The sequence below is a fragment of the Lampetra planeri genome, chromosome 17 (genome assembly GCF_965212315.1).
Source record: "Lampetra planeri chromosome 17, kcLamPlan1.2.h2, whole genome shotgun sequence".
NCBI classification, from domain to species: Eukaryota; Metazoa; Chordata; class Hyperoartia; order Petromyzontiformes; family Petromyzontidae; genus Lampetra; species Lampetra planeri.
The window spans coordinates 3,249,210-3,310,839 of record NC_136123.1 but is presented as its reverse complement, the minus strand read 5'-3'; the positions used below and the strand labels follow the sequence as shown (position 1 = coordinate 3,310,839).

Below are 61,630 nucleotides of genomic sequence, written 5' to 3'. Positions count from 1 at the left end.
CTGGATTCACCGTTGAGCAGCGGCGACATCGGTGAGTGGTGTTTTTCTCTTGGCAAGACAGACCCCCCCTGCCCCCCCCCACCCCGTGAGAAATAGTGCAAGTCCATTCCTTTGTGTACAAGATCCACAGGTGCAGCTGCGTTGTGGAGTCTTGCCAATGCTTACGGGGGAGGGGGAGGGGGTGACGATGGATGTTTCCCACTTTCCGTAGGAGGTGGGGAATTTCACTCTCTTGCAGATCGCTGACCTCATGGCCTGTACGAATCCTGGGGTGAGGTCAGGTTGACATTTGACCATATTTCTTAATGCTAACAATGTCTGCAATTTGTTTTCTTTGAACTACATTTACCCCTAATATCCTTTACAAAACAAACCATTTACTTCCAAGTCCTTTGGCTAAATAAAAGGACGTCTTATGTATGCTGTGAGCTGGATCTCATTTAACAAGCACTGATTTTCAACAGGGCCCCAAAGAAAACAAAAGTAAAAACTGGGTCCTCTCATGCACAGCTTTTTAAATTCCTTTGAAATCCTGCCAGGGATCTTTATGATAATCCCGAATGACTTTTTACAGCGCAACTTGCTTCCGGGAACACGCATTTTTTAAATCCAACCGTCGCTATATCACGGCGATGGACACTTAACGCGAAACTGGAGCCGCAAACCCCCTACCTTACGTTGCGTCCTCACCCTCCCCGCCCTCCAACCTCCTGCCCACGACAGCAGTCCTCTTCCTCGCCCGTAAACGACTCCCCCTATCCCCCCTCCAACCCGCTCTCTCCCTCCGCTTCCCACTCTCGCTGCTCACCCCGCCGTTGAAAGGGCAACCCCACATCATTCGCGCACCCAGGGCGTACCCGCCACCTGGGACACTACTGACAGGGTCTGAACACACAGGGACATCACTCACCAGCGCACTGACACGGGCCGGTAAAACGTTTCAACGCTTCGCGGTGCACTTTCGCACGCGTTTATCCAGGGGTGGCCAAACCGCGTGGATCTCATGAAGTTCCGAGTGCAGGTCGGCCAAGTAATTGTCAACTCTTCCGACGTGGCTTAATTTGAAAACGGGAAGAAATCTGCGAAAACGAGGGCGGCGGGGGGGGGGTGTTGAACGACCGCTGAGAAACTCGCTCCTGGCACTGGGGCCAGACATGAATATTCACTGGGGGTGGGGGGGCGCTTCCGCAGATTTCTAAACTCAAATGTCGACAGCGTCCGTCCGACCACCGCGGCCCCCGAATGAGGATTTTTGCCGTGGCGGCTCACAGGGTCATGAATCTGGATTGAAAACTCACTTCTTTTTTTTTGAACTGCTTCTTTGCGTTTAGTTTGTTGTCTTTCTCCCGTACCTCCGATGAGCCACGGTTGGCTACGTGCAAACATACATGCATGCATGTAGTTTGGCCATCCCTGTTATGGTGTTTTTTTGAGCAATATTCACTCGTTTGAAAACTATCCTGCATACTTGCCCTACGTTATCATTTTCATTATTGTTTTAATGATTGCAGGGAAAGTGAAGGGAACGATCATTAAGATAATAATGATAATGAACACATTCACATACAGTGTATGTTCCCCGTCCTCGACACTTTTACCTAAGTCTATCGACGGCTTTGTCATACAGAGGAATCCCTACCCCAGCACAATTATATTATAGGAATGCATATATATTATAAATGGAAACTCAATGGGTGCTTATTAACATAAAGGAGAGCTAGAATATGATTATTATTCTTAATCACTGGAGGGGGGCTACTAACGATGCTCACGAAATGTTACACTGGAGTGTGCAGCATTGAACTGCAGGCTCTGAAAACGTTGGCACATTGGCAAGGAAGACACGCGAGCTGTAGAGGCAACGTGAATACACCGTTCACTCCGGATTATAAGACGCACTTTTCCCCTGTGTTTGAAAGAAAAAAGCTGGCGAGTGCATCTTATAAACCGGAAGTTGCGTGCGTGTGACGAGGTTCGTGTAACCTTGTTGACACCGGGCACAGTTTTGGGATGCGACGTGCTTTCCCGGAGCGTCTTACGATCCGCAGAATACGGGAAGGATGATCATTGTGAAGACGATCACGGCGGGTCAAGGCGTTTAAGAGACTGAATTGGTGGTGGATCACAAGCACAAATACAAAAAGTGTCACCATGTTCAACGACATTACCCGATAACATTAAATAAACATAGCGGGAACACGTCTGACTGGATGGTCACCGCAGAGGTGGAGTGATAAAATCTGCCCATGCACAGATGCTCTCTCGATGGCTGGCTGCATCGCAGGACCGCGAGAGATGGCGATAGCTTTGGCACGCATCCATCGAGACGTAGATTTATCGTGGCTTATGGTGACGATAGCAAACCATTGTTTGAAGCAATGGCCCCTTCCTTCGGAACAGAGAGAGCAGAAATATGAACCGAGCTATATTTTAAAATTACTTTACACTGCGGTTCCCCGAAGTTGGCTATCACAGTGTGGAATTGACACGTACGAATGTGGTGACTTTTTGTTGTTGTTGTTGTTGTACCTTATCTGGCCACGACAACCTAGTTGTGTGAAAGCACAACGCAGCGTTGTTTGATCCTCACCAAATAACGATCTCCGACCGACGCCGTAAAACTTGTCTTTCGGGGGTCAGCGCGAGCGTTCACCGACAATGTCGCAAGCTCAACAACGCCATGTTTTATTTCTCAAGAACGATCCTGATTGTTTTCGCTCGCTAAAATGTGCTTTTGTATTTTCAGAATTGTGGTGGGTGTTTTTTTGAATGCTCCGTGGGCTTAACCAACAACGCCCGATAGGATGATGTAAAAAGTATATAAGTATCTAATTATGCTCTCCGGCAAGTGCGCAACCGATTAGGTTACACGTTACCTCTCGGCCCCGCGCTTTGCCTGTGCCCGCTGGCCACGCGTCGAACCTGCAGAAGCTCGCACCGAGGTCGGCGGCGTTGGTGCCCCCCCCCCAAAAAAACAACGCCGTCTGCTACCGCGCCCTAAAATCCGGCTCCCCACTTGAAACTTCGATTCATCGTAGAAACCTTCACAGTGCCTCAAAGAACCTCCTCAACTCCCAGGACAAGGACCGTCACGGCTTCTCGTCGTTTCTCAGTCCCCGTCCCTCCCGTCATCTGGAATGCCACCCCCCCCCCCCCCCCGATTTACATCCCGTAACGATCAATCGTTTTCTTCGTTCAAAAACCATCTAAAGGCGCGTGTCTTTGGCTCGACAATTAACCACCGAGTCTCCCCGGAACCGCTCCTCAGAATAGCATTTTCGGGTCCGCAACATTGCACGCGTTATAAATTGATTCATTATTATTAAAGGACAAAAAAAAAACCGAGGCGTTACGAATCAGACAAGTGATGCACAAACCACGAGGGAGAGAGAGAGAGAGAGAAAACAAATCGTACGTGAATTCGTGAGCACTTGAGAGCATAATTAAATATCCTGTTGGTCACAGTATGTGGGAGACGTGCGTCTCCCAAGTCAAACCGCAAGGTGTTGTCGTGAACTACTGATCCGCACGCTCTGCACAGGGCAGGGTGTACAGTGGCGTAGCTATCGAGTGTGCAGGCGCTGCAACTGCACCAGGGCCTAACGGCCAAGGAGGCCCAAGTGCAGGGTTTTGCGAAGACGTGAGCTCATTGGACACGAGGATGCCCCCATGCATGTTTATTCCTTGCTCCAGTGCCCATGCCAACACGCTACGCCACTGGCAGCACGTGATTAATGATGGTGGTCGAGCGAGGTGAAATGTATTCGGAGAGCTTTCGTTCGGACGTGGCTTTGAACCTCCAGTCCCTTGGGACCACCGCAAGTACATTTATCCGGCCGTCGTACCAGTCGATGTCGCCCGTGGTTAAGTAGCGCCTGCCCGGCTTCTTGTTGAAAGCAAGAAGATTCGAAAGCACGATTCGGCTGCTCGGAGGCGCTGGCTCGGTCACGTCGGGTCCCATGGTACTGGAGACCGGGGAGGAGGGGAGGAGGGGGGGACCTTTTTCAGAGTCTCGGTGAGATGCGTCGTCGTTTAGAACCTCCGCATGCGGGAACGTACCGAGAGCACATTCCTTCATGCCACACACACACACACCCACCCTTTGTGTTTCTCGTGAAAGTTATATTTAGAGCTATTCCTTAAAATTACGTGCCATTTTAAACAAAATTATACTTCACAAAGTAGAAAAAAAATATATATATAGACAAATTATATGTTTGTGTAGCATTAGTCGCAAACTAAATGCCTCTGATAATTAAGCCATAGAGTTTTTTTGGTGCTTGGTAGAATTCCTTGCGTTCGTCATTTATGGCCAAAATGAGGCCTCAGCGGCAGCTCTCTGGCCGGGTTTACAGTGTCAGCGCAGGGTGGCTCACGGCTTTGCGTTCGCGACGCGAGGACGGAGCGTGGCCCTACCTCTGATCCCCACGCACGTGTCCAACTCATCCCCGGAGTGGTGATGGAGGAATTAAGACTTTTAAAGTGGGGGGAGGGGGTGGGGGGGTACAGGTGGGGATAGGGATGGGGGAGGGATGGGGGCATGGCACAAGACATGGTGCCTGGGCCGGTGACTCCCGAGAAGATAATTTTGAGTTTCACGTGGGCACGTCGGTGTGTGGCGGAGAGAGGGGGGGGGGGATCTCATAATTAAGGCTACGATTTTGGCACGGAGGTCACGGGTGGTCACAGACGTTGTGACTACGAACAAAGTCGGAAAAGCGGTGGAAATGGGCTGCAGGAACATTGGATTAGGCGCTTCCTAAATTTCCTTTCAACAATGCCGTACGACGACGAGGGTGCTGCAGCAGCTGCAGTAGCTGGGGGGCAAAGCCTCGACCTTTACTCCCGTCACATTTACACGAATCGTTGTTTTTCCTGCACCACCGCCGTGAATTCCACTAAATATTACGGTGCCAAAATTGTAGCCTTACTCATAATTGAGCAGCTACAGCCCCTGTGAACACAGTCCCATCACCAGCATTCATCTTGGGTGCATGCGTTCGTGCGTGCATGCGTGAGTTTTGATTTAAGTGGATAATTAAATATGGGGGGGGGGGGGGGGGGAGTCGGGCAATTTGAGATAACATCTGGATGGCTTTGGCATTTTGAACCAACCATCAAGTTATTTGTGTCTGGGTCCTTTAAAGACCACTGCGACAGAAGGCGTGGCGCAGGAGATTTCAATTAAAACATATCCACGTTTCAGGAACTGTTACGCTTATCTGGTTTATAGTTCATGCTGTAATGCGCATACCACAGCTCGGCTGGATTGACAAAAATTGTCACCAACAGCAACAGCAGAATCAACTCTGCCTGCAAAGCGGCTGCGTGAGAGCCGATGATTGTTCCGACCGAAATCCAAAAATGCTCTGAACAATGAGCGGAGGCCCCAGGGTCACGATACGCCCTTACCAGGCCCCCTAATTCCTCACCGAATATTTTCCAAACTCCTTGGTAGACCTGGAGTCGGTGGCACGTGACGAGAAGAAGCCACAGCCATCGTGAGAGACGCACTCGTTGTTGTGTGCCCGGTTTGGAAATTTTATCCGGGTCACCAACCCAGAAAGACGTAGCAGGAATTCAGCTTTGGCCATTGAATTGCCATTCCTCGTTACCCTCTCCATGGTATTGTATTTCCACGTTTTCCCAATTTCATCCGATCAAAACAAAATGAAGTGCTTGCACACTGCACGCACCTGATGATTGTTAAAATACATCGCACGTTGTGGAGAGAGCGCCAATTCAAATTCGGGAAGGTCTCTGCGCAACGCGGGACGTGCTTTTAAAAGATCGGGCGCATTCAGCGCATTGGCGACTTATTTTGTGGGTGCACTGAGAAGCTTGGTAAACATGGGAAGGAGGAAAGTGCCGGGTTGCAAGGGTTTGCCGGTTTGGGAGAACCTGCGACAGCGTTGCAAATATCGCGTTGACAAATGTGATGGATGACCCATGCGTAAAAAAAAAACCCAGTGGGTCGTGAGTGTGCATGATAAAAAAAACAGCTCAAATAAAGCACAAGCAAAAACCAAAGCCAATTGAGAACTGGGTTCAACCCAGGGGCTTGGCCAGGTGTGTGCGGGGGACTGCCAGGTGAAGAGCACCTGGGCATGTGAGGGGAGGCGGAGGGCGTTTCACCACCCACGCTCCAGAGTGCATTTCCACCCGAGTGGAAATTGCAGTACGACTGAGAGATACGCAGATGTCCACCATTGCGAATTAATTCACGTTCAGCCCTTGTATTTGGTGTATTTGTGGTAGGAGAATGTCATCTTGGGTTTAGGCTTCAAGCTGTGCTTGCTCGCTTGATGCATGATTTCATTCAGAATATGAACAGTACAAGAGAGCACATACATAACAGTATATAGGAAATATATATGAAGAGTGGGTAAGAATTTAGCAGGTTGATTAAATGTGATTGGGTGTGTTTTGTTTTTTTTCCCACAGTGATTGGTAGGAAACAAGATCGCAAGGTTTTGGCTGACTGGCCTTTTTAAGCAAAGCTATCCTAACGCAACACAAAAAATCCTGTTATTGCCGTCATCCATTGCGTACATTCACTAAAGTGGCAACTCTAGACGTAACAAGTATATGCACTCACCAACTAATATTCACCATCCCTCGTGCAGCATTGTAGCTATAACCTGGTCTCGCTTGCAAACTAAGATTGTGTCTGTGACGGTCTCAGCATTTGGCTTTAGAGGAGTCAATGGACTGGCATTCCGAAGTCTAAACCACACATAAAACTCACTGCGTGGATATTATATATATCAGCATACTGTTACTATATACTGGCATATGTCTCCTATAGTCCACATCATGAGATTCACTCTGCCTGCTTATATCTAGTCAAATGTCAACATTGCACAAAAACCTCCAAAAAAATCTGTGGTGTTCTCACCTAACTCATATGAGCGTCTTTGGTAGGTCCAAGGGTTAAGAAGGAAGATGTGGTGGTGATAGCAGTGTCGGTGGTGGTGATGATGACGGTGTAGTTGGTAGTGGTGGTGGTGGTTGTGTTTGAGGTTTCCCGTCACATTGTGCGACGTCTCCCCGTCACGTTTTTTTTTTTGCGTTCCTCCTACGCAGTCTTGTTATGAAATGTAGGCACGAGCGTTTGTTAAATCGACATCCCATAATAACCTCTTAGAGTGCGGTAAATCGTGTGCCGTTCAGTTTGCTCATGATGCTTGTATGCTAGTGAATGTGTAGCCTAACTGTGGATGAATTATTACAGGAATATTAATGTGTCAATTGAGCTCCTGGTTTTTAGACCCTAAACCTATCCCCTGTATGAACACCCTGCAGTGTCTTTCCGTGTGGCTGATTAAAGGGACAGTTCATGAATTAAAGAGGCATGTTTGAATAACAGAAATAAGGAGTTGCTATGTGTATCACAGATCTGTACACTTGTCACATTTCCAAACAAAACCAGGCAATGAGGGTTTAGTCCAGAGGTGTGGACTCGAGTCATGTGACTTGGACTCGAGTCAGACTCGAGTCATGAATTTGATGACTTGCGACTCGACTTGGACTTGCATAACAATGACTTTGTCCCACCTCTGAGATGTGGACTCGAGTCATGTGACTTGGACTCGAGTCAGACTCGAGTCATGAATTTGATGACTTGCGACTCGACTTGGACTTGCATAACAATGACTTTGTCCCACCTCTGGGGTTTACACACGAACAATCTAAGAACCATGGAGAGTTCTAGATTTGAAGCTTTCGTGACTGCAAGGATTCTTACTCTTAGGTTTTTTTTCGGTAAAGTCACGTAGGTAAAAAATAAAATTTAAAGTTAATAAAAGCTGTGACGGTCCCACCTGATGATGGGGACTTGTGTTGCCTCCGAAACGTCGTGATTTATTATTTAATTTTATTTCCATTATTACTTTTATTAACTTTTAAATTTATTTTTTACCTACGTGACTTTACCGGAAAAAAAAACAACCTAAGAGTATGAAACCATGGAGAGCCCATCTGCCAATCCACTGCTAGGTAAAGGCATCCCCACTTCGTGAGGTTGTTTGACCAAACTACGTCATATTTGTCAGTGTGAGTTGACGAAGTGGAGAGAGGGGGGGGTGCAGGATCGCTTCAGATGTAACTCGCCACTGACGTTTGCCGTGGCTGGTATCCCAACTCCTGTCGAGTTCATAGCGCGGTGCGCGAACCCACTACACCACCGCTCCCCCACCCCCATATGGAATTAAATATATTCAGCTCGAAACCAATGTAACCTCTGCACAGTTGATGCGTTTACCAGTTGCTAACTACTAGGATGCACGCCATCTGGATAGTCCCCAACAACATCTGACTTCTGTCTGCTATCGAAGACCACAGAAGTAACAATCAGGAAAATGTTAATAATTACAACACTGGACGATTTAACAACACAACACCCCCTCGATGCACAGCATGCACGGCGCTTTTGCCGATACACACTGGTGAATAAGGACCTCCCCCCCCCCCCACACAGTACACCGTGTGGATCGTGGGGATTATTTTGACTCGACTTCGCCGCGTTTCTTGGCCAGTGTTGGTTGAAAATGGGAAGCGTAGAAGTTACATTACAACAGCCGATATCGCTCCACTGATCTCTGCCGACAACATGGCTCCACGGTAGCCTACGACAACCTGTCGTACCTACGGTGGTTGCCCATCCGAGCAATTTCCAGGCCCTAGCCGTGCTTGGCCTTTCGAGATCCGACGAGATTGGGTTGTTATTCAGCGTGATTTGGTCACAGGCGTCATGTGACAACACAATTTTAAAAGATCATCCCGCGTATGTCATTTCCTTGCTCATGGCCATCCAGTTGAATGGCTGAGCCAACCATTGCATCCACACTTCATGCAAACACAAAAAGCTTAAATTATACTCACAATTGCGGCGAGGGTGTTAATTAGCACATTTAAAATTTGAATTTTTAAGGACGTGTGCTTTGATCAAGTCGTAGCTTGATTTGAATTTTGTGAGTATGCATTTGTTATGAGTAGAGTTAATGGAATATAAACGTGCACTGTTTTTTGAACGTTCACTATTAAACCAATTAATTTTAAAATCTGTATGGGTTTATTTGAATTGCTTTTAAGGCGTGTATGCTTTTGTAATTTGCTTCATGTGAGAGATGCATGCTTGGAACTACATTTAGTGGCACTGAAACACGGACAGTAAAAATACCAAAGCTCCCCCGTATGGATTTAACACTGTTAGGGCAAGTGCTGAGCACAGTTGAATGCCAAGCCCAGCACACGAGGAAGTGTGACCAACACCATACCCGGCCACCTTTATCTCCCTAGTGGCGATGTTATACATCGCACAAGGTACTCATTTGAAACGGAGTCGACCTAGGGGAGGCCCAGAACCGGTTCAGATGTCACCGATTGTTTAGCTGTTAGCGGGGATCGAACTCGGATTACCAGGTTCGAAGCACAGCACGCTAACCACTGCACCCTCGTTTTCAACAGGGATTAGAGGACACCCACACACGCAGGCTAAATAAAGAAGTGGCTCTGAGCGGGACACAGCACACCCACCTATCACGCGGGGGCACGTTTCACAATCTAGTGACAGGGCATGACGTCACAGCAGATAATACAGATTAAAAACGTGTTTTCAGTCAGGCATACTGCATTTCATTTTTCAGCTGTTTTCCAAAAGCTTTCCACTGCTGCTGTAGTCCACCTCTTCATTTCATATTTATCTGGAGCCTGCTTCGATAAGGGCCCCATGTATACATACTTTCATGTGTTTTCCAGTTCGATCACTTGCTGTAGTACGATTCCGTTGCCGTCATAAATGTCGCCTGCATATTTCAGATGGTTAATATATTCTCCGCGCCTTTATTTCTATGACATTTTGGAAGAAGAAAAACGAAGGTGATAATAAACCGACTTAAATAATTGCAAACGGACGAGACTCTCGTGGCACGAATTCAAAATTGTTTATAAAGATTCGCGAGAACATAAAAATATAAACTTCGTGGTCAACGAACCCCAAACTGAGCACACATCAATCCTTGGGGAACGTCTCTCCACCATCGACCACATTGGTACTTTAATAAATCACATTCTGGTAGAGCCTCATCGATATCAAAAACTGTTATAGTTACAACGTTGATTGGCATAACATCTCCAGAAAGTGTGCAGAATAAGTGGAAGGAAAATATTCTCAAGTAAATGCACGCTACGCCAAAACTTCCGTTGTGCTGCCCGACTTCGAAAAGGCAATTGGCCGAGCGAAAACCGATTCAGTCATCCGAGCTCCCACAAACCAAGGCCTAAATGAAACGATGACAAATAAGAAACAAGCTACGACGCTGCTGTAGGGCGCACGGAGAGAGCAACATTGTACATTCGAAACGGGAGGCAGATCAATATTATCTATAGACGAATGAAAATGTAATGTATTATAGAGTAAACTGCAGAGTTAAAAATCACCGCTGCCCGGTAGAGAGTAGAGACTGGAGTGGAGTGGGACGCTGTTCGGGGGACGAGACGATTGGCACGGAGATTGGACAAAGGCTCAGAAAACTGTTGAGGTCTATTTCATGATAAATATAACCATTACTACCTCCATTCTCATCACACGATAATTAGCATGACAGATTAAAAGCTTTTAACCTTTAAAAAAAAAACATCTGAGCCGAGTAAGCCTGGTTGTTTCAACTCGTGTTCTTGACATGTTCAACAAAGCTGTCGCAGAGTCCGACCCATCAGCTACATTGCTCCGATGAAGATAGAAAAACACTTTACCTAATTAACAACACTCACAAAAGTGTGACGTTGCATAACCCTGCCTCCCAGACCCTGCCACACGACTCAAAGCTCCTACCCCGACAGAACCGGTTTAGCCTTCCACTTGGAAAACGGTGGCAACCGCTCAGTTTTAGCCCCGGATAATGAATTAAGTCCCCTTCATCATCCTTGACTTTTATTTCATTATCATCACCAAGCATGATATGTACACTGCTGGATGAAGACCGCCTCAATGCCTTCACCATCTCGGATCTCCAGATACGATATCCATGTGGCTCCTGCACGCGCGCTAAATTCTCCACGCGATCTCCACGGTGGATGTCAGCTCGGACGTGTTTCCCCTCCTTCGGCTGCCACTTGTTAAGTCTCGACAATTGCCTCCTTGTTACCCGCCTTAGAAAGTATACGAGATGCCAGTAGGCAGTCTCAAACAACAGCGACGATGCTCACTCCAATGAAGCTTCTTCCGTTTACCCATTGATGGTTGCGTGCAGTGCAGATTATAGTGCAAATGAGGATTTGTAGACATGACAAGCGGAGCCTGTGGCAGTGAAGACGGCTCATATTCTTAGGTTTTTTCGGTAAAGTCACGTAGGTAAAAAATTAAAATTAATAAAAGTAAAATAAAAATCACGACGTTTCGGAGGCAACACAAGCTTCCGTCTTCAGGTGGAACAGTCACAGCACGATAGCTGTGTTGCCTCCGAATCGGCGTTATTTTATATATTTATTTAACTTTTATTAATTTTAATTTTTTTTTACCTACGTGACTTTACTGAAAAAACCTAAGAATATGAATCCTTGCAGTCACGAAAGCTTCAAATCTAGAAAGACGGCTGATGTTTGTGAGACACCAAGCTGTTAGATTGCGCATTCTGAGGCCAATCAATGTGGACTCCATTAATTGAAACGCAAATGTTCGAGTATAAGTAGCAACTGCATATGGGGGGGGGGGGGTAGGGAAACGAGATCAGATTAAACGTACTGAAACAGTCAAATTGTCTAGAGCCGTTTAGTCGTCTCAGAGTCAGCACAGTTCAGCTCGACAAGGCCTCTGGGGGAGACCAGCGCAGAATTCGCAGCCACACAGCACGTGCACAGCATCCTCCTGCACATCGCGAGATCCACAGACTCGCACAGAGATCCACAGCCACATATCCTTGCAGGGGAAATATCAGCCATCACCGGCATGTTCCACATCAACGCAGCTGCACCGTGAGTGGACTATTAAAGTCATCCCTCGTTATACGGCAACTCAATATACCACAATTTTACCACAACGTAACTTACCGATTAGGGAACGAATTCGCTATACGTTACATTAAATTCGCACTTATGAAACTTTGAATCTCTACATTATACATCGTTTTGGGGCGTAAAATCAAACAATACACGCATTGTAATTTGTCCGAGCGCGGATTTCACGCTGGTACACGTGTTTTGCACGGTACGATTGTCACACTGTCCTGGTTTTCCCCGCTATCTCCATGCCGGCCAAGCAAAGCTTGGCCATTTGTGTTGATCACGCCTGGTCCTGTGTACTGTGCAGTGCAGAACCACGCGTGCAAGACAAAGATCCCACAGTATAGCCTCAACAGACTGTTGGGGCAAGTGCTGTTTAGCGAACACCTATGAAGGTCGGCACGGCACACGAGGGGATGGGTGGTCAACACCACGCTCGGCCGCCTTTGTCTCCCCAGTGGCGATGTTTGGAAGCCGAGTCGGCCTCGGGGAGGCCCCATGATCGGTTCAGATAATTGTCACTGGTGTTGTTGGCCGTGAGCGGGAATCAAACTCGGGTGGCCAGGTTCGTAGCGCTATGCGCTAACCGCTGCACCACCGCTCCCCACGTGTACCACTCACCTCATGCGGCGATACGCGGAATTTTGCTTTGCGGGCAGTTTTTAAGGAACATAACTGGTCCGTATACCGAGGGATGCCCGTGATGATTAAAAGTGGTCAAATAACCACCGCATATTTCTAGCTGGACAACATACACAAGTAAACCAAAACACTTTCTGTAAATTATAAGGGGCCGTCCATAATTGACGTCACGTGGTTTCGGACGATTTTTGACCCCCCCCCCCCCTTCGTCACAAAGTCAGACCCCCCCCCCCTCAAATATGACGTCACAAAGCTCTGCCCCCCCCCCCCCCAAAAACATGCTTCAAATCGCTTTAAACTATTGTCATTGTAGTGCGTATTTAATGTGGCGCTGCACTCTGATGTTGTAGGAGAAAACATTTTTAAAAAAGTCTATTTAATTCAGTGGAACGTGTTGTCTATTTATTTAAAGTTGCGCATTTTGATGTGACGTCACATTTCTCAACCCCCTCGTCACACATCGTCACAAATGTCTGACTACCCCCCCCCCCTAGGTGCGTGACGTCATTTATGGACGGCCCGAACACCCCCCCCCCCCATACCGGATTAAGCTAGTGCGGGGCAAGAACAGCGTGCGTGTTGGCTGGTAACGAGTAGTAATACACCAGCAGTGGTTGTTTAGACCACCTTCAATCACTCTCCCCACAGCGATGAGGTAAGACTCGTATACATCACGCCAATCAGTTACAAGGCAATAATAAGGCGTAAGCTCCAGTGTGGCGATGATTACTCACACGAATTAAACGAGTATCGAGTTGTCCGATTGTCTCGCTGTTTGGGTGCCTAAAATGGCATGGCCAGTGTTGATTCCTTTGAGTAGGTAGGTGGTCTCAACCACAAATGTGTGTATTATATTCACAGTGCTGTATTGTATGTAATTATAGATGCTCGATAACAGGCGAGGCATGATGAGAGGACCCCTCCCAAGTCAGAATCATTCATTTTTGTCAACCAGAAATCACCTTTTGCGTGCATTATTATAATTCAAGCATACAAGTGTTTTAACACCATTAGCTCATATTACATGACCCAGTATTAAAGAATACAAATCCAGAGTAAAAATGTAAAGGGGCATAAATGTTTAAGTTCATTCAATACATTGTTGTTTGGGCAGTATAAAAATATGTAAAAGCAGATCGAAATTTTGTTTTAAAAAAATGACACGAAGCAAGTCTTTTGCGGCTTCTACAAGTGCATACTTTCACGAGTAAGATAAAAGCCACACACAGCGAACCACCGCTGTAGGCGCATGACCCACCACGCCTCCACTGACATTCAGCAGTTTTTGCTGCGAGAAATCTACATTTGATCAATACACAGGGACACGTCGACCTTGACACATACCAATAAGAGGGTTTTTTTTTGTTAGATCTTGTAAATTTGTCGTTAAACCCGTCACCACAACCCGACACAGCTAATTAGTAAGTTTTGTCACGTAAATAAAACGTGTAAATTCGGTACAAATACAGCACACCGGTGTTTGAGAGTAAACCCCACATTTACAATTCGAGTACGACGTTTGGACATATTTAACGACACATTTATATTCACCGACATTTATATTCACGCGATCTGACCCTAAACAAACTCTTATGGATATTGGTCGCGAAAGCCGACGTCTTAACTGGCCACATATCGCCTGTGGTGGGATGCTGACCGCCCTCTGTACATTATAATTTAATTTCCAGTGACCTGAAGACATGACCACAATCTGCACATTCAAATGAGTCCAAATTGACTCTGTGGTGAGTGCAACGTTTGACCAACACAGCCTATTACCAGCCAGGCGGCTCAAGCGCAGGGCAAGTGACTGGGTATGGGAAGGGCTTTGGGTTAAAAACCTGGTTGGGCATTGACTCAGCACATCATTCTTTCAGGGTTGATCAAAAGTAGCACCGCTTTTGTGTCGGGGAAAGTGAACAATGGTTGTCCTATTGATATACTCGCCACTGTCATAGAAATGTGGAATTTGCACCACTCGCTCAGCAAGGTAAGCAGTAGATGGCCATCTCCTCAATGCCCATTTGAGCAGGAACTCTGACTTCAAAAAAAAAGTGCCCCAGTCAATGTAAATGTGGTTGAACACTTGCACGCAACACACCTTGCACGACCTTGCCTCTCGCAGAGATCGCCTCCTGCACAACAGACGGTCCATTACCAATAACCTGAAGGAATTACCACGATACGAATAATCAAATCTTTCCAGGCGAGCTCTATGGCGTGTGCGCCCACAAGGGTGGGTCTGCTAAGTCTGGAGAACGTAGTTTACTGCACTCAAAATAGCTGACCGCTGTTAACGTTGCTCAAGGCACTGATGTCACGGTTGAGTTTTTTTCAAACAAGATTAACAAAGTCACAGGTACGGAACCTTTCCCATGATATAAAACACGCGGTTGACATAAGTCATAATTACCAGTTCAATTATCACTTTAAAATGCCTTAACCTGAAATTCCTACAGTATTTCCCAATATAAAATATAAGTATGGCTAAAAGTGCTACATCATTATTAAATCTTTATAATGTCTCATTTTACTTTTTTACGTAGGTGTTAATCCATATACCAGAGCCAATGGCAATGTACATTTAAAAAATGCTACACGATGGAAGACCCATTAAAAATTAGGCTTGTTTTCCACGATAAAATAATTGTACCGAACGTTACTTTGTTCCACGATGATTGAATTGCATAGATCATGCCCTGGCATACAGGCAACCAATAAGTGACTCACAAAGGCCCAGGGATCTTTGGTCAGACTCTCATACTGGTAGGAACTTTCTGGTTATACCAGCCCACAGATTATTGTGTCAGTCCGTTCGTCCTGCATCCAAAATTGGGAGAGGTGGGGCTGGGTGGAGAGGGGAGGGTGGGGAGGGTCTGGGTGGGGAGGGGCTGGTCACCCCGTGGTGCCCTTATAAAAGTCAACGTTTAACCTACTCACGCCGGCTCGTGCCCACCCTCGGGTTGGCCATATTTGCGGAATACACCACGCCGCCGTTGACCCTGGCCATTGACCAAGCAACCCAACGTTCCTACCAGCTCCCTCCGCAGGAATGTGTTTATCTGGCGTATACTCATATACCGATGAGCTATATCTAGTGGCGGCTGGCGGCTCCAGATTTAACGTAAACTACACTTTCAATTCTCCAGTCTCGATGCGATGTGCACGCATGGGATTGAGTTCCGTATGTGGCTTATTCAGCTTTTGCTCAACCGAGTCCGTGTCACGATGCAGCGTCCCAGGAAAACTGGGTTTGATGGGGTGGGAGACTGGCACGGTGCAGAATCCATAATCATCGATTACCAGCATTAACAATTATTATCGTCATCACTCACTGCACATCATGTTCAATGAACAATCCACCTGCACATGTCACACGAGGCGGACTTTGTTGTTTCTTCACACTGGTGACACGCGCCACCACTGGTTGTATTTCAGCCCCTCCTCAAACGTAAATGGGTAAACCTCGTTAACCCTTTTAAGAGCAACAAAGCTTGACCGGATGTGGATAAACATAAGATCTGCTGAAAAAATTAACTGATAAAAGTCAGTTAGGAGCCCTGACTTTAAGCCACTATGATATGCAGCAAACTCTAAGCACACAATAGAAACGTACACGAACATTAATGAATAAACAAGAGAGAACCCTTTGAGATAAAAACAAAATAACCCTATTTTGCACACAGACTTTGCCTGAGCTTTATAGACTGTTGAACTCTCGTTGAAACAATTATTAAGGGCCAGCATCACAAACAAATGGTGTGGCCAATACCATGCCCAGCCGCCTTTGGTCGCGCTATTGTCGGTGTTAACACACCGCACCAGGTACTAATTTATGGCAACGTTGACTGCGGAGAGAGATGGGATGGCTTGAGATATCAAGCATAACTGATGTCACATACCATGGGCTGGAAATCGATCCCTGGTTGCTGGAATTGAAGATAAGTACGTGAAAAATTGCACCACCACCTACAAAAAAGGCCCCTTGTGTATCCAAGATAGCATGCTGAAGGAAAGTGCCGTTAGCGAGAGCATATATTGAAGCCAGTACGGTAAATAAAGGGGTGGTGTGGCCAGGACCATGCACAGCCACCGCTGTCTCGGATATTTGAACACAGCACCAAAGTATTCATTAAGGCTCAGTGGCCCTGGAGAAGACCCAAGATGAGTTTAGATACCACGTATAAATGATTATCCATGTCCTGCTGTAACCATTCATAAGACAATACACAAAGACAGGACCACTGCCCTGTACATCCCGCAAGGAAAAAGATCCCCCCTCACTGTGTAGGCCGCACAGGCTGTTGCCCCAACATGAGCACCCATGCAACCATGCACACACAAAGACGACGCTCGCTATGTAGAATTTTCATCTAACTTCCGTAAGATGTCGTAACGGCCGCATTTGTAGAGCGCCCGTGCCAGGATATTCACGGTGGCCTGGCGGCCCATTAGACGCCGCCATGAGTTCAGCATCTGTACGATCATCTCCTGCTGCCCGTCACGGTCATAGTCGTGAGAGATGGCCGAGATCTGGCTTTCATCCAGGCCCAGATGACGAGCACAGTGCTTCCAGTCTTTGAACAGGTTCCCCCTCAAGATGTCCACGTCCTTGTCGTCGATCTTCCGTGTCATCCCTGCACGGGTGGCAGCAATGAGCATGTAGGCAGACGTGTAAAGATTAAAACGGGATTTTAAAAAGTAACCTGTAAAAACAAAGTTTTTCACTATAAATCCTTTATATGCGTGGCATCGGTTTTATTTTATTATTCATTTCTGTTTTTCTTGAGTAAGAGTTTCATTTTTATCACATTGGTATTTTAAATTAAATATGAATTTTTTTTTCCTAAAAAGTGGAAAATTTTGGAATTTTTTTTGTCACGAAAATAAATTGTCACGCACAACGAGTCTGTGTGCAAAATGTCAGCTCGATTGGATCACGGGAAGTGGGTTAAAAAACGACCGAAAGATTTGCACGGTCGTAAGCGTGCAAGCAAGCAAGCAAGTGTACTTAATATAAAGGATTAAAAAAAAAATGCATCCAAACATACGGCGGGTAACACTGTACGTAGTCAACTGTGCTGGAAATGAAACCTGCCCTGCCAAAACTATTTTAAGAGGTTGTAAATGCTCATGGCTATATGGTAAATGGGTTCCTACTTCTAGGAGGAGTTTATAAGTCCATTTGGAGGGTATTTTGATTTTAATATTTATCCCATTTGAACCATATCATTTTATGTTTAACTGTTATATGTGCTCGCTGTCAGTCACTGATATTCAAGTTGCTTGATGTTTGCGAGGTATTATTTGATGTATATAGTTGACCCGGTACAGCATCTAGAGTTGCCCTGAGTATTAAGACACTACATAACTATAGTAAATCCTTGGATTGCGAGTAACTTGGTCTGCGAGTGTTTTGCAAGACGAGCAAAATTTTGAAATAAATTTTAATTTGATAAATGAGCAAGGTCTTGCAATACGAGTAGTACGTCTACGCTTTATCTGCCGAGCGTCACGTGATCACAACTGATATACGAGTGCTTTGGATTACAAACACGTTTCCGGAACGAATTATGCTCGCAATCCAAAGTTTTACTGTATAACAAATTATTACTTAATTACACTAGAATCATCACTCATGTGCAATCCTACACTCATCACCAACACCTACGCCATAAAGAAACCGAATGTACCTTCCAAAAAGAGTTGATCTGAAAATGGTTACCGTATTTTCCCGCATATAACCCGCGGGGTAGACCACTTTTTACAAACAAAACAAGACCCTGCGGGGTATATGGAGGTGCGGGCTATCCCAAACATATTTGACACGTGTGACATGTTATAACTCGTTTGATTTTTTCATGGTAGGACTATCCACTATGCAACACTTACCACCTTTGACTAAAGCACTGCTGAATAAACCACTCACACTAAAATTGCGCATGTTATGACGTTTTAAATTATTCGAATTGCTTGTACAATGAAACGACAATGTTTGAAGTGGGCGCACTTTGTTTACCGTAATACTTTCAGTGGCTGTAGGGGTGTGCGAAAGTTTCAGCTGAGGCTATGGTTTGCACAATGGGAAGGGCCTTAACAAGCGTCTACCAGAAGCGAATCATAATTGCCGAGTCCCTTCGGCCGCTGCTATTGGCTGAGCACTATACAGTCGCGACCATGAGCTTTGTTTCAAACTTACAGTGGCTTTGTTGCCAGAAGGCAATGGCGTTACCGTAGTGCCGCTATTGTCTGCGCAGTGCGCAATCTACCAGTGCTCAAACTGTACAGGGGTAACTAGTTGTCATATGATGAGGTCAAACGCTGGTAAGCCTAACAGTACGCTTACTTACTTATCTACCAGTTATGTTACTTAATTATTGGATATTTACTTTTGTTACTTATTTACTGTTTTAAGTTCACTCGTTTCCGGTTAGTTTGTTTTCTTTGTGCACGTTATGATTTTCATGTTAACAATTGATAGTGGAATATATTACAAATGTAAACTTTGTATTAATTTGATGAAATTAAGCTACGGTAACGACTATAAAGATATAAATGCATGCGGGGTATATGGAGGTGCGGCCTATCTGAAATTTGTTTTACACAAAACGCTATTTTTGCGGGATATATGCGTCTGCGGGTTATATGCGTATGCTGAAAATTACGGTACAAAGTGACGGAGGTGTATAAGAATTTGACACATTGCAACAGCTGACTCACAATGCACCTTACCTGCAACTCTGAAGGATTCGAGGTTGAAGTCTGGCTTAGCGCTGCGTTGTGATTCGCTGGAGGAGCCGCGCTGCGATGGCTGATACCTTGGTTTGCTTTTAGGGTTCAGATTGATCACATTATTGTTTCCAATCTGAATGTTGTCCCCATGAGCTATGTGGACTTTAAAACCTGAAACAAGAAAAAAAAACATAAAACGTAGTGAAGGAGTACCATAGTTGACTGTCCCAACCAATCTGCTCAAGAGTTGCTCAGTCATGGAACCTCTTTCTTTCTCTTCGGCTGTCCAACGGGAACAATGTTGACTGTAGAGACTGATCTCCACGCCCTGCACGGTGGTGAAGAAAAGCTGCTGTCGTGCCCCCAGCTGCCCTCTCTGTGGTCTCAAGCACGCAGGTCCAGTGGCACACACCGAGTATAACGACTGGGAGAATGCACGAATTGCCCCACAGTAGCAGCCACCAGATGGCCTTGGTGTTGCCATCCCTTGCCTCCATTGGTCGTGTTCTTCCGCATGCCAGCCAGATACCACGTCGTTGACCTACAAGTTTAATTAGCGGATTGAAAATTTTACATCAAGCGAATACACATGACAAGCAGGGGCAATGCTGACCAACTCCACAACACGAATAAATTAGGGCCTCTTACCTGAAGTGGAATTTGACAGTGCAGCTCCCAGGCTCTCCATGCCAGGAAATTGTTTCCCATTAAACGGCCAGCCGTCCATGACTTGCGATGGCAACACTCCTGTGAGTCGCCCCATCCAACAGTGTGTAGAAGCACGGAGTTTATTGGGAGGAGAAAGAAACAAAAAAAAGTTATATCGCACAAAGTAAAATGTATACACTTTCCCTACACAACAGCCTTCACATTGTACATATAAAACAGGCAATCCTTCGAACGCCCGACTTATGAACACCCGTACTTACGAACCAGCTTCCATCAAATACCAAAACAATGACATTGACTTAAAACGCGAACTCGCAATTGCAAACTCAACCGCGGAAATATTTTGTTCAGAGAAGCGATCCTTTGCAAGATGTAATGAGTCGGCCTCGCGCTGGGAGTGTTTGTGTGAAAGTGTGGGGAGCGGTAGTGTAGCGGTTAGCGCACTGCGCTACGAAAGCGGCGACCCGAGTTCGATTCTTGCTCACGGCCAACACCAATACCCGGTGCGGTGTGTAAACATCACCACCGGGGAAACAACAGAGGCCAGGCGTTGGTGTTGGCCATCCACGCCCTCGTGTGCCGTACCGGCCTTCATAAGTACTACTCGCTAACTGCACTTACTACTACAGTCTGTTAAGGATATACGTGGGTCTTTGTCTGCGACATGTGTGCGTGTGTGTGTCGGGGAGAAGCGGTAGTGCAACGGTGAGCGCGCTGTACTACCAACCTGGCGACCAAAGTTCAATTCCTGCTCAAGATAAACACCAGTGACGATTATCTGAATGGGACCTGGGCTTCCCCTAGGTTGACTCAGCCTCAAATGAGTACCTGGTGTGGTGTGTAAACATCGCCACTGGGGAGACAAAGGCAGCCGGGCTTGGCACTGGCCACTCACCCCCTCGTGTGCCGTGCAGGCATTCATAGGCTATGCTCGGTAACAGCATTTGCTCCTACATTCTGATAAGGCTACACAGGGGATCGTTGTTGTTGGGGTGTCTTTTTATCTGTGTGCTCACGTGTGTGTGCAATTGTGGTGACTCATTGCCCCCCCCCTTCCGACTACAAGCTAGTATAAAAACTCGAGCTAAGTTAAAATAAATCAGTAATTTTTTCTATTGACGTTATCTTAGTTTTATTTACTATAGAGTATTTTTTCGAAAATGTAACAATGCATCCATAACACTGACCGTATGGGCATTTAAATACAGCGCATTGTTGTTCCGACTTACGAACCGGTCTCAAGAACGAATTTGGTTCGTAACCCGAGGATTGCTCGTATATTACAGACAACAATGTTAGGCTCGCCATGAGAGGTCTCTCCTTATAATTTCGTCTTATTTTGGCTCCTCACTTCAACGGAGATGTAATTTTTATAAAAACATTCTTTACAGCAGTTTAACACGTAGGCTTTCGCGACCAATATTATCCCGAATAGGTTTTTTTTGGGGTTAGAGCACATAGAAATGAACGTGTCGTTAAATCCGCTACCCACCCGACAACCAATTAGTAAGGTTTGTCACGTAAACAGAACGTGCCAATTCGTTACTCATGTAGCACACCGGTGTGTTGGAGCGTAAACTCACAATTGGAGAATAAACCCACAATTGTGAATGTTGTGGGTTTACGCTCCAATACACCGGTGTGCTGAACTAGTAACGTATTGGCATATTTTGTTTACGTAACAAACCTTACTAATTGGCTGTGTCGGGAGTTGGCGGGTTTAACGACACATTTATATTTACGTGATCTAACCCAGAAAAAAAAACCTTTATTCGGGATATTGGTCACGAAAGCTTCGGTGTTAAACTGCTGTAAATGGTGTTCTACAAAAATTACATCTCAGTGGCGGTGAGGAACCAAAATAAAACAAAATTAGCAGGAGAGACCTCCTGCTATTATGGACCAGAAACAGCAATCGGATTCATATCCAAAATTAAGCAAGTGACATACATTTCGAGTTTCAAGTTGATTTTGTTTAACCGTGTGAGAACTCACCCGATGGCATGGGGTGCTGCGCCCTGGGCTCTGGATACGTAGCCCTCCCTGCGGGTGGCTGCCCGGAGTACCGTCCACTCGGGACGGCCGCCCCCTTCTGACTTGCCGGACCGCCCGCAATATTGACCTCTGGCAGCGGAGCAAAGGATTTTGTGCTCGACAGCGAGGAGGGCGGATCGCGGTGGCGTGGCGAATCCTCCGAGTGCAGAGACCCATCATGAAAAAAATGCCGCTCCTGATACGTGCTTGACGAGGGCTGCACCCCACACGCATGCGGTGAGGTGCGAAGCGCCTCGGAATTTCCACGACCCGATGACGTGGCTTCCGGCGCCTGATACTCCACAGGCACGGCCCTCGTTCTGCGAGGTTCTTCTGCATCCTCGGAAGGCATGTTTGATACCCTCCTGTTCATGACGTAAGCGAGGTCTTGGTCCCTGTTTACGAGAAGATGTTGGTTCATGGAAATATTTTTTTCATGGTAGTCTCCTTCATCTTGGAGTTTTGTCAATGTGTGTTCATCTTCAGATAAGCAGGAAATCCTAAAATAGAAGCAAATCCATTTGTAAAATGCGCTCGGTACTCATTTCAGAATAAATTGTGTTGGGAGAGACCAGGGTTAGGTACAAGGTCAGTTTCAACATATGGGTGAGTAACACCTTCAATTGTCAATAATTTCGTTCATGAAATTTCTGTGTTTGCTGACAATGACAAACTGATGAGCATTTGGCCTACTCTTGTGTGTTGGCCAGATGCCTATATATGTATAAATTACGTACCATCAGCCAAGACTAATAAATATGAATGTAATCATTCATTAAAATCTATCCTTTTTTTCCCACGTGCCTCAAACTGCGTACATGATAAATCAATTACTCCGATTATATGCTATGGATTCATGAAAACCTTACAACCACTTTAGCTTATATGACTTGCACCATATTGTCGGGTGATCTCAAAACAAATTCATTACACCGAGGTCAGGGGAAAGCAAGGTGATGAATTGCTACATCTCCATTAATGAGCACAGCGTTGTGCTCATGTTGTGGCTAAATCTCAGCCTTGGCACCCAACAATAAACGTGAATGGGTTTTATTTGGGTTGCCACGATAATCTTTCGCGATACCAAAATATTAACTTTCCTGCGATGATGATTTTCGCTCAAATTTTATCATGTTGTGAATGTGGTTCATATGTTGATGCATTTAAAATGCAGATATTGCTCAACGATGCTTAAAGGTAATTATAATGAAGTTCATACAACATAAGCTTGCCATAAGTCTTACAATAATATCAATTTCACAAAAGCGTATAACCAAGCATGCTGTTAGAAAACGATGGTGTCATGCAACCACCACGCTGCTAATTACTCAGGAAAACAATATACAAAGTACTAATTAGTTCCACCATTGGAACCTCCTTTGCCAGTAGCAAAATATGATAATTGGTTTTTTACCCTTTTATCTGGCAACAAAACTGACACCTTCTTTACAAGGAGTCGTTTGCATTGACCACAATACCTGCGGTCGGAATGCAAACAAAAAACACAACTCTGATAATGTATGCACTGTCCTTGAAATTGATTGGTCCACACCCGAGACAGCTTTTCTTAAAGCCTAGTCTCAGAGTTGTGTTTTTTGTTTGCATTCCGACCGCAGGTATTGTGGTCAATGCAAACATGACTCCTTGTAAAAAAAGGTGTCAGTTTTGTTGCCAGCTAAAAGGGTAAAAAAACAATAATTATACTAATTAGTTGTTTTTTTACTAAATCATGTACTTTATAGTTACTTCATGAATATTGTCAGGAAACAAAATGACGATCAAGCAATGTTTTGTAAAACTGACGATACGTTTTCTGTCGTCCTTACGTTGAGACATCATAGCACCGCCACAATGTGACAGGCAACCCTTTGAGGTTTATATCAAGCATAAGCGAGCGAGCCAAGGGCTCCACTCACCGCGGCTCTTCATTCTCCATAGGTTTCGTGCCGCAGTCTGTGACGAGGAGGCTGTCGTCGGCCACGAGCGTCTTGGGATCAAAGTCCTGGAGGCTCCTGTTGCTAGAGGCACTGCCTAAAAGCTCGTCTGTCAAACGCGCAAAGTCCCGAGACACAAGGGCGCACATTTAGCCGCAGAGTTTTTTCCCCAGCTGTCGGGGGGGGGGGGGGGGCAAGTGTGTACACGAATGGGGGTTTCGTTTCATCAATCAGTGGCCAGTGGCATGCACCGAGACTTGGGAGAAATGCTATCTTAGGATTCTGTACCCGGTACAAACTGCCACTTGGCCAATAAGTAAATTCAGCAAGACCATGGGTCTTTTAAACAGCGGTCAAGCCCACCGAGATAAAGCATCATCCCATTTTACTGGAGAATGGGGAGAGAAAACGAAATCAAATTACCTTAGTTTATGCAAAATAAAAAAACTGGGAAAAGTAAGCAACTGCTGAAATTTCTGAATTGACATTAACTAGCAAAGTGACAGTTAAACACAAACATCCTTTCACAGTCATGGTGGAAGCGATGATGGCCACAAAAACGCCCAAATAAAAAATAAACAGTGACCGCTTATTTCTGGACATGTTCACTAACCACTGAACATTCATAAAAGCACATCACCATACTTTCCGCTTAATCGTTTAAAAGATTTGGCACACAAATCACAAGCGTGCCGTCAGCTCACCGGACTGCGACTTGAATGAAGATTGTGGTGGAATGTCATGGTGCTGGTCTAACATCTTCGGCTCCACCCCCTGAAAAAGGACACAGAGGATATGGGGTGTGTCCTGCTGCCACCTATCGACTCAGATTACCTTTCACATCAAACAAGCTACACCATGTATACCGACTGTGTATAAGCGACCCGCCAACTCTCTAAGCGAGCCACATTAGCACAGATATCAAAGCCTCCTAACGTCTCATCGTAATTAACCAAGGGCGGGCCAAGCCAAGCTCCTGGAGAACACCACTCATCAGGGCTCACAAGTCCAGCAGCCAGACCTGACAGACACTGGCCTAAGTGCTGCTAAGGGGGCTCATAAAAAGGATGGTTAGTTACAACCAATTGCATGGGAGGCCCTGAAGAGGATGGCTTGGCCAATGGGAGACGAAGAGCTAAATGCCTGTAATCAAAGACTGTTTGATCTTGATTTGAAGCTTTCATTACTGCAGGAATCCATACTCTTTGGTTCTTTCTTTCGGTAAAGTAAAAGATTTCATATTAACAGGTTGAATTTCTCGTGCCAACGTGGTCACCTCCGGACGCCGACCTCTACGTCGCGGTGGCTCTGCGATCTCACATTAACACGCTAATCTCTCACATTAACACGCTAATCTCTCACATTAACATCACTAGCCCCGCCCACTTCATTTATGACCCTAGGACTACACCCTATAAAACAGTCTGCATTCAGCAGCTTTTCCCCTCTTTCCTCCCGATGGCGATCGCTTGTGTTGTGATCGAAACGTCGTAGTTTTTTGTTTATTTAATATTTATCATTGTTATTAATTTGCACTTATCGACCTGACTTTTACCGAAAGACCCAAAGAATACGTAAAACACAGCAAGGGTTTTAAAAAGTCACGTGTTATAGTTGAAAAAAATATATACGGGAGCATATGTTGTCATGCCGTTATTCCTAATTGTAAAGCAGCGTTGGTCATTACATGGATGGCGATTCACGGGTGGATCACAATAGATTTGTTTATGTATCTCAGCACAAATCAAAACAACTAGTGACATACGCAAACTATTATTTTGCACGAAGCCCATTGCAAATACAAATCTCAGAACTACAAATAAATACGTAAAAAAATACTTCTACCCATAGATGATGCTGACACATGGTCTATTCGCGTAAAGGTGTCGTTAAACCCGCCACCACCCGACACAGGCAATTAGTAAGGTTTGTCACGTAAATATAACATGCAAATTCGTTACTAGTACAGCACACCGGTGGCCAAATCTGAGCAAATCTGGCCGTCGCCTGATAAAGCTAGTTGTAATTACTGGCGAAACGTCGTACTCAGATTGTAAATGTTTTGGATTTACTCTCCAATACTGTGCTGTACTAGTGTAATAAATCACTTAGACGACGATCTCGGACTTGTGTCTTCTTTATTGATTTCTTTGTTGGCTGGACAGCTCAACGTTCCCTTTCCAGTAACCACTGCACATTCCCTGCTGCGCGGCGTATGTTGGCCTTGTCCCGCACACGGCTCGCTCGCGCTTCCCCGCTTCTGCGCACCGCTGGTTGACGGTGCGCTAAGAGGCAGCCCTGGATCGCCATGTGGCCGCTGGCATTCCAAGGCGCGAGACATGGTCTCGCTTCCAGACTTCCCACAGTGACCACGAACCTCTTACTGCTATTTTCGATTTAAAGCTTTCGTGACTGCAGGGATTAATCTTCTTGGTTCTTTCGGTAAAGTCACGTAGAAGGGAAGTAATAAAATAATAAAAATAAAACATAATAAAATAATTCTCACGACGTTTCGGCCACAACGCAAGCAGCCGTCCTCAGGTGAATTATTTTGTCAAGGCGCCCTTCCCCCCTTCCAACCCAGCTTAAATAGACGCTCCAAGCGTGGTGGTGTTTCATTCAGACGCTGTCTCCCCGACAGACCTGGTCTTCACCTGAGGACGGCTGCTTGCGTTGTGGCAGAAACGTCGTGAGAATTATTTTATTATGTTTTATTTTTATTATTTTATCTCTTCCTGCTTCCCCTTATCAGCCCTCGACGCGGAGCTAAGCCCCGCCTCTAGCCACGCCCCGCATTTAGCCACGCCCCTTCTAGAACCTTCCCGATGGTTCCCTACGAGCACCCTTGAGCTCCGCTCTTGAACTCTGGCCCAGACACCCTCACTCCACCTGATTGGCTAATACAGCGGAGCCTATCCAGCCGATCGGCGACCGACGGTGTGCTCTCTTATTGCACTAGTAACGAATTGGCATGTTCTATTTACGTGAGAAACCTTACGAATCGCCTGTGTCGGGTGGTGGCGGGTTTAACAACACATTTATATTTAAGCGATCTAACCCAAAAATATATATATTATGGATATTGGTTGCGAGAGCCTACGTGTTAAACATTGTCTATTGTTTCTTACAGGGTTAAAGCAGGGTAAATATATTGGTCATAGCTTTCTGGAAGATCGTAGAGCCCATTGAAATGGACCAAGATGGGTCACAGTGCTTAGTGTATTGGCCACCACTGTTGTAAGGGATGAAAACCGAGCCATGTAAGTCATGTAAGAAAGTGAAAGAGATTTGTACGTCGATAGACCAAACATATACTGCACCAGGGGAAGGATGAGGGTCATGGTGATGATAACGATGAAGAGCGCCAGTCACATGTGATAAGAGAATGTTTGAACATCTTTGTAAACAATTATTAATTTCTTACCAGCAGCATTTGCATTTTTGTCACGGCAGCAGGTATCTCTTCTTTATAACTATTATAAAGAGGTTCAACATCTTTTTTGCAATCTGCAAAAACAAAGGAAATAATATTCGATAAAAGCATGCACTCATCGCTTATTAATCTGAAAAGTTACCTATTACAAGGTGAAGTGTTTATTTGTTTTATTAAAGAGATGACGTTAATCCGTGGTCATCTCAACCTTTGGTCTATGGGGCTTGATCAACATGCCTGGAAAATGAATGAATTTGATGGCAAAAACACAACCATTTAAACCGTGCTGCAAAATGCATGAAATATTTCTGGGAGGTTTGTTGTTCGAGTAAGCCCACGACGTTTATTTTACATTTTGGCCAACTTATTTACTTGTGTCCAGCCAACGTGGTTAAATGATCAAAAACGGACAGACGTATTTGTGACCGACATTGGAAACTACGCCTGTCTTTGGGCTGAGGGCACGTTGTACGTATTTTATTAATTCATTTCCAGAGAACACAATATCCCAACACTCACATCTTAATTAGCGCACGATAAGTTCCGAAAAGTATTATTTTAGTTTAGTTTTTTTCGGGAACATTTACAGCACACCCCACATTCCAGCTCAAATCTGTGTCCACCTTAAAGAGGTTTTACCACACACTGTTTCATTTCAAAAAGCTAGGCCTTTCACCATCTTGAGATGAAACCAGTGATGAGGCCTACAGATCAAGTCACCTGAGAAACTCGGCCGTTTTTCAGGGAGCTGGTTCCAGCACGACCTCATTAGTTTGATCATACAGTAAGGGGAATGGGGCGGTATCAGATCCATGTCAGGCCGTTGGTTTTTCTCGGTGCAATTCTTCAGCACGTTGTAAGTAGTTTGATCCCCACATTGCAAATCTGCAAGAGAAACGGGTGGCTTTTGTTAAAAAAACGTCTCCATGTTTAATTCAGCATACACTATAGAGTTCAGCTCTGTAAGTGGCCCCAAGTCAGGGGTGCAAATTCCATATTCCTATGGTGGGGAACAGGCTGTCCAGAGGACAACCATTCTGAACTCTCCACAAAGTGGTACTCACTTCATCGATCCCAGAGGGTTAATGGGTCGAGTCGATCCTGGACGAAGATTTGAACTCGTAATGGCTGTTTGCGAGTCAAGCGGTCTGACCACCATGGCCACATTTCAAACAGCACCGTGTAACTGTGATGCACTTTAGCTGCTCAAAGAAATCCCGAAAGACAAAATGCGTGTGGGTAATGACTGCATTTACGTTCGTACGGCTCCCTTTGGGTGATGATGACCCAGGTGAGGATTGCGAAGCTGTAGACGTCGGTCTTCTCGTTTGCACGAAGGTTGACGTTGTTGAACCTTTCTGGGGCCATGTACGCCGTCGTGCCCATTCCCAGCTTCTTCTTTTTCTCACCAGAGACACTGCTTCTCCTGGTCTGCTCTTCTTTGCCAAGTCGTGACCAGGTTTTACATATGGACACTCCAAAATCCGCTATCTGTAGACACAAAGGACATTTTTAAACATCTAATTATTCATTTTAAATGTCCCCCCCTCCCCGCCCCCATTTATATCCTGACTGTACTATAGAATGGAAGCAGATCTCACAAAACAACCACTGAGATTTCTTCACATGACCTCTGTTCCACACAGTAAAAGGCAGCACCTACCAACCCACTCTACCACTGAGTGTAATGTTCATTGCATGCCAATTCAAACAGATTTTTACATTTGCAGAGCCGGAAATGTTCCAAATAACATGTAAAGCCAATTAGAATGCAATGTATTTTCTTTTTTTTAATACAATAACAGTAGGCAGTGAAGCCAGCAGAATTCCTGGCTCCATTGTTTTTATCCCATAGCTTATTTGTCAATCACACATTGCAGCGGATACTCATTTCATAAATTATTTTGACCTCATGGAGGCTCACACCCAACGGGCTTGGATGGCACACGCTTACTTTTGCATGGAAATCGCCATTCACCAACACATTTTCAGGCTTGAGATCCTGGTGAATAATCTTTTGGCTGTGTACGTACAGCATGCCCTCAATCACGTCCAGCACGATCCGAGCACGTAGGCACCATGGAACGTTTTCCTTCTGGCAACAAAAACAGTGCCAGAAATAAAGTTTCTATAGAAAACACCGAAAATGCTAAATCCAGGTCATAGCTTTAATATTTATCATAGCTTTACTATTTACTTTGATAATACTGTGGGATCCTGAAACAAGTGTACTTTAGAACGAGACTGAGTGAGGAGAGTCTGTAGTGCTGCCGCTCACGGACTCCGTCTGTAAACCAACGTTTGTTTCTTTAGTTAATAAAAACACATTTGTACAGCATACTGCACTGAAAGAAACTTATCAGGCATACCCCTTTATGCAGAAAGTCCAACAAATTTCCATGGCACATGTACTCCAAAACGAGGGAGTAGTTATCCTCTTGTAGAATGACGCCAAACAGCTCAACAATGCATGGGTTTTTCAGCTTCCGCAAGATCTTAGCCTCATCCTTGAGGCTCTCCAATTGCCTGTCGAGCACATCATTATTATTGTCATCAGCATTATACAAATGATCATAAATGATCAACCTTTGTATGCCCCTGCCATCTACATAATTCCATTCCATCACCGTTTTGTAAGCAATGTCAAGCAACTTGAGCGAGCTACTATACACATATAAATTAGATTAGATAAAGCTTACCCCACCTTTATTAACCTTCAATCACTAGTGTGTTGAAGCATGGTCAAATAACCCCCACGACTCACACGGTGTGGAGAGGCGCTCTTGTATATCTTCATGTATCTATCAATTCAAATGTCTATTACCAGTCTCACTCCACAGCCCTATCACCATAATGCACGTGAGATGAATCAGACACCCATTTGCAGTCAAAACAGAACGAACAGATGAAACACCACTTACATATACTGGCTGGATGACCCCATTCCGCTGAACACCTGCTTGATGGCCACAATCCCGAAATGCGGGTGTGTACACTTATGCACTTCGCCATACCGCCCTGAGCCCAACGATTTTTTCTTTACAAAGTCCTTAGGGTCCAGAAGAAACTCGCCAGCCTCCTCCATGGTGAGTCATCAAAAGACCACCTGAAAAAAAACAGCAAAGTGGCCATGCAAGTTAAATTGTTAGGTGTCACGCAGTTGTGGCCTACATCTGGGCCCGCTTAATAATGACACTAACCCTGCGCACTTTTCTTTTTTTGCCACACACCGATTTTCAAAGCAAAAATCGCGTCGGTATATTCAAAAAATGTTACGCTGTACTGATTAGCTCTGAAAACTGGTATGTTGTAAAAGGGGCTTAAACATGGGCGACCTTGTGCTTAAATCGGTAGTTAGAAACGTATGCCACTTTTGGCAGATTTATTTACTTGGCTGACATTCACCAATAACAAACTGGCAAAACACAACACCTTTGTCAATAATATTTGACACATGATATGAAGGAAATAAAAAAAAACTGTCTAGTGTCATAGATTTAACTAAATCATTCATGTAAAATCGAGTTAAACAAAGGTTTACAACACTGGAAATTATAACCCAACTCAAGGGCCCTTTGTAATTAAAATCAATTTACTCCAGACTATTTAACTAATCTCCTCATATAAAACGCCAAAAAGTCTACTTCTCATTCCGTTGCTAATTATAACCGACCTCAATTTTACACCATGAAATGGTTTGTATCACTGATTCGATCAAACCCTTCATATAAAGAACGATTTCTAAAAAAGCTAAATATAACCCACCTCAAGCATTCTATATTTCAAGCATTCATGACTGCAAGGATTCATACTCTTAGATTTTTTCGGTAAAGTCACGTAGGTAAAAAAATAAAATAATAAATGAAAATAACTCAATTCAATCACGACGTTTCGGAGGCAACACAAGTCTCCGTCTTCAGGTGGGACCGTGACAGCTAAATTTACTGTATCAAGTGAAGAGAAATCCAAGAGACAAGATCTTAAATACTATCGGCCATAATCCTTGTGGAGGTGGTCCACTTGGACCTTCCCTTCTAGCCCCCCACCCTCCCAGTCCCTGACTACCACATTTAGATAAGCTCCTCCCCCCTCCCCTTAACCAGTATTTACGATCTTGTCTCTTGGATTGCACCTCACTTGATACAGTAAATTTAGCTGTGACAGTCCCACCTGAGGACGAGACTTGTGTTGCCTCCGAAACGTCGTGATTTCATTGAGTTATTTATTATTATTTTATTATTATTTTACCTACGTGACTTTACCTAAAAAACCTAAGACCACCTCAAGCAGATTAGTTGATACTGTTTATGTCAAAACCATTCCATTAAACTCATCTGTATTAGCTCCCATCAAAACATTCTTCTTAAAAAAAACCTAAGGACTGCCGATAATTCACTCAAATAAAGATTTTGACTTGTTCCTGGATTTGTCGATCGTGCCGTTGCCCTTTGTGACCAAAGGTGACGCCACTGATGGTATCATGACTTGTCTGTTGCCTCAACGGTTGTGAAGATCAATACGTGAGTTTCAGTACTTTATTTTCTATCGAGGTTTCACTTGTAGTTTGACGTTGGAAGAAAGGTTGCCTTGTTGACTTGCTGTCATGCAGGCGAATGATTAATGTGGAGAGTTGTATTGGTCTCAAACTTCTTCACAAAGAACAGATTACAGGATTACACAATTTATGATATCTGCTAAGTAAAGGCCTTCCAAACACTGTGCCATGGGGGTTATTTGACCATACTACACTATTATTTTTAGCCCCCCCCCCTTCCAATACGTCATCATGCGCACCAACAGGGACTTGCGCACAAACACGTCCACGTCTACGTGCACCTCATGCTCTCTTTTAGCCCCCCCCTCCCGATACGTTCCATTCATTGGCTACCACATTCTGATAAGCCCCCCCCTCTCCTCCCCCTTAATTTTAAATTAAGAACTTGCATCTTGGAATCCCTGCCTCACTTGATACAGCAAATCTGGCTGTGACGGTCCCACCTGATGACGGAGACTTGTGTTGCCTCCGAAACGTCGTGATTTATTATTATTTTATTTTTTATTAATTTTAATTTAATTTTTTTCCTACGTGAATTTACCGAAAAAACTAAGAGTATGAATCCTTGCAGTCACAAAAGCTTCAAATCTAGAACTATACACTATTCTAGTCAATCCGCATTGGTGAATATGGTATCGAGGACCATTTCACATGCCACTAACCACCGTTAGCCACGGCCTCGATTCGAGCTCAGGTTTCTGGGTTCAGTGCCATGCACTAACCACCACGCCACTGCTCCCCGTCTTGGGAGTATTTACTAACGAAAAATACTTATTCGCCTATGGTCAAATCACCCAGAATGTGCCCAAGATCTCGGCAACGAAGGAAAGTTTAGCCGGGATTGAGCTTATATGGGCAACGACCAGGCTGAGTCGATCTACAACGGGTGTTCTAAGCTGCAGTGGCGCTACATTGTCAACAGATGGCAGTGCAGGGGAAAAAAATGTGTACAGTATTCTATTTATATGCTCCACCAGAATTGTACCGCTCCTTCACCAAACGGTACAGACTAGAATATCGAAGTTCATTACCGTATGGTCATGTAGCCCCGTGGCATGCATAAGTGTGGGGAGGGCCTCATCCAGCAGTATATTGACAAAAAGGCCTGTCTGTATGCGTAGAATACCAATTTAACAGACTAAACTCACACTCTGGTTCTTTCGGTAAAGTCACGTAGGTATGCATTGCGGCTGTTTGTCAGTTTTCTTTGACCGAATTCGAACAACAAATAAATGCATCTTATTGTGGTTATTTCGGTTGCTTACTCCTGGACTAAAAGCCAAAGGTGGGGGGGGGGCGTTGTTGAAGCATCTCTGAATACAAGGCCCAACCAGGAAGTTGTAGATCGATTCAGCAGCTAAGAATATAACAATGTCACACACACGCATACAACAAAAGAGCCCCCGTATAGCCTTAACATGTTGGGGCAAGTGCTTTTAGCGAGCACATATTAAGGCCGGAACGGTACACGAGGGGGTGGGTGGCCAGCACCACGCCCGACCGCCTTTGTCTCCCCTAGCGACGATTTCGAGTTGGAGAAAGCATGGAACAATTCCCATCCTGTATAAAGAGAGGACATGCAGTAAAGGTTGCTCCATATATATTGCTACGAGAGTGCTTTACAGTAAAAAGATGCTCTTATTTCTCAACAGTTGATAGATTTATTTGTTTTTGTAAAAGCGACGGCTCCTTATCTTGCAGAGGAACATTTAACGTTTTAAAGGATGAGTAAGTGCGCGGTACTGAGATTGTCGAAAGACGCGTAAACGCTTTGAAAGTCAACGCTTCGATGATTGACAACTGCATATCTTAATGTGTGCATGTATCGGCTCACGAATACAACGAAGTGTTACTCAAGTCTAGGGGGAAATTCCCAGCGGTGTCTAGATCGGAAAAACACACCTCCCTCTTCCCCAAACATCGTCTATTGTACCAACGACCATACGTCAACTGGATTAGATTCATATTCTTGGTTCTTTCGGTAAAGTCACGGAGAAGGGAAATAATAAAATAATAAAAATATTAAACAATAAGATTCTCACGACGTTTCGACTGCAACACAAGCAAACGTCATCAGGTGTGACATCCACAGCAAGAAAATTTGGATTAGATTCGTATAACACGTAGGCTTTCGCGACAAATATCATCCACAAGAGGTTTTTTGTTTGGGTTATATCGCGTAAATGTATAAATGTGTCGTTAAACCCGCCACCACCCGACACAGCCAACTAGTAAGGGTTGTCACGTAAACAACGTGGCCAATTCGTCACTAGTACAGTACTAGTGTATAATGTAGTGTATAGTAGTGTAGTTTATAGTAGTGTAGTGTATAGTAGTGTAGTGTATAGTGTAGTGTCTAGTAGTGTATAGTCGTGTATCGTGTAGTGTATAGTAGTGTAGTGTATAGTAATGTAGTGTATAGTAATGTAGTGTATAGTGTAGTGTATAGTAGTGTAGTGTATAGTAATGTAGTGTATAGTAGTGTAGTGTATAGTGTAGTGTATAGTAGTGTAGTGTATAGTAGTGTATCGTGTAGTGTATAGTGTAGTATACTAGTACAGCATCACCAGTGTGTTGGAGAGCCAAGCCACACCATTTACAATCCGAGCACGACGTTTCGCCAGTAATTACAACCACCTTCATCAGGCGACAGCCAGATTTGTGTACAAGTCCACCGGTTTCGTTCTTCACACACAGGCGTCGATGTGGTGACCACACTTCTAGCACACAACGTGTGCGCATTATGCGAGCCCTTTGACCTTGTCCTTCCTATTGTGTGTACTAAAACGACCGTAGCAACAGTAACCCCTATTGAACTAACAACTTTAAGACGTGAGATTGCGTAGTGAACTTTACACAGTAAACGCCAATTATCAGATTTTGCGGTGAGATGGCTGCGATTTCAAGAGGCGCTCATCGAACTGTGGACTGAGCGTGGCTGACGATGCCCCCTCGTGTTATCCGAGGAATCTTAAGATGATCTTTCTGACCCAAGACGATACTCCTGGTTTGGAACAAACATTATTTAGCGATTGGCTACACGTGTACCTGGAGAAGGGGAGGGAGGGGGGGGGAATCCCACCAACATTCTATTCTTGTTGCATGGCAATGTTATTATTTATATTTGTTTATTATTACGGGTGGTGGTCGTGGTATACGCAGAAGTGGTCACGAAGTTTTATTTAAGCTCAAGTAGAACCCAGGGGGGTTGGGGGAGGAATAAAAAAAACTAAAACGGCGATGGCCAAGGAAGGCCTCCCCTCACGTAAAGCCTCCCCAACATCTCACGATCCTCTCTCACCGGCCATGTCTCGACTAACCGCATCCATCTCAACCTAAACCTGTCACCATCACGATCACAATCATCTTCACAGTCAACATTCGTCATTCGTCATGCTCAATCCACTGCTGGATGAAGGCCTCGCTCCCTCCTCCGCCTCCACCGCCGCCGTCATCCCTCGCGATCAAAAACTGCGAGGAATTTGGCGCCAACGTCTCAGGGCACTCACCCACGTCCTCGTTACGTACCCGAGGCGAAGACGGCCGTTTCGCTACTCCAGCAGTGGATAGAACATGGCTTGCTTCTTCTCGCTGCTGCTTCTCGCTGCTTGACAACAACGACGATGACGGCGGTCGCGTTCTTAACTCTCGACGGCGGTTGAGGAAGTAAGTCGGGTGACGTCATCTCGCAGTGACGTCATCCCGCCGTGACGTCGAAGATGGGAAATCCCCAATATCCAGAAAGAGAATGGGCATCATGTCGTCATCATCATCATCAGCGTCTGTTCTAGATTTGAAGCTTTCGTGACTGCAAGGATTCATAACTCTTAGGTTTTTTTTCGGTAAAGTCACGTAGGTAAAAATAAAAAATAAAATGTAAAATAACAATAATAATAATTTAAATTAATCAATTAAATCACGACGTTTTTACACCTGATGAAGGAAGCTTGTTGATTTAAAGCTTTCGTGACTGCAGGGATTCAAAATAAGATATTTTATTATTTCCCTTCTACGTGACTTTACCGAAAGAACCAAGAATAAGGAAGCTTGTGTTGCCTCCAAAACGTCGTGATTTAATTGATTGATTTTCATTTCTTATTATTTTATATTTTATTTATTAAAAAAATTACCAACGTGACTTTACCGAAAAAATCTAAGAGTATCATCAGCATCATCAGCAGCCCCCAGAACTGGATGAAGGGGAACACTCACTAAGGGGCCGTCCAAATGACGTCACGCGATTTTGGACGATTTTTTTACCCCCCCCTCTTCGTCACACGGCGTCACAAAAAGTCAGACCCCCCCGCCCCCTCAAATATGACGTCACAAAGCTCTGCCCCCCCCCCCACCAAATAAAACATGCTTCAAATCGCTTTAAACTATTGTCATTGTAGTGCGTATTTAATGTGGCGCTGCACTCTGACGTTGTAGGAGAAAACATTTATTTCAAAGTCTATTTAATTAAGTAGAACGTGTTGTCTATATCTATTAAAAGTTGCGCATTTTGATGTGACGTCACATTTCTCAACACCCCCCCCCCCCCCTTATCAGACATCGTCACAAATGTCTGACCCCCCCCCCCCAGGTGCGTGACGTCATTTATGGGCGGCCCCTTCTGTTACGTTTTAGAGAATTAAATGGGGGGGGAGGAGTTACAATACGTCTGGACCACGTTGTTACAGTATCAGTGCTTCTTGTGCGTTACGGTGGCTAGGAGATGTTAACTACCTCGCCTGGTATGCAGGAGGTCGTGAGTCCGATCCCGACCCCAACGCCCGCTGTATATTTGGAGTTTGAATGTCTCTCCCTCCCCGTGGTCGCGAGGATTTTCCCGGGTCCTCCGATTTTCCCCTCCACATTTCTAAGCTGCTATAAATTGTTACGTGATAAGCCACTTCGTTGAGCTATCATTTTCGATGGCCAGGTAGTTTCTGAAAAAAAGAGCTATATAACTCAGTGGGACCTTACCTGGTACAATAGAAAGTTTCGTTTAGTGTCTGCCCAGTCAAAAGTTGTAAATAAAGCTCATTACACGTTTGCATTGTAACTACCAACACACACGGATGACGTCATCCACGGTGAACAGAGCTCGTCTTACACGGCGGTAACACTCGTCCCAATAATAGCAATGGTAACGTGTCGCCACGTGTCCCTTCACCTGCACTCACCCCCGTGTAGCCTTGACGCTCCTCCTGTTGTGGAGTGACTCATGCAGCCAGCTATGGCTACAGAGTTTTGGTGGTACATGTTGTTTATGTCGTTTATTGTGAAATTTCGGTCACAGTTCCTATGATCACAGTTACATTGCTTTTATGCCTTTATTTTGGTGATTTCGAAAACGGTTTTTGGTTTGGCCATGTTTGTTTGTTGTAGTACGGAGTTAGAATGATGGCTTTAATCTAACTTGTCTTGTGGTTGTTGTTTGACTTGCATCCCACTCGCTGTGAGTTGACCGTGAGCGGGAATCGAACCCGGATCGCCAAGTTCGCAGCGCACTGCACTACCCCTCCCCATACACTCACCTGACACCACTCGCACTCACCAGATACAACCGAAACTCCTCCTTACACTCACCGCTCGACATATTTACCACTCACCTAACACCGCATATCAAACACTGACTCCCCACTCACCGCTCGCCCGCTCCCTTGACACTCGCCTGACACTTGACAATCACCTGATTAATTTCAGGTTTCTAGCCATTCAAGGGCATCATCAATGCAACGTGACTCCATCCCAGTCACCAAACAAAGCACTTGCGGGTGTTAATTTTGATGTAAGTCGGCTGTTATCGGACCTTGCATGTCCCAAAAAAAGGAGTGCCATCGTGACCCTTCCAGAAGAAGCTTCCAAGTTGATTTTCATTTTAATCGAGCGGTTAGAATTATGGATCCAAGTTGCGTTGGCTGTGATGATGCGATAGAAAAGTGTATGATTGCCTTCGCTTAGGAACCTGGATTAAAAGGTGGAGCAGACAAGGATCCTACTTGTGTTATTTTTTTTATTTTTGGCACGCTTCGAAAGTTCCACTTGTCGCAGATTATTCAATAAACATATTCTTTGGTTCTTGCGGAAAAGTCACGTAGATTTATAAAATAATAATAAAAGTAAAAAAAGAACCAAAGAATATGAATTCCTACAGTCACGACAATTTTAAGTCAAAATTTAATGAACAAGTTTCAGTGATCGGTACAACCACAGACATGCGCCTCCTGAATGTTATGCAATCCAAATTAATTATATCCATTTATAACTATCGCCACAATTCAGTTGTCACCACATTGCAGCTTCATAATTTGATCAATTGATAAACTGCACGTTGGAACAGCAGCAACGCAGTGCTGTTCCAACGTGCAGTTGTTTATCAATGAATATATCCCGCCATCGAATCGCAAAAAATATATACATAACAATTCGAGCAAAATTAGACGTAGGATACGGACAATGGTTTATTTTCTGTGCTTATTTTAACACCTAGGTGTATTGTATTCGAGGGTGCAGCAGGTCCAATACGAGAGGGGATTCTGGGGGTGGGGCCTGCACCACCAAACGTCGATTTGGCACCACCCAAATTCAGTCTCCTTAGCGATACATCACCGCGTCCATAGTATGTATTTATACTGCAGGAGGGATACAACGAGATATACAGCTCTTTTTGACAGATGTCCAGAAAAGAGAGGCTAAGAACATCGCAGTAACAAACAATACAAACACACGATAGGAGTACGAAGTGCAGGAAAGGTAAAAAAAAATCACCCAAATATATATTTCTGTAAAACTAAATTGTTTATCTTACCAGGTAAAGCCCACTGAGATGTTCACTTATATTTTAAGAAGCGACCTGTCCACTGCTACGGTGAGCCCCCCCCCCCCCCACACAAACAACAGCTCAACTGCCCCCCAATCCGAGAATATCTGGAGCCAGGCTTGGGTTGCAGTCATAGTACAGAATTACAAAAGCAAGAGTTAAAAAGTGTAGAAAACAGATTCCTGACCTCAGATGTTATCACAATTTACAATTTCAATGAGGGCACCAGCACTCGAGGACTCTGTCCATTGCCTGTCATAGAGTCCCTTACCACCCTCGACACCACAGTTGACCGCGCACAATGCTCAAAAACGCATGTATGTCGAATTTCTGTTGCACCATACGTAGCCACCAGTGCTAATCGAAGGTGCGGGTAAGGACCACAAACCAACACACAAAACGCAGTTCGAAAGAAATTAGTTTCAAATCTAGATTTAAAAGCGCATAGTTCCAGTGGGTTCCTAACACGAGGAGAGCGTTCCAGACGGCTGCAGAAGCGCATTTGAAAGCGCGCGATGCAGTGACCGTCTTTGTTCGATGGCCAGCCAGAAGCTGCTGCGAGTTCGCATGATGGTTTATGCTCTTTGACAAGATCACCACGGTATTGTGGTTCATTTGTGCCAAACACTTTGTGTGTTAACGAGTGCGACCTGATAATGTATTTGCTTGGCAACCGGAAACCAATGCAGCTCGGCGAACACTGGACGGACATGGTCAGATCTTGCAGCACCCGTCACGTGCCAGACAACTGTGTACACCATGCAGCTTGGTACGTAATGTTTTTTTTTTGCCAGACGTCCCGTAGTGAGATGCAATAATAGAGCCTTGTCGATACTTCGCTACACGCCGTGTTGGCTATGTCACGACTCAATAGTGGAGAAATGTGTAGTAGAGCCCTGATATGAAAATTGCATGACTTTACTATATTTTGCACGTGATGATCAAACGACATTCTGATCGAGTATCGTGCCACGACCGTCAGGGCCTGATCCTCTCACAATTTGTTTTTGCCCGACAGAAACCACAAACATTACAATCTGTCCAAAATGGTTCTACGTTTGAGAGCACCATCCATCAGAACGTCAAGCCGGCTTGACCTGTTTATTGCTACAACCAGTTGGCCGCCGGTACCTTGCAATGTTCATTGAAGTCACCTTCAGCTTAAAATAGATTGGCAAAAACACTGCGGGTGTATTCACCACTACCCGCGTCCCACTTGATTCACGGTGGACATTAACGGCCCCGTGACGCAATTCGAAGAGGAGCAAGCCATTGTCGTCAACGTGATGGTCCAATTTTTGTTTAAAAAATTACTCGCCAATTACTTTTTTGGGAAACAATGAGATTGTCGTCCGCAACTACAAAAAAAACTAAAGCAGGAGTCTCCTTAAAACAAGCCTTGAGACTCGATTGAGGCTTTCCTGGGTAAATAGAATCTAATAAAATCCCAGCTACGGTGCATATTTATGGCCAGTGATATCTGGAACAGTTCCAGCTTCACAAACCCACACGAACCAACGTGGCAAGGTATGGCCAAGCAACCCCGATGGACCGACGCAGCGTGGTGAGGCCTTCAATCCAGCAGTGGTATGATAAAGAACGGTGACAATGACGACCCAAATGAGACCCGGAAAGTCGAAATAGGTCCAGACTTGCTGCACGATATTGGAACGGGAAAAGCGACAGGCTGACACAAACCTGGAGAAACAATGGATGTCTTTGCTGTTACCGAAATGTGTATGTCACCAGCAGTTAAGGACAACAGCAGGATTTGATCACAGTACTTATTTATTAAAAATGCGCGCATCACCTATAGAGTATACAGTATTTAATTAGCCTGTGCCTCTCTCGGTAGCATCTATTGGAACACACTTTAAACCACACACTGTGACCAGAGGCGCTCTCCCCACCCATCCCACACTCATCCAGCCGCAACGTGCCCACCGTTACAGCTCGGTCAAAACGCGCTGCAGAGGGGCCAAACTTTTGGAATTAACAATGTTCTCACTAACATTGGTCCAGTGTCAAGTCAAAGCGGTGTGGGCACCCTGGCGCGCAACATGTTTGCATACAAGTCCATGCGGGGGGGGGGGGGCTTAAAAAATGCAAGTGGTGAAACACGCAAGTGATTATTGACGTTAAGACGTTTTCAGAATCATCGCCGGCAGCACGTGGCACTCGCACACAACGCTTTCCGTACGAGCTGCATAGCTACATACATAACGACGGCAAGCATGACTGACGGCAGTGGCTTAACAATGGCCCACAGCGGTCCGACAATGTCGGTTTCGTGTCGCAAAGGGGCTCGGGGCGTGTCAATGACAACCAAAGCAGCTCGTACTACTCTTGCAATGGCGCGCCAATATGGCCAATTCATGAGCTGTGTAGCCGGTTGTAAAAAAATAAACGTTGGCCAACTGGCTCAGTCCCGTCCATGTGTCGACCTATCTTGTCGACACCCCCCACCCCGTCAAACAAAAAGTTGGCCAAACTCTCGCGGTAGAATCGTCATCTCGTATCAAACCTCTCGCTGTAAAAATCACAACCACACCGCATCACCGTTCAATCGTGCCGAGCCATTGCAATCATTCAGGCACACAAACTAAGGGGGGAGGGGATGTTCTTAGAAATACAGGAAAAATAAGGGACTCGCACGAAATTCCGATGGTTCAAAAACGTAAGACAGCAAAAGTAGGGACTACAAAAAAATCCAGCCACGTCCCAGGACAGCAAGACCTCTGTTAGGTTGGGGAACATGAGGGGGACGAGCAACCACGCACTCATTAAACAGATGATCAATGAAAAACACAGCCACCGACGATTTTGCCCACCTTCATTCGATCTCATAAATAAAAGGGGATATTATTTCCCACATCCAAAACGTGCATCTTTGCGAACACAAGGCATCGTTTCTTCATAGGCAAGCACACACACACACATCCCAGAGACACGAGCAAACGGGGGTCAATACGCATGAATACCTGAAGGTTATTAATCCAGACTGAAAAAAATCGAAAAAACAGCCCCCCCCCCCCCTCCGTGCAATTTTGCAGCGACGGCCAGTCTTGTATCCACCCCGAATTTGTCCAACTTGAGATCAAAATTTGCGACCGTTGCGAGTGACCAAGAGACCCAGCAGATGAAACCCGCTCAAACTCTCTCGACCCGCCAAAAGGCAAATGTAGAAAAAACGCTTTCTGCGACCAGCGACAGATTGCCACAAAACTGCGCCTCGTCAATCGGGGGGGGGGGGTGGGGGAGCATCACAAAAAAATTGCAATGAGAAACCCCCACCGAAAATAACATACAACACCACTCATAAGTGGCGTGTATTTTAAAACGGTTCGTGAGAGGAAAGTAGGTTGTTTTTGGACCTCAAGAATTTTTTTTTTTATCGCACGCCAAAACCATACTTGAGATTGTGGTTCCATGCGACCAACGCCATACGCATGACTCGCTCGCACTGGCTTTTTTATTCAAAGCAAAATGACAGTAAAATAATCTTAGCAGTGATGTTTATATATGTATACGGTGACCCAACCCCGCCTGTTCTGAACACCGGGCATCAGTCAAATTCACATGTCATATTTTTTACGCACATGGCGACCACCGTAAACTTTATAAAATTGTAAAATGAGAAAACGGTACAGCAAATTCTTAAGCGATGCTAATGTAGCTTCAGCCGGAGTGACAACACTCATTGATGAAGGCCCAATGTATAGACCCCCCACGAGACCAACATTCATGTGTATAGCACGATAGCACTTTCATCTTGTGGAACACAATTTAGAAAACACACTATTACCATTAATGTCTTCCTTGAGCTCTAAAGGACAGTCTGTGTACCGTTGTTTCGATCCTGCAGCAATATTTACAGAGCTAGGGAGGATTTATGTTCAACATTAATTAATTGCGTGTATTATCTCCCCAAATCCAAGTTTGCTCAATTTAGCTGCGGCTGGGTTGGCCAAAATGGGCAAACACACAAAACGCACGCTTCGGCTCGCAAAACCAGCACCATAGCAACACGTAGCAAGCTCCTCGCCAAACCATTGTGGCCACACCTGCCTTTTTTAATATTCAACAAGCACCAGGCAAAGCCAGACCAGCCACCTGTGCTTCAAGTCGGCAATCGGCAGGCATAATTTCCAAGTGAAGTAAGGCAGATTTCTGTCGCGCCTATACACGGTGGGGGGGGGGGGGGGCTTTAAGCTTGTTGTACATCTCGTGAACACAGGACAAGATGCTTCTCTCTGGTGCTCCAAGTATTGTCCGTCTGCCGGGCGTACTTAATACGTCTTAGGAGAACATCCATGCAGAAACTGGTGCTCTCCAAAATGGCGGTTCGTGTTCGGCATCAAGTGGATTGAACACAATTGATTTGAAAAGAAACAGGAAAAAAATGTTTTCAAAATCCTTGAAAGTGTTTAACAAGCTGTATTTGCAAAGAAAGTTCACAATCCAAACAAACCCCCAGACCCAGTTTATGGACAATCGAGGTTTAAACTGTACAATATTCGGCAAACTATAAAACATTTAATATTCCATAAACTCGCATAGGGCTCACAGTCTGAAAAAAAAAAAACTTAAATAGCACTAAAACATCGCTAAGAGGGTTATTGAATGAAATCATGCTTGAAAAAATTACTTACCGTGGATTTTGTAATTTATAGTAAATGTTAAAAGTGAATTTGAACTATTTAATGTGTTTTTCAAGTGAAATGACTTTTAGGTTTTTAATGCCAATGTTTATCCAACTTTGTTTTCAAAAGCAACAAAAGCTTCTCCTAACAGTGCTAAATTAAAAACAATGTAATTCATTTATGCGACCTTTAAAAAGTCACACAGGTTAATGCAATTAACGTGTGTGGCTGTTCTTAAAGTCATTAACTTCAGACTATTTTGAGTCTTTAAATTTGGCTAGGTGACATTTATAAAAACACCACTCAAGCCCATAAAATTGGTTCTGTGGCAAAAGTACAATTATGGGGTTGAGCAGTATTCATCTCCAGACGAAGCAGGGTGTATATATATAAAAAGCTCAAGGTTTAAAACGGATCGGTGCGATCAATAAAACCGCTGTCATTTCATAAAATCCATGTCGTCTAAAACTCAAAATCTTTTTCGGCCATGTCAACGGCCCAGGCAAATTTCTCTCGCTGAGTCTTGTTGTAAATCTTCTCCAAGGGCACACCAAACTTCTTGCACCTGCATTCGCACGCAACAGGTATGCGAAACCATTTGCAACACGCACCACAGGTACACACACACACAAGGGCGACTTAACTACATCTGGTCATTTTGTAAGGAAGCCCTGTTCCTAATTGTGGGCTAAGGCAGCTGGGGAAGTGGAAACTTGTACGTACAGTAAAACCTTGGATTGCGAGTAAATTGGTCTGCGAGTGTTTTGCAAGACGAGCAAATTTTTTAAATAAATATTAATTTGATAAACGAGCGAGGTCTTGCAATACGAGTAGTACGTGTATACGCTTTGTCTGTAGAGCGTCACGTGACCACAACTGATATACGAGCGCTTTGGATTACAAACACGTTTCCGGAGCGAATTATGCTCGCAATCCAAGGTTTTACTGGATAGTCAAATACCCCAAAAGGGGACAGTATTCCCATGCAAGTGTATTTATTGGGCAAAAACGCTCGATTAAACACTTCTACTTCATATATTCTACGAATAGAAATAATTTGTGACACTAGCATCACTATCATGTTTTATTACCATGCGACGGAGATGCGAGGATCCAGGTAGTTGAGTTTGGAGGTGCCGAGTGCGATCTGCTTGTTCTCCTCCTTGTCAGTAGCAGTCACCTCCAGCTTCATGAGCTGCTCCTCCATGCGCTCAACTGCCTTTTTGCGGGTCTCGACAACCCTGTCACAAATGCATGACAATGTCACCGGCGACCACAGCACATCCACCACCACTATGCCAGAACACGGTGAATGCGAGCTACACGCACAAAGACGAACGCCGAAAACGAAAGCGCACACGCACGTGAAACACCGCCAAGTGGAACACCGACGCCACCCAAGTGTCAACGGAATGTACAAAGAAAATCTCAAAGAATGGAGGCCAACAGATTACTATCAGTGCACCTGGCACTGCCATGTGGCTTTTCACACAAGATGCGAATTAAAAGTGTAAAAGGGAGGACTTTAGATAAAAAGGATTACACCCATGATCAGAGAAAGAAGTGGAAGAACCTAATTCTAATCGTCAGCTGCCCCATGATGAGACTTGCACACCGGGCCAGAGCAGCATGAGCCATACGTAATAAGACCCAGAGGGACTCTACACGAGTGAGTGCTGATACCCACTAAGAGCAACTCAACACAAACGAGGATTGGGAGTTTCGATCCTGAGGAAGCCAGATGCGCCACAACTTGTGGTAGCCTGTGAAGCAGTGTGTACCGTGGAGCCACTTGACTTACTTCTTGCTTTTGATGTCTTTGCGGACCTTCAAGTCAGTCTTGGCCGACTTGAGCTCGCGTTTGGCGACAGCCAGCTGCTCCCGCTTGCCGTCGATCTGTACAAGACGGGGAACTTTTATCAAAAAGGGGTCCAGTTTCCTTGAAACTCGCAGTCACCCAACGACATGAAACATTATCGGTTAGGCTCTAAAATCATATTTGACACTGCAGTAAACCCTCGGTTTAACGGACCGCCATTCAACGGACCTCGGATTTAATGGACAACATCTTCTTAATCCAGAGTTTTGTCCGAAGAGATGAGACAACGGACTTTGCCCCAAACAAAACAATGGACTAAGTCCGGTAATGGAGAAATCAGTACGGTCAATATTAGATTTGTCCCCTTAATGGGTACAGTATTTATTACACTACACATGTTTTTTTGTTTAAAATAGGTCAAGATAGGATAAAAGTGTAAAATGAGTTCTACAATACATTTACAGTATACTTTGGTCTTTAAAAGTACAGTATCACATACATAAAAAGCACGACAATATTTTATAATTATCATTACTGAACTATCACTAAGTAGTCTGCGTGTGGCGGGGTGCGATTTAGTGCTCAAAATACCTCATTTGGCCATTGATGGACAATCGGATTCGACGGACACCCCTTCCCCCCCCTATTAGTCCGTTAAATCGAGGGTTCACGGTCTTTGCACAACTATCACCATCAAGTTTGAATGATCAAGCTATATTTTGCTGAAGGCCCCTAAAAGTTCCATTGAACAATATTATTACTGTACACGCAGAGCCCATCTGTCGATCGACTTGCTAGATGAGGTCCACTCCATTCCATGCTTCAAATGCTCTTCAGAGCACAAATGTACCAAAGTACAATGGCCTGCTCTCCATGGTAGCTCACCTTGCCCTGCAGGTTGGCCATGGACTTCTCAAATGTTTTGGGCGCGGCACGCTGATGGTTGCACAGGATGGCCACCGCGCGGTTCGCCCGGTTGTAGGATAGGATCTTGGCAGGGACACTCTCTTCCGCTGCACACCACGTCAACACAACAACCAACCACACACGATTATAATCGAGGAAGTCTCACTCTCCAGAGCAATCTCACAAACCAAACATAGCCATACTCCAATCGATTAAGCCTGATGAAATAAAATCTGGCTAGCTGTCACATATGCACAAGTGCAACTTAGTAGGGCCATATGGATCCCTGCTAGCAATGAGAAATTATGAGCCAACTGGACACTAAGTCGAGCGAGCGGTGGTAGGATAATTACTCGGCTGCGAAAAATTAATTCATGAGTAGCTGACACGGAGGGTTGCTGCCTTTACTTGAGATGTCAATTTAGATCTTTTTGCTAACTTAGCATTTTCCCACAATCCCTTATTGATGGGGGCAGTAAAGGAAACGGGCAGTGGGAGGAGTGGGCAGGGATCGAACGTACTGCTCGTGAGCTCCTTCAGCTGCCACTGCAGGGTGATGGAGGCGTTGTAGGTTCGGAAAACCTTGGCAGTCAGTCCATCCATCAGCTCCTGAAGGTGCTTGTTCAGGATTGACGTCTGTCGAGAATGGCGTGGTGGGGAAAAAAAATTACAGATTTAGCACCTCTTCTCAAAAATAAAAAGATGGCAGCTTGCTTCAAAAAATAAAACATGCTTTCAATGTGGCAGCAAACACTACGAGATAGCATAATATCTGCAACGCTACTGCACAAGTGGAACCTTATATTTTCAACTAATTAAACTGTACATTACTCACATTAAGACGGTCGAAGAGATCATCTCCACCCTGCTTATTCTCCATGAAGAGCTGCAGGTTCTTGAAAACCTACTCGCACACGAGACAAAGGACACACCGTATATAGAAGCCGTTGAACAATCTTTGGTTACACGACATTCAAGATCTCTAGCGAGCGTTAACAATTCGCTTAAGTCCAAATTCTATTTGCGTTTTCAGAAACGAGAACCGAATCGAACTTAACACAAGTTTTCTGTGCACCTCACTACGAATCCCACATCGCCAAAACGTTAAAAAGAAACATTTCTCTCCCATATCTGCAACGCAACTGCACGAGCGCGCGCAACGTACCCTCTTCTCGACGGGGACCTTATTGTAGTAGCGGATCGAGTCCTTGCCAGGGAAGTCGAACTCCACCACATACTCCTGGCCGTCCATCTTCTCGTGCAACTTGATGTGCTCCACACGCAGCGAGCAGCAGCCCACCGTGTCCGCCGTCTCGCCCTCCTCCTTCTCGTTACCTGCTCTCAGCGCCAACTGCAACACAGGTTCACCATCATCAGCAGCGTGTCTCCCCCTCCCTTAATAACACTTGAAAAATACTTGTTAAAAATACATTCGGTAAAAATTAATATCGGAATTGCCCACTCTTTTTTAAGTATAGACGCATATTGAAAAGCGTTATAACATGCATGCACATTGATGTTTTCTCACCCTAGTTTAGTTTAATTTTTACAAGAACTGTCTATACTTTCTGCATCATATACTAAATATTGATTATGTCCATCACCTCTGTAGTTTATGCCCAAGTCAGGTGGCATGTGCTCAATCTCAGACCTCAGAAGCTCAGCAGGTTTAAAAGCCTGTACAGTGTTTGGATGGGCAACCACCATGTCTAAAGGTGTTGTAAATATGCGGTGGGATTGCAGGTTTACTTTGCAGGCAGTGCAAGGAAATTGCAGAAAAATGTATTATTGTAATGTACTTCCATGCTCCATGGTTTGTTCATCCCAGCTTCAACCTGCAGCAACTGATGTGGCAAAGTGTGGTCAATTAATGCCAATGACCCATCAGCGGCACACACCTTGTCAATGAAGTAAAGCGCGACGGCTCGCTGGCGAATTCGCATCTCCTTTGACTTCCAGTCATCGCGGTACTGGCTCCGGATCTTCTCCACGCAAGTTTTCAGCTTACGAGCCACCTCGTACTTCTGCCAGTCCTTCTCGCCCTGCTCGCCGCAAAACATGCACATGATGTCACGTTTACCACGTGTAACATTGAAAAAAAATCGCAAACATTCAAAGTTGTTTGATGTATATAGTCACAATTTTTAATCAAATCTAAAATGTCAAGCTCTCATACACTGGTATATGGACACCACTGCCAGTGGTGGTGTCACAATGATGAAAACTAAGAGTATGAACTGTGAATTACATTCATTCTCATCTGTACAATGTTGTTGTACTTTGCACAGGAGCTCAGTGTTCACGTGACATTTGCCTTTAACAGAGGATAGCCAAGAAGCATTGCTTTATTTGCTACAACCATGCTGATGAGAATGAGAAAGTTGAAAACCAGTCCAGGGTTTCCTTGCTTAAAGCCTGCTGCTGAAAACGATTGGTAGAAGGCTTTTTGGCTGATGGAACCAAGCGCTGAGATTAATTTGGTTCGTCGTAACAGGTTGGGGAGGGGGGGGTGGTCAATACAGGACTACGGGTCTCTCACCTTGATGCGAGAGGTGGCGTTGAGCATGACGTACTTGACCTGGCCCTGCACGTTCTCGGTCCAGGAGGCGAGCCACGTCACCTTGTTATCGTGTCGTACCTCCTTCCACTTGTGGCCCGGTGGCGGCACTGGGATTTTGGAGTCCCTTAAAAAAGGAAGCGTGCGCCAATTGTACCCCGTTGGTAACAATCCACAGTGTGGGGCACGAGATGTCTCGTGAGACGGGCATACATCATTAGGTGCGGCTGCTCAATATGCGTGCTGTGCGACACTCACCTGCTGCAGTTGATGATCACGTCTTGAGGCAACACACGCCTCTTCAGCATGCCCTGCTTCGGGTGGTCACCTCGACCACGGAAAAGGCCCGGAGGTTCGATCCTGAAGTTGCCGATTCGCTCCTTGTGCGAGTCCATGAGGCAGAAGCCGAAATCCTGCGTCATTTTCTCGTTCTTTTCCTTGAGCATCTGTCGATAGTGCACGCACACAAGTGGCTAAGCAACCAGGAACCCATGTGGACAATGGTTCAGTGGTTGGATATTATGCCTGTAATCCAGCACTTTTGAGCCAAAGGTTAGGGATTCATGCAGAGTGAGAAGACTCCCAATCCCACTATGCATATATGTTGAACTTCTTTCACATAGTATGTAGCCAACCGTGCTAATCGGTAAGCTGCAAGGTAATCGCAAAATGGCAGCACAGCCAAAGGGATCATAGCCGATGTGTGTACGCATTTTGAGTGTTATTTCCTAAAATAAATGTGTTTTCTGCAGGTACCCTATGGTTTTCTTCCGCAAATAAAATGCTCATTAAAAATATTATTGTTGAAACACTCATAGGACCGTCCTGATAAACATACGAGACTGAAAAGACACTCAACACTCCGTGTTATCATACAGCGATAATGCCATCAGCTTAGTTTCAAACAAGTGTAAAGACCGACGACCAACGCACCATTCCCAGATACTTTTAAGTGATTAATACTGCCGACACAATTGTTACGTTTGTGGTAAAAAAAACACGAGCAATGAAAACAACTCGCTTTCCTTCTACCCTGAAAATTGTAAACATTTATTTATTTTGGAGCTGCTGGTGGCCAAGCATTTGCGCCGAAGAGATGAGGACCAATGACTGCACCTGTTTCTCATCCTTGGTCATGTTCTTGCGCTCCTCCGTTTTGACCTTGAAGTATTCATCAATCTCGTTGAAGTTGCACTTTGACAGGTCGGAGATAATGCTCCTCTCCTCCGACGTCATTTCCTGTTATGTCGACACACGCGGGGAGACACGCACGCATGGAGAGAGACACGCACGCAGTGTCAAACCAAAAACCACCGCAAGCGCTCCCCCATTCTGCTCAACGGATTATAGTGCGTTGCTTTAAAAAAAACAGCAAACGGGCCCTTGCGTAATAATTTACCCTTATCTCACATCACAAGAAAACAATTCATTTCAAAACCGCGTTACCCTAATCGTTATCATACGTCGACACGCTTGTGGGTAAGGGTTGAAGGCAGGCAGCATAGACGTGAGCATAGCACAGTACAACCATGTATTTTGTTGCACTGCCCTCTGTATACAGGAATAAACAATAAACTTACAGAACTGTTTAAGTATAATTGGGATAAAAAGGCTCAATATACAGTCATACCACGGTATACGACCGCTTTGGAATAGGTCGAATTTGGTATACGTCATGTTTTAACGCGAAAAAAGTCTTGGGATACGACGTCTTGCTTAGGATAGGACGCACTTGCTAGAACTTGTATGGATCGGGATGGGTCACCGCGTACCCGCGTATACCCCGTTCACGACTGAAACAAATGAAACAAAGCGCCGCTCCTCAGTCTGCCTGTACACTAGAACTCGTTCCGTGCACAACCCTTGCTATAACTGTGAATTTTCACGTGTTTGTCATTTTAACGTGAATTTTTTTGCAAATTCATTCAACTCCTCTCAGCAAGCTAAAGTGATGTTAATGTTTTATGCATTTATTTTAATTTATGTATACATTTTAGTAATTAGTGTCTAAATAATTGTATACAACCCCATTAATGTATGATATGCCATATACAATATAATTGATTATACTCTGGAATGGATTATTTCCTTTCCCTTAATTTCTTATAAGAAAAATGCATTTGGTATACGTAATTTTCGGTATTAGTCCTACCTTCTGGAACTAATTAACGACGTATACCGAGGTACCACTGTATATTTAAAAAAAAACGGGCGGTAAGCAAGCGGAGAGATAACGTCGTACAAGTTAGAGGTCATACCCTTCGCCAGTCCTTGAAAAAGTTCTTCCGAAAGATATCCTTGCTCGTGTACTCGTGGTCCAGCATTTTGGCGTAGAAGGTAGCCACCTCTTCTGACTTCTCGCTCAGTCTCATTGGCTTGCCTGTGATCACACACCACCACATCCTTTTAGTGCTCCCCTTGGGGGGAAATGCTTGCCGCTTTCATTGCTACCCATTGACAGCAGATAATGCCCAAGGCAGTGTGTCAACAGCAAACTCAAAATAATGTCTTAACAGTGAAAATAATATTTGGCAATTGGTTCACGCGCTGCGCATTCCAAAAAAGGCATTAAGCACCACCTTCTCCATTCACAATTAAGTCAACTTTTTTTGTAGCATGTAGTCAAGCTATTAAATACCACTGCTCTGTAACAAATAGATAACTCAAAAGACATTCTCAAAAGAAGAGGCACACTTGGTCCTCTGCCTGACCCCATGGGCCGATGCCCATGTAATTATAACCCAATCTCGCACACGTAACTTGATGCATGTATTGCGAGTGTAAATAACACATCGATATTGCTGTATCTACCAAAAGACGTGTTATGAGAATCGGTGTGACCAACCATTGTAGTAGAAGTGCACATCGTCTGGGAGCGGTTCGTAAGGTGGTGCAAACACGGGGCCCTGGTGCTCCAGGAACTTCCATCGGACGCCATCCGTGTAGCGCTCCTCCTCCCACCTGGAGCGCCAGGCACAAGCAAAACACACCCACATGCGTCATTAAACCGCGCTGAGCCCAACCGCGTGCTGGCAACGGGCGTCCCATTCAGGGATTGCATCGCTTTATTTTCCTGAATGTGCGTGAACCGAGGCACACTTGGAGGTCCCTCTGCCTGACCCGTGTTTGGGGGCCAATGTAGATGTAATCTCCACCAAAGTGGCATCACTATTAAGACACGGTCGCAACTCTTCCAAGGCCAAGCTCTCGAACCTTCTAGAGATGTTACGCTATACACATGTATGGACACTTAACCAAAGGCAGCGTTTTACATGAATTTAAGAATCATTTGCTCAAAATGTGCACCGACTTGTTCACAGACAGCAAGGAATGTCACAAAACACATAGCAGTGCTGAACCCAAAATTCCTACAAAGCATATCTTATAAAACAAATGTGAGGCCCAATATGACTGTATACATTACAAAATAAAACATTCCAAATAAAAACAGAGGGTGGAAAATAACCAGCTTTGGGCCTCCGCATGACACCTGTGCAATTCAGCTAGAAATGGCAATTTTCACAAGCCTCGCGTAATTTTTTAACGCAGCATCGTACATGGTTCCCATGACCGCAAAACGTAATTTCCTGAAGCAAATATGTTTTTACTTCTCACGACGGGTGTACAACTCTGCCAAACGCATCGTTCCGCAGGTTGCCAAAAATGTTCCATAACATCGCGTGCCTTCATATGCCGAGGGATAGCTGTTTGCGTCATAAATGAAACGCACCGTTCAGCAAGGCAGAAAAGTAATAAAAAATTAAATCCGGCACTGTGATCACCTACAACCACCACGCCGCTACCTAATACAAGCCCAGGGGAACGCGGTCCGTGTAGGTGAAACAAACCTGCTGCGCAGGAAACAGCTCATTACGCATTAATGAGTGACAAACGCCACTTTTCCACCAAAATCCCCAGGGGCAGAGGAACGAGCTTCGGAGCGGCAAAGCGACTCCCACAACAGGCATGGGGCGTGACGTGCACGGCGATCTGGCACCGATTTGGAGGTGGGAGGGGACTGCAGTGTTTAGGGTGCAGGCCAGCATCTGGGATGGGTCTTTTACAACACTGCCTGGGAGAACTTTAAACAGAGTTGAACGCTGCTGTGGACGACCCAAGGTTTTAAACCGAGATCAATGCTCTAGGCACTCAACGAGCACATTTGACGATGTGCGCCTGCAGACTGTCAAAATTAACGGTACTTGCATGTTACGCTGTGTACCTCACAGCCCCACCTCCTGGCCCATGTCTGAAAGATATACTTCCAGGAGAACGGGAGGGTGGATCCAGTGGTTCTAAATTATGACTATTGAGTGTTGATCCAGCAGCATTCACAACACAGACGTCACACTGGAGAATCTGAACGCACATGATTTAGGTATAAAGGACAATTCACATCAGACTACTCCAAAAGCAACAGGGTTAATGTTTTGCTCCCATAGAGTTGAGCAACGCAATGTAATCTACCCACGAAGCAGTCTCAGCGAACAGTTTCCTTACCACTTCCATTTCTCTTCCGGTTCATCCTTCTTCTTTCTCTTGCTTGGGATGTCATCCTTTTCTCTCTTTGTTGACTTTCTCTGCAACGTAACACAAAAAGCACCAGCGGTCAGCAACGGTGAGTACGGTGTAGTTCTCAAGTGTGTGCCCGAACGAGTGGCAGCCAAGATGACGTCTACAAAAAAGCGGAGAACTCACCTGGCTGTCATGTGGCCTCTTTGTGGATTTTCTGTCAACCGTTTTCTCAGTTTTTATCTGCTTGACCATATGGAGCCTGTGGGCAAAATGAAAAGGAGAAAAGTGGTGAATGAAAAGCATATATATTTTTTTCGAAGAAAACCTCTACTCATATACTGAATGGGTCAAGAGCTTTTCTCAAGTTAATATACTGGAAACAAAAAGATGAGTGCATTTGCATAATTCGGGGACAAACAAAATGTCTGCAGATATTTTTTTCATAAATTTAATTGCCGACACACGGCGAATAAACTGGAAAGAGCTCATTAGTCTCATTGAGACCTAAACCCGGTTTCCACTGGTGCATCTGAGCTATGCCAGGGTCGTGCAGAGCAAGGCCGTTGCGGGCAGTTTCTCCATTTAAAGAAATCAAAGCAGTGCCGCAAAATATCGCACACGTGTGATGCAGAGACACACGTAGATAACGTAGTGATACTGTGGTTAAGTTGTTAATGACTGATGTTAAACACAATGGACAGTGTAACTAGCCCAGCCCTGCTAGGCTACCATGTAGATTTAAATGTGGCCCAACGTATCAATCTGGTCATGGCTCCACACCGACTTGGTTACGGTGTACCAGAGGTGAAGGGGGTAAATTGGATGTCTTGCAACACCAGCGGGGCACGGTTTGGGTTAATGCTCTGCAAGGAACCCATACCATGAAGACGACTATGGTGGCTCAGGGTACAAAGTTACAGCAAGAACAAAAACTCAGCAACTCACTTTTTGGACAGCGGCTGATCATCATCGGAGTCGGCCCGAAAGCGCTTCTCCGGTTTTGACTCCTTCTTGATGCGATCTTCACGAGCACGCGCTTCCTGCTTGGCACGTGCTGGCGCTGTCACAGCGGCTCCAAACCCATAGCCATCGTCTTCCTCCAACTTAATGACTGGGGAACTACGTGGGATGGCACAGGAAAATAAAAGAGTCAAACGCCCCAAAAAGCAATAAAGTGCGAGACTGATTGCCACAGATATGACTAAGAATTAATACGGTTTCATAATCTCAGCTTGTCTCACGAGCATATCATGCCCACAATCTACAACTGCATTAAACGCACTCATCCTATGCACACTATCCAATAATTTGGGTGTTTGACAGAGAAAATGATTCAAATCGTGTGCAGCATATGCAAGTTTCCCTCGTTGTACGCGGTAACTGCGTTCCATGAAAAGGGCGCAGAAAGCAAAACCACACGAGGCAGTCGCCTGCCGAGTACCACGTAAGGTACACACACAATGTTGTCCCACATCACACCACAAAGCTGCAGGAGGGGTGAATTTGAACCGCATACAGCGAATTTTGGGTTGCACAAATCCACTGAGGGAAACCTATATTGTAGATGAAGAATGGACAGCACCAAATTGAGTGATTGGTTAGAAATAAACCAATGACACCAAGTACTTTTAAGCACTTGAGATTTGCAGTCTAAAGATAACAAATGCACGTGTACTATACGCTAAAATTTAACTTACCTGAAGCCATTTTCCTTCTTAATCTTCACATCATTTACAAAAGGCTGCAAAACAGATACACACATCACCTGATTAGACAGTGTTTACCTTCTTTAACAAATACTGTTAAATAATATTGGTCTGGACAACCAATAGGACAATGGACTAAAACGAGTTATCAAAAAGATTAAGTAAATAATTCCTTTAACATACTTAAACGTCGCTAAAGACAAAATAAACGCTATTCAAACTTACCTTTTCCTTTTTGATTTTGTCCAGTTCCTTGTCCTTCTGTCTTTCTTTGTCCAAATGTTCCTTATGCTTGCTGCAACAGGACACCCACAATTAACAGAGGCAGGTACGGTGTCCCTCGATAAACCCACACAGGCAACTCTTTCACAAGCTATCCACGAAGCGCATGATAAAGCAATGCTGGGACAGTGCAGTGAAATGAGGGACAACATGGAAGATGGAAAAAAAGGCTTGCTCCGGTGCTGAGAGTTATTTTACTTAAGTGCTTTTATTTTATTGCTTCCTTACATTCTGCATAACCAACAAAAATATGAATGCTTAATTACAATGCAGCCTAACAAGACACCTCTGCCGTAATGTGTCGGTGAGAACTTACGTATGGGAGGTTTCCTTGTGCTCCTTGGAACCCATCGAACCACCACCATGCTTGGACTTGTGCTCCTTATCGCGCTCCTTCTCTCTGTCCTTGTCTTTGTGTTTAGATTTGTGCTCGGACCGGTGCTCAGACCGGTGTTCAGACTTGTGGTCAGATTTGTGTTCAAACTTTTGTTCAGACTTGTGTTCAGACTTCTGTTCAGACTTGTGGTCAGATTTGTGGTCAGACCTATGGTCAGTCTTACGGTCAACTTTACTGTCAGCCTTACTGTCAGCCTTACTGTCAGCCTTACTGTCAGTCTTTTGCTCGGACTTGTGCTTGTATTTGTCCACGTCCCTGTGCTTATTCGATGCGTGGTTGTGACTCTTGTGGGAGTCCCTGTGGCCAGCTAGTTAAAAAAAGGCAAAAAAATAAAAATCAGTAATTACGCTACCAATATACAAAAAGAAAACACGGAATTTTGACAATCTTTTAAAATGCTTTAATAGTTGCTGGATGCACAGCCCCTCATGAGAACTGGCCTCCTCCTAGCTTAAATATATGTCAACATGTGGTATCATAGACCAATTATTATTGTCATATTATCACTGTGCAAAGTATACCCGTGACAAAGTGACCGTTATATGTAAGAGCACTTTTGCCATTCACTATGGTGTAGGGTTTTTGACGCGTACTTTTTTCGTTGCACCACTGATGTGGTATTCACTGCCTATACAATATAATAAAAATATCACCAAGTCCTTAATACACAAGGCGCTTATTTGACAATGGAACAGCAAGCTGTCAAAACCCTAAAAACATCCTTGTCACTAAGTGTTCATATGTTACTCATTACTCGCCGTTTTTAACTGTGTACACGATGTCCTTTCGTGACAACGCAGGGCAGAGGCTATAATGTGGCACTGTGGTGCTCTTATCTACCGACATGTCACAATTATAACGCAGAGATTCAATTCAAAATAACAAGGGTGCACTACGTCAAATAGGTCAACACACGTGGCCAGCCACTTATGACACTACTGTGCCTTAAAAAAACGTAACTTGGTTACAGCTATGCCCTCTGTATGAAATAAAATCTAAACTTTTAGGAAAAGTAAAGAGAATGTTTAACCATCAACATTAAATGTGAGAATAGGTTTTTCCCCTTTTTTGATGATCAACATTAATTGTTTTGTTTGTCAATTAGAACTTTAGATTTTTAAAATATATTGTCTTTCCCTAATTGAATCTAAATTGCACAATTAGTCATGTCACGAATATACCAATCCATTCAGAACTTTGTACAAACTGCCAAGAACATCCCATGAAAGTGGTTATCGCAAAACTACTTCTGAGATCCCTTTAAGTTACCTATTATCCACACTAGGGGGTAGTACTTTCAAACAAGCTATTTAAGTGCAGTCATTGGTGACTCGGCTGTGACTGTCAACCGACTACACTTGAGAAGCTGCTTTAATCACAAGCAGCTTCTTGGATTTAAACCCAGGATCTAAGCGGTGCCAACACAGTGCCGTGACCTCCAAGCTTCTCGGAACTTTGGTTTATTTGATTGACTATGACCAAGTAAATAACCACTTGAAATATTGAACACAACCACACAAGTAAATTTCAGGCTTTGGACCAAATAAGTCAATGAATGTGCTTTCTTGCATACATTCCAAACAATATTATTTTCCATGCGCTCCAACATGTTCCTAAATTTTAAGTATAAACCGTGCACACCAATACCTCTTTCACGCGAGATGTTTTAACAATGACAAATTAAATACACACTATCCAAAGGAGATTCTCACAAACCAGTAAATTATGCTTATGATTTAAAACGTCTGAAACATGAAATCCCAATTTATTAATAGCCCCTCCCTATAAATTATATGTCTGGACTACAATGGCAATATAATCAGCCTCAAAACTCAGCGTGCCAAGCGGCTCATGAAATTGTTTATCCACAATCACTTCCTATAATGTAGAAATGATGGTAAAATTTAACATTGACCAATCTACCACATTGAAAAAAAATGCTAAAACAATGGTAAAGAGAAAAAAGAATTGCAGCATTATTGGAAATTACGACGTAAACTTAGCCCATGGACAGGTGGTAAAGCGACATGAGTAATAAGTGTTCTTATCATTGCTGTCACGTGGAAATAAATACCTTTGTCCACATAAAATGACTGGGTGGTTTGTGCGAGAGGAAGGAGCTCGCAACTTCTACTGCTATGTTTTTCTCACATTAGACACGTCACTTATCGATAGCTGGTCTACTGGAAGTACCCAGTAAAGGGCCAATCACGTTAAGCCTAAAAAATGCAACAGATTACAAAGAAAATTCCATGAACATTAAAATAACCTAACTTTATTAAAAGTGAAAACATTACCTACCAACAGATGTAGAGGCACAAACTTTTTAGTCTGCAGTAAACGAAAGCTTTACCTTTAAATTGTATCGATGTGGACATTTAAAGTAAAATTGTTTGCTCCATAATATGCACTCTAATTATATCAGGTGCGGTGTATAAAACAAATGGTTAAATGTAAAGATTAATGTGCAGACGCATATCAACCTGATCTGTCAATGCAGACCAGTCCTGCATTGTCTCGTTGCTTATGTAACTAGCGAGAAGGGCAGCGATATTGCGCGAATCTCCTGCGAAAGGGCCGCGTTCACACACGAGACAAACACGTGGCAGAAAAACCCACGTACTTCACCACAAACTAGGTCAAAATGTGATAATAGATTGCACGAGATGCTCAAAACTTGTTTAATTGTATAAAAGTGTCAAGCCGGCTAAACACAAGCATGAAGTTTGCTGTGGGTTGACAATAACTGAAAGATTTTTAAAAAACTGCTAAAAACTTACAATATAAATTTAATATCCAATTTACTACATTACACATTTGCCAACAACAACAAAATGATATAACCCGACCAAATGAAAACTTTTAAGATAAACGAGCACATTTCCATTCGGGTGAACAAAAACCCCACACACACGGAGCACAGAGAGCAAGCACCATTCCCACAAACCGCATCGCCGCTCATCTGCCACGACTGAAACGTGGCCAATTGACACGAATCAAAGCCGAGGATCGCGTCGCGAGACACGCCGCTTGAAAAAAAAGGCCAAAACGGAGCCGTGGGGGTCACAAACGTGGCCAGAGAGGGCTTCGAGACGCCTCTTCCAAGGTGAACTCGGCGCAGAAAATGGCGCTGGAGGCTAAGTCAGAATCTCTCAGGCGGCGGCACAAATGCCCTCTCTTTGGGGCCGCCTACCTCGCCATACGAGCACCGCACAGCCCCTCTCGCGGCGGCATCCCGCTCCCGGAGTACCGGGGATCCGAACCCCGCGTTCATCCGACCCCGCGGCCGCTAAATCGCCGCTAAATCGGGGCCGGCGCGAGGCTGTTTGTGCTTTGGGACTTAGTCTCTGCGCCATTAGACAGCGGTGAGAAAATGGCCTCCTTCCTCGGGAGGGGGAGCTCACGGTGCCGCGTCTAGACGCCACTTACCGGCGGCCGACTTGGACAAGGACTTGGCCTGAAACAAAGAGACAAAGACAATCCGTCCGTTAGACCGGGGCGCCGAGAGACGCGACGTCGATTCGTGTGTGTGCCGAGGGCCCGCGTCGCCCGCTACAACCATTACCGACTCCCCCCCCCAACCACCACCTCACACCGCCATCACCATTTAAACAGCGGTACGCCGGGACCCAACCCGGCCGGGGGTAGGCGCAGCCTCGCCCGCAGAGGCTACTCAGGCCACGGCGAGGATGCCCCGAGCGAGCTAGGCCGCACCGCAACGCACCGCGGTGCGAGCGCCGTCAAAGTTAAACGAAACGTAAAACAAAGGCGAAGTGTGTTTCGCGCTGCGAAGCGAGACGAATAAACGTTGAGCGCGGGGAAAATAAGCGAGAGTCGATTTACCGGAATGTCGGGGAAGAAGAGCGCACTCATATCCCAGCTCAGCCTGGCACCGACAATGGTTTGGGGGGGGCGCGGCGACGGCACTGCGCATGCGCAGGCCGGGGCTGGTGGAGGCGGGGGGGGCGCGAGGCTCCACAGGGGCCGCGGTGGCGCCGCCACTACGCATGCGCGGGCTGGGGGGGCTGGAGCTGGGGATGGAGCCGGGGGGGATGGAGTCGGGGGGGCTGGAGGTGGATGTGGGGCTGGAGCTGGAGCCGGGGGGGATGGAGTCTGGGGGGGTGGGGAGGATGGAGGTGGGGGGGGTGGAGGTGGGGGGGATGGAGTCTGGAGGGGTGGAGGTGGGGGGGATGGAGTCTGGGGGGCTGGAGGTGGACCTGGGCATGGAGCTGGGGATGGAGACGGGGGGGGTGGAGTCTGGGGGGGTGGAGGTGGGGGGGATGGAGCCGGGGGGGCTGGAGGTGGAGCTGAAGGTGGGGATGGAGCTGGAGGTGGAGCTGGGGATAGAGCCGGGGGGGATGGGGCAGGGGGTTCTGGGCTCCACAGAGACTGCGCCTGCGGCGGTGGCGGCACGGCGCATGCCGAAGGGCTCCATGGAATCCTCGTCGGTGACTGGGACCGCGACCAAGAGTTCCCGAGTGGGTCGCGGTCCCTTTCGGCCGCGTTCATCGACGAGTTCGAAGACTCGATCCGACGTCTGCGGGTTGGAGGATGAGAGGGGGAGGAGATCAATCACTGCCTCCCTGACCTCGTCTCGTCGTTAGCAACACAAACTTTGGACCATCGGAGTAATAGAGCCTTGCCCTCCTTCAGCTGGAGGAGTAGACATGGCAGAACGACACCAACTTCTCAAGCTCCTGAAGCTTTCATAGTCGTGGCTTGGGTTCTGAGCTGGACTGAACCAACACGGCCCACTGCGCAGATATATTTGTGTTACATGGCCAGTTTTACTTGACCGATCTAATCGATCATCTTCAGGGAGGGATCATTGTGACATCTTTAAATAGGGGCGATGATACGACGGAAATAGTTAACGCGAATCGTTCGTCCGCCGCAGCTAAACTATAAATAAGTTAGCGAGTAGCGTTAACACACATAACGGGGATTGTTTCGTATTCTCAAAACTTTCGTCAAATAAAAAAATAACCTTTTCGCTTCTTTCATCTCGCGAAGATCGCCAACTCGTCGAGAACAACCTGAGATGGGTAAAAACATGTTCATAAAAGTTGTTTCGCGAAAGAAAACCCTAAAAGATTAAAATGATCGCGAGCAGCTTCAAGCAGGACGCGCGCATGAGCTCGGGTCGATCCGACTGACGTCACGGCAACAGCATGCGCCGTTGCCATGGCAATGGCATGCGCCGTTTCCATGGTAATGGCATGTGCCGTTGCCATGGCAATCGATGTTACCGTTCGAAAAAGTGTGGGGGAAGTGATCCCCAACTTAGGGGGGCGGGGGGGCGGCTGGGCCCCCAAGGAAGGGGGGCGGGGGGGGGCCTGGGCCCCTAAGGAAGGGGGGCAGCGGGAGGGTGTTAATGACTGAAGCTGAAAGTACCACCGCACTTAAGGCACCTAAATAATCCATACTCTTAGTTTCTTTCGGTAAAGTGACGTAGGTAGAAAATGCATAGATCACGACGTTTCGATCGCAATACAAGCAACCGTCATCAGGTGAAACAAACAGCAGGAGAACTGATGACGTACGTATGTCAGCAGTTCTTCTGCTTTATCGAAAGAACCAAAGAGTATGGGTTCCTGCAGTCACGAAAGCTTCAAATCAACACCTAAAGAATGTTTAATGTTCAGGTTCATGTCCGAAGATGATCAATCCAGTATCGAGAGGGACCCAGGTCCTGTGTAACGAACCACGTACATTCACTTAATTTGTACATATCGGTAGCACCTACTTTTGTTTTTAAAGCTGAGACTATAAATAAATTGGTAGAATAAAATATGCCATGTTTACATTTTCGACGTAGTAAAAATGGCATTTTACTGTTAAAAAAACTGAATCATAAACATCAGGCTGGCATTCGTCATGTGCACACAATGTTTCCACGCAAAATTTACAATTGTGCGTTTGAACACAAATCACCAATTGTATGTAGCACGTTTTCCTGCCAAATTCAGTGTCTTCTAGGAAAACAAATATCATGAAC

The 61,630-nt window shown here is 45.2% G+C and overlaps 2 protein-coding genes across 2 annotated transcripts; both read right to left on the bottom strand.

Annotated features, from left to right (window-relative positions):
* Positions 1-16,040: 16,040 nt before the first annotated feature.
* Positions 16,041-35,692, bottom strand: LOC144723268 (receptor-interacting serine/threonine-protein kinase 1-like). Its single transcript, XM_078601864.1, has 13 exons — positions 35,528-35,692; positions 30,366-30,550; positions 29,814-29,970; positions 29,399-29,539; positions 28,701-28,935; positions 28,165-28,329; positions 27,436-27,518; positions 24,716-24,785; positions 23,994-24,120; positions 22,039-22,577; positions 20,023-20,121; positions 19,375-19,545; positions 16,041-17,279 (listed from the first exon to the last, which is right to left on the bottom strand). Exons 2-13 carry the CDS (start codon positions 30,527-30,529, stop codon positions 16,999-17,001), a joined length of 2,232 nt encoding a protein of 743 aa, XP_078457990.1. The 5' UTR covers positions 30,530-30,550; positions 35,528-35,692; the 3' UTR covers positions 16,041-16,998.
* A 6,569-nt stretch (positions 35,693-42,261) lies between these two features.
* Positions 42,262-59,585, bottom strand: TOP1 (DNA topoisomerase I). The gene is made up of 21 exons (XM_078601863.1): positions 59,476-59,585; positions 59,062-59,089; positions 55,552-55,939; positions 55,179-55,248; positions 54,945-54,988; positions 54,193-54,366; positions 53,431-53,506; positions 53,233-53,312; positions 51,578-51,693; positions 50,991-51,112; positions 49,849-49,971; positions 48,991-49,178; positions 48,715-48,859; positions 48,074-48,217; positions 47,341-47,526; positions 47,011-47,079; positions 46,697-46,811; positions 46,155-46,282; positions 45,252-45,346; positions 44,542-44,691; positions 42,262-44,015 (listed from the first exon to the last, which is right to left on the bottom strand). The coding sequence occupies exons 1-21, from the start codon at positions 59,503-59,505 to the stop codon at positions 43,913-43,915; spliced, it is 2,574 nt and encodes an 857-aa protein (XP_078457989.1). The 5' UTR covers positions 59,506-59,585; the 3' UTR covers positions 42,262-43,912.
* Between the last annotated feature and the right edge of the window lie 2,045 nt (positions 59,586-61,630).

Excerpts from the sequence above, each read along its gene's own strand:
- LOC144723268 (XM_078601864.1), bottom strand. The coding sequence starts at position 30,529 with ATGGAGGAGGCTGGCGAGTTTCTTCTGGACCCTAAGGACTTTGTAAAG. Across the intron at positions 29,971-30,365 it reads GGGTCATCCAGCCAGTATAT|GCAATTGGAGAGCCTCAAGG; the intron begins GTAAGTGGTGTT and ends TGTGCTCGACAG. Across the intron at positions 24,121-24,715 it reads TTCATTCAAGTCGCAGTCCG|ACGAGCTTTTAGGCAGTGCC; the intron begins GTGAGCTGACGG and ends CGCGTTTGACAG.
- TOP1 (XM_078601863.1), bottom strand. The coding sequence starts at position 59,505 with ATGAGTGCGCTCTTCTTCCCCGACATTCCG. Across the intron at positions 51,113-51,577 it reads TGTGCACTTCTACTACAATG|GCAAGCCAATGAGACTGAGC; the intron begins GTTGGTCACACC and ends GTGTGATCACAG. Across the intron at positions 45,347-46,154 it reads TGGCCAACCTGCAGGGCAAG|ATCGACGGCAAGCGGGAGCA; the intron begins GTGAGCTACCAT and ends CGTCTTGTACAG.